Source organism: Aegilops tauschii, chromosome 3 (genome assembly GCF_002575655.3).
Source record: "Aegilops tauschii subsp. strangulata cultivar AL8/78 chromosome 3, Aet v6.0, whole genome shotgun sequence".
Lineage (NCBI taxonomy): Eukaryota > Viridiplantae > Streptophyta > Magnoliopsida > Poales > Poaceae > Aegilops > Aegilops tauschii.
In genome coordinates, this window is record NC_053037.3 from 616400687 (window position 1) to 616472775 (window position 72089).

The 72089-nt window shown below is 45.3% G+C and overlaps 2 protein-coding genes across 2 annotated transcripts; one reads left to right on the forward strand and one right to left on the reverse strand.

The window, feature by feature from the left end:
• Window positions 1-9044: 9044 nt before the first annotated feature.
• Window positions 9045-10248, forward strand: LOC109768693 (uncharacterized). Its single transcript, XM_073495787.1, has 6 exons — window positions 9045-9379; window positions 9468-9503; window positions 9597-9692; window positions 9780-9872; window positions 10019-10089; window positions 10212-10248. Exons 1-6 carry the CDS (start codon window positions 9362-9364, stop codon window positions 10246-10248), a joined length of 351 nt encoding a protein of 116 aa, XP_073351888.1. The 5' UTR covers window positions 9045-9361.
• A 15663-nt stretch (window positions 10249-25911) lies between these two features.
• LOC141020840 (uncharacterized) lies at window positions 25912-27113 on the reverse strand. Its single transcript, XM_073495788.1, has 3 exons — window positions 26937-27113; window positions 26500-26615; window positions 25912-26236 (listed from the first exon to the last, which is right to left on the reverse strand). The coding sequence occupies exons 1-3, from the start codon at window positions 27111-27113 to the stop codon at window positions 25912-25914; spliced, it is 618 nt and encodes a 205-aa protein (XP_073351889.1).
• Window positions 27114-72089: the final 44976 nt, after the last annotated feature.

The window sequence follows — 72089 nt, forward strand, 5'->3', positions numbered from 1 at the left end:
GCTAGAAAAAACGGGCTGGAAATCCATCTGGACTGGGTGCCTTGATTGGGAACATTTGAAACAGGGCAGTTTTTACCTCCTCACGGCTGTATGGAGCATTCAACGACTCGTTCATTGCTCCGGTGACTTTGCGCGGAACAGTAGCTAGGACCTATTCCATGTCATGTACCCCCTCTGTTGTGTATAGATCCTTGTAAAAAGAGGTTGTCATGATCTCCATCTCTTCCTCATTATCTGTCATCTGTCCCTCTAGCTTCTGTAACGATTTGATCTGGTTTTTCCTTCTACCCCTACTCGCTCGGAGGTGAAAGAAGTAAGTGTTGTTGTCCCCATGTATGAGCCAGTCAACCCTTGCCCGCTGCCTCCATAAAATCTCCTCACGGTGAAACAATTCAACCAGTCTGTCATTAATTTTTGTCTCTAGGTGTCGAGGATATACCCTGCGGTGTAACCCGCCGGATGTATAACCCGGCTGGAGCTTGGCGACTCACTGGCGACCTGGACGGACCTGGCGGTTTACGGGCAACCCGCCTGAACATTACGCCTCACTGGTGACCCGGCGGGCGGGTCAGACGGACGACAAGGCCCAAGGCCCAGTAGGCCGGTTCATGTGATGGTGGGCCGGCTTAAGAGGAAAGGCGTGAGGAAATATTTCCCTTACAAGGAATCAAGACCCGGACTTGTATCCAGCTTCTAATAAAGATAGACTAATCCTAATCCTACTAGGACTCCACATGTAACCCGCCCCTTCAACTTATATAAGGAGGGGCAGGGGGCACCCCAAGAGGGACAGGAAATAATCTTGAAGGCTAGACACAACTAGAGGAGAGCCGACTTATGCGGGGCTATTACCGGATGATGTTTCCCGGGGCCCGAAGCTATCTAAACCCTTGTCTTATGTGTTAATCCGCTTCACGTCTCTCATCACGATCAACCCCTCTCAAGCTACCACATAGATGCGTTGGCCTCACGACTAAGTCCTCACACTAGGACATCTGTCGTGACAAATCCACGACAGTTGGCGCCCACCGTTGCTGTTCAAGTCTACATGATCATATCTACAAAGTCCCTGCTCATTATTGCATAATGACCCAGCCCTTGGGGGCTACACTGGTTGAAGTTTTTATGAGCATAAGGCAATTACAAGTCCCAGGTTGCTGCAAGCATGACAACCCAGCACTTGGGGGCTACATATATGTGGAATATTCAGTTTTGACTAGTGACTGAGATAAACAACCTAGATTTCTTCAAGGTTGTGACATTTATACTGAAGCAAGTCTTCAGAAGTCTTAAGCAGTTATTACGCTCCCTTCTTAAGACTTTGGGGCTACAAGTGATATGCATACAAGGGAGGTACACTTTCAAGCTTGATGGTAGCAAGAGTTATGACCCGGGGCTATCAATATTTACAAACCAGATATTTTGGCAATGATAAACCGGCAATTTTGGCAATAATAAACCGGCAAGGACTACATCTTCAAGCCAGCTGAATATCATTTGAATATTTCAAAGACCTATATTTTTGTCAAGTCAGAGCATTGAAGGCCGACTCAAACGAATTATTCTTCACAATATTTTGCTGGGAGAAACCGATGTCAGCAAATTAATTATGAAGCTGGCCTATTGACCCGGATTTTTCAGAAGAAGTGCCCAGATTTTTTGCATTGGCAATGTTTGAACATATCAGCTAAAGGAGATTTCCTATGACATCATGAACACGCATCCAGGAGGAAATGACAAGGACTTAAGGATGATCAGGTGCCGGTTCAGGAAAACTTTTAACCTGGAGCACAACATGTCAAATTTGTTCTTGTGTTTATTTTTCAGCATAAGTTTACAATGGATGAATCCAAGCTAAACTGGGGGCTAATATCGGGGATATACCCCGCGGTGTAACCCGCCGGATGTATGACCCGGCTGGAGCTTGGCGACTCACTGGCGACTTGGACGGACCTGGCGGTTTACGGGCAACCCGCCTGAACATTGCGACTCATTGGTGACCCGGCGGGCGGGTCAGACGGACGACAAGGCCCAAGGCCCAGTAGGCCGGTTCATCTGATGGTGGGCCGGCTTAAGAGGAAAGGCGGGAGGAAATATTTCCCTTACAAGGAATCAAGACCCGGATTTGTATCCGGCTTCTAATAAAGATAGACTAATCCTAATCCTACTAGGACTCCACATGTAACCCGCCCCTTCAACTTATATAAGGAGGGGCAGGGCACCCCAAGAGGGATAGGAAATAATCTTGAAGGCTAGACACAACTAGAGGAGAGCCGGCTTATGTGGCGACTCCCTCATGAGCATAATGAGACGTAGCCACAAACAGCATGTAGGGCTATTACCGGATGATGTTTCCCGGGGCCCGAAGCTGTCTAAACCCTTGTCTTATGTGTTAATCCGCTTCGCGTCTCTCATCACGATCAACCCCTCTCAAGCTACCACATAGATGCGTTGGCCTCACGACTAAGTCCTCACACTAGGACATCTGTCGTGACAAATCCACGACAGTTGGCGCCCACCGTTTCTGTTCAAGTCTACATGATCATATCTACAAAGTCCCTGCTCATTATTGCATAATGACCCAGCCCTTGGGGGCTACACTGGTTGAAGTTTTTATGAGCATAAGGCAATTACTAGTCCCAGGTTGCTGCAAGCATGACAACCCGGCACTTGGGGGCTACATATATGTGGAATATTCAGTTTTGACTAGTGACTGAGATAAACAACCTAGATTTCTTCAAGGTTGTGACATTTATATTGAAGCAAGTCTTAAGAAGTCTTAAGCTGTTACTACGCTCCCTTCTTAAGACTTGGGGGCTAAAAGTGATATGCATACAAGGGAGGTACACTTTCAAGCTTGATGGTAGCAAGAGTTATGACCCGGGGCTATCAATATTTACAAACCAGATATTTTGGCAATGATAAACCGGCAATTTTGGCAATAATAAACCGGCAAGGACTACATCTTCAAGCCAGCTGAATATCATTTGAATATTTCAAAGACCTATATTTTTGTCAAGTCAGAGCATTGAAGGCCGACTCAAACGAATTATTCTTCACAATATTTTGCTGGGAGAAACCGATGTCAGCAAATTAATTATGAAGCTGGCCTATTAACCCGGATTTTTCAGAAGAAGTGCCCAGATTTTTTGCATTGGCAATGTTTGAACATATCAGCTAAAGGAGATTTCCTATGACATCATGAAAACGCATCCAGGAGGAAATGACAAGGACTTAAGGATGATCAGGTGCCGGTTCAGGAAAACTTTTCCGGAGCACAACATGTCAAATTTGTTCTTGTGTTTATTTTTTTGCATAAGTTTACAATGGATAAATCCAAGCTAAACTGGGGCTAATGTCGGGGATATACCCCGCGGTGTAACCCGCCGGATGTATGACCCGGCTGGAGCTTGGCGACTCACTGGCGACTTGGACGGACCTTGCGGTTTACGGACAACCCGCCTGAACATTGCGACTCATTGGTGACCCGGCGGGCGGGTCAGACGGATGACAAGGCCCAAGGCCCAGTAGGCCGGTTCATCTGATGGTGGGCCGGCATAAGAGGAAAGGCGTGAGGAGATATTTCCCTTACAAGGAATCAAGACCCGGACTTGTATCTGGCTTCTAATAAAGATAGACTAATCCTAATCCTATTTAGACTCCACATGTAACCCGTCCCTTCAACTTATATAAGGAGGGGCAGGGCACCCCAAGAGGGATAGGAAATAATCTTGAAGGCTAGACACAACTAGAGGAGAGCCGGCTTATGCGGTGACTCCCTCATGAGCATAATGAGACCTAGCCACAAACATCATGTAGGGCTATTACCGGATGATGTTTCCCGGGGCCCGAAGCTGTCTCAACCCTTGTTTTATGTGTTAATCCGCTTCGCGTCTCTCATCCCGATCAACCCCTCTCAAGCTACCACATAGATGCGTTGCCCTCACGACAAAATCCTCATACTAGGACATCTGCCGTGACAAATCCACGACACTAGGTGAGTTGGCCCAGAACATCCTGGAACTCCACGTAGCATGCTGAGCTCCCTTTTTAAATCTGCAATCTGACACTGCCAAACTGCGTGCGATCCCACGAAGCCAGCTCCCCCGACAACGACTGCAATTTGTTTTTCACCTGGTCCACAGAATCGCCAGGGCCATGCGCCCAACCAGTGCTCACCACATCCGGAAGCGAAGGATCACGCTCCCAGCAAACCTCATATTTAAATGGTCGCGGGCCCCGCTTGCATGCATGTTGTTGCTGGAGACGCAGCAGTAGTGGTACGTGATCAGAGGTAGCGGCTGTCAAATGTTCTAGCGTGGCTGATGGAAAGGCGAAAATCCATTCAGGGTTAGTCATGATCTAGACGTACCCTTGTGAATGTTCCCCAGTAACTTTTTTCTCAAAAGTCCACGTCAGCCCTTGGTAACCAATATCAGATAATCCACACGTATCCAGAGCATCACGGAATGCATCCATTTGGGCTTGGCTGCGACTCCCAACACTGTCGTGTTCATGAGCATGAAGGACCTCAGTGAAGTCTCCAATTACGATCCAAGGCTGGTTTCTCGTGCCTGCTATTCCACGTAGCATGTCCCAGGTCTTATATCTTTCATTTACCTAGGCCTCTCCATAAACAAAAGTTATTCTAGTTTGTGTCCTGTCATCTCCTTAGCATATGTATCAATATGATATTCCGAATAACCAATAACTTCCAGTTTTATTTCTTCGTTTCAAAAGATACCAAGACCCCCGCTTCTACCAGAACTGCTTACAGCAAAACTTTTATTATAACATAATGTTCCTACCAGATTCTCAACACGCGAACCTTCTATCTGTGTTTCAAGAATGCAAACAATAGAAGGGGCAAATTGCTTCGAGAGGTCTCGAAGCTCACGAACTGTCGCGGGTTTGCCAGCCCCACGACAGTTCCGAACTAGACAACTCATTGCACTAGGCGCGACCCATTGTTGGGGCCCGCCAAACGCGCATCAGTAAGTGTATTTGCCGCTTTGTTCTTCCCCTGGTTCTTGTCTGCTGGACTGGGATTTGTCTTTGTCCTCTTGAGGTCCTGCTTCGATGATGGACTTGCCGGGACAATGGCAGCTGGGAGCATCAGCGTATCTCCTGTGTTACCGGTGTCGCTGCTGGAGAGGTAAGTAAAGGAACCTGTTGTTGGGCTCCTCTCTTGCGATTCGCATCCGCCTCCTCCATATCATCATCTAAGCCATCATCGGCATTAAAGGCTTCCTGATCGTACTGTCCTGGACCTCGGCCCCCGCGCCCTGTACGCCCATTGCCTCTACCCCCCTGTGATCTGCCGCCTCGGCCGCCTCTCCCTTCCCCAGGTCCGCGTCCCGGTCCCATAAACCAGGTAGCTCTGAGGTCCTTGAAAACTAAAGCTTTTGGTGGATGAACTCCGTGTGGAGATGGCCCAGGTAGCCGCAAACCGCACACCAGTCTGGCAGCCTTTCATATTTGACCCTAAAGATCTCCCTCTTCTTCTTCTTTACCAGGGATACAGCATTCTTCAGAGGTGCTTCTACGTTTATCCTCACGCGAACACGAACAAAATTGCCTTCAAAGTCTTGCGATTTGGGCTCAGCATAAACAAACTCACCAATAGTGGCCGCCAAAGACTTGATGGGGGGGGGGGGGGGGGTGAATAACCCTCCGGAAAATCGGGGATGTGCACCTAGATATCTCTAGCTTGTCGAGAGCAATGGTCGAGGGTTTAGTGAAGCCATCATAAGGTGCCAGCACCACAGCCTTCCCCTTGAACGTCCAGGGGCCTTCCTCCATGACCCTCTCCCAATCTCCAAGACACTGAAACTGCATGGTGTATATGTTCTCCTCCAAGGGACGAATCTTGACTTCGTTAGCGAGATCCCATGTGATTCTCATCTGGCGATAAAACCAATATTGGTTGTAGGTCTTGGGCGTATGGACTCAAGCGATCGCCATCCACCGTGTTGATTCCTCCGGTAGGTCTTGCTCATCCACAACCACATCCTGCAGGTTTTCTTCGCTCAAACCAAGTTCTTCCATCATGGCCTCCAACTCAGAAGAACCAGAGCCCAAAGCCGTCGCCGCCATGATTTCTCTTGCCCGTGAAAAGGAGTCCGCGGGCGGTGGTTCCCTAACCGATCTCACCCCACCCCCCGACCAGGAGCCAGAGGCCCTAGCCAAAGCGGCGTAGGAGATCGCAGGGGAGCGGAGTCTCAACGTTGGTGACGAGCGCCGCCGTCGCCTTCGAGAGGATAAGAAACCCTAACTAGAGGGGAGTACTTTTGTTAAAAAAAACCTCAAGGAATAGCGGAAGAAAATTTGGGCCTGCTTTCATTTAGGCCCAGCCTGGGTAAGGAACTAAGGATACGGTCTGTGAACCGAACCATGTGATCGCCGTCACAACGGTTCCACTCCTGATCGCCGATCAGACGCCGATGCCGCAGAAGAGGCGCCGCCGCCGCAGGAGGTCTCCTCGCGAAGGACCCTCCCGCCGGCGCCGCGGTGAAGAAGGCGCATCGTTGTCTGGATCCCTTGTCGAATCGGACAGCAGCAGCACGACATCCAGCGCGCCGCCGTCCGGATCCTTGGACGAGCCGCCGGTCGCCCGGCCGGCCCGCCAGTCCAGGTACCATGAGATCCTCGCCTCGCGCCTCGCCCGGCTGCAGTTACAAGCGGACGTCGCCGTCGCCGCCGCCGACAGCCCAAATCTTCCTCCGGATGAAATTGTCCAAGTCCTCACTCATTCTAGCTAATTTCTATGACGATGAGCTGCCGGCTGCCCTAGTAGAATATCAAGCCCACAGGTTCTTGAGCGAACCCCACGGACCAGATGTTGGAGATGGACATTTCGGAGAGGGCTCGGGCGATGATATCACTAGGGAGGAATTCGTCGAGTACTGCAGGAAGCTAAAGGCTCGCAGACCAGCTGAAATTGACGCCAAGACTGGACTGAATCAAGAGCAGTTGGACAGCCTCCTTGCCAAGTATAAACGTTATCGCTTCAAAGCTTACCTGGTTAGTCCCATATCACCTCACACCTATCTGTCTATCGGGATCAAGGATATACACCCTCTTATGTACCTTATTCGTCTGTCCATCGATCTGTGTAGTTGTTGTTAGGAAAGCCTGTCGAAGAGCTAGAAGAAGCTGCATTGGAATCCAAGTACCCTATGGAGCTTGCCATGGAGAATGAGTTCTTCTATCCTTGCCTTCATGATAGCACCTTTGGCTGGTATTTCGACTCCGACCTCTGTTTACTTGCAAACTTGAGCGACTACCAGCGGCTAGTCCTCCCTAACTGTGTAAGTATATGTGTATTCACAACTTTGAGTTGAGTGATGCATATACACTTAATCTGTGCTCATGCGGCCAGTAACCAATTTCTTCTTCTCTTCTTACCTTTGAATGGGTGACCACAAATATTTCTCCGACAGCTTGGATAGTTAATGAATCATGACTGCAATTTCTCATTGTTTTTATAGCTTGACTTTGTGTGAGTAACCTCTTTGTTCCAGAGGCCTGAGGTTCTTGCCCAAATGCAAAAATAAAATTATGAACGTCACATCTTCTGGAGATTAAACACAGTTGAAAATATGTGTGTTTGCAATAAATTATCAAAAATCTCATAAACTGTGCACTGTAGAAGAAACAGACAGAAGTATTATAACCTTTTTCTTAGAGAAAAGACACCGGCCGAGCCCGAGAAGAGCTCGAACCTAGCCCTACTTTTAATTAACCAATCCATCAACCGGCCAGGATTACAAGGGCACCACATTAGAGGGGAATCGAATGCAGAACAAAGCCGAAAGAAAGATACATGGCACAAGGCAGAATAACACAACGGCAGCACCATAGAGCCAAAGCACTAAGCAGCGATGCCGACGAGCAACACTACGTCCGCACCAACTACCCAACTAAGGACACGAAAGGAGGGCACCACCGTGCAAGTATCGAGTGCCGACTGTATCCACAGGACAAACTTGGGCAACACTTGAGTTGTCTCCCCCGTCACAAAGGGCCACTACTCTTTCAGCCAGGCTCGATGGGTGGCGCACCGGTGACCGGCAGAGTGGATCCCACAAGAACCCAACACAAGGTGACCAAGCTGCCACAGGAGAAACGGGATGAGAATACCCATGAACACGGATGACCAACCAAGCGAGCACCAACACCAGCGGCGGCAGAACGAAGCACCAAACGCGAGCTGTTGAATGAAGGCGCAGCACCACGAAGAAGACCAAAGAGGGCATCGAATTGCAATGGGTGAAGCCAAGCAGGATGCATCAAGAAGGCCATGCCACCATGCACCGCCACCACAGCACCATCATCCCCGCCACCAAGGGCAGTTCCCAGCCGCCACCTTCAAGGAGCACGACAACAGGGTGTCATCGACGCCTAGAACAGGGGAACACCAGCTTTCTCCATAGCTCTGGGAGGAGGCAGGAGGGAGAGGGTCCACCCAAAAGCCTCCAAGAAGGGAGTCGGCGCCAAAGGCGTCGACTTTCGGGAGGCTGCCCCGCCGGTCAGGGGTTTCCCACAGAACCTCGCCCACTCGCCAGATCCGCCAGGCCGGCACCAAGGGACGACACCAGGGGCCGGTGTCGGCATGGATCGGGGTAGATCGAAACGGGGCGGAGCTTCTTTATGGAGCAATGGCAGGCTGCGAGGAGCCTCCGCCACACCTTCGCACGCGACCTCCACGCCACCCGCGCGGCCGTGGGAGGCTGCCCACCAGTGCAACCCGTCGCACGAGCCGCACCGCGCCCACCAGTCGGGGCCGCCGCCCCGGCGAGCCGAGGCCCTCCAACCAAGAGGAGGCGCCAGATCCCCGCCACCACCATCATCGGGGCCGCGCCCCTGCGGCTCAGGGCCCCTCAGGCCGCAGCGGAGGGAAGGGAGAGGGAGGGGGGAATGCGGCGGCGGCGGAAGGGTTGCCCCCGAGTTGCCTCAGAGGAGGCGACCGGGGGGTGGGGGAGCAAGTCCTAAAAAAATCACAAGCGGTCCACATGCAGACAACTCCCAAATACGAGTACCATACTTTTTTTTTATGTGTAAACAGACTTTTGCCTGATATGCCGAGGCCCCATATATTTTGCATGTTACAATACTGTTTTTTTTTTTGGAATTTCTTGAAGTGCGAAAGTACTGTAACCAATAGTAGCCACACACATACTAAGAGCATTCCCAACCCTTATGCCCAGTGCTTGTTATTCTCAGGACAGCTGTGATATGCTGCTTCCCTTCCTTTCTGGTGCAGGGTGTGAATGAGTATGAATATGAAAGATGGAGTCAGTACAAAGCGTTTCATAACACCCCTGATGCTGATAGAGAGTATGTGCTGTACTGGGAAAAGATGGTCAAGGAAATGAAGGTATTCATGGTGAAATGATCAGCCAGTCCAAGTTAAAACTCTGCTCCGTAAAAAAGAAATTGGACTAACAACCTTCTGTTCTTAACAGTGGCTTGAAAATCATGTGCTTAAAGATTTTCTGGAGGTAGGCCTATATGACCTCTCAAAACCATGGAATGACAACTAATCTTACATACGCGTTGTAGCATCACAATAACTTCTCTGTTCTACTATTTAGTGGGAGCCAATGCGCCGTAAAGGTTTGTACCAATCAATTAAGATTGCCAATAGGTTCACCAACATTCATTTGGATCTAGCATGTCATGGTTTCGAGGTACGATTCCTTTGTCCCTTGCTCATTTAGATGGTCAGCTCTAGTAATGATTGTATTTAGCAATCGCAATCTTCCAATTAAATTTAGGAGTATGTATGGAGGACTAGCCTTTATCGTCTGTTTGTGGAAGGTCTTGACCGTGCCTTTCTTGAGATTTGGAAGCGGGTCAATCAGGCTCAGGTCAGCATTGTACATCAGAACTAATTAACAACCGTTTATAATTATTGACCGGGTTCGTCAATGCTTTCTAACCCTGTATATGCTTGGTGGTGGTGTTTTCTTCTTTGTTGGAAAACTTGTAGATGTGTTTCGGAGATGCTCTGCAGGATGTTTACAATGAGAATGTGGTTCCATCGCGCCAACATACTTTGAAGGCTGAGCTGGAGCGCTCCAGCGGGTTTTTGCAACTAGAGCGACAAGTAGGTTTTCTTTTTGTTCATAGGAGTTCTGTATGTGTTTTCATTGGTTAATTATCAGTATCTCTTACTATGCAAATGCTTTAATCATCTTTCCTTGCAGTTCCGCCGATGCACGGAAGGCATTAGTAAGGAAGTAAGTATAAGTATAGTATGGTGTGGTCTAGCATCCATTGGAACCTATTACTATATATATTTGATATATAATCACAGTGTGATGTCTCTCCTTGGTGTATATAGCTTCCTGATCGAAGAGTCCAGGAGTTGATTGCACAGGAAATTAATTACAAGGTACTCTCTTTGTCCCATAATATAAGAATGTTTCGGTATGAAGCGAGCGCTCCCGTCCCCGAGCTTCACTAGTAGAAAACAGGGCATTGGTTCGGCCCTCATAATACCATTAATCCCGGTTCGCTCACGAATCGGGACCAAAGAAGGCAACTGTCCCGGTTCGTGAGCCCAGGGGGCCGGCCGGGCCACGTGGGCCATTGGTCCCGGTTCATCTGGACCTTTTGGTCCCGGTTCCACGCACGAACCGAGACCAATGCGCCTCGCCCCTGGCCCATGACCATTAGTCCCGGTTTATGCCACAAACCGGGACTAAAGGGTTGGTCCTCGTTGCGGTCAGAGTTCAGTCCCACCTTGCCAACCGAAGGGCGCTCACACCGGTTTATAAGCCCGTCCCTCTCTGCCTTGTTGAGCTCCTCTCAAAGTGAAAATAGATGCCCTTATACAGGGAATTTGACCTAAATTCAGAGTAAATTTTTTTGAAATTCATAGAAATTTATTATGAATTTAGGTTGAATTCTCTCTATAGGTGCATCTATGCTCATTTTTTTATGTTGGGGTTGGCGATCTTTACAGACTTTTTATGTGTTGAATATGCACCATTCAAAATCAGTCTCTGCTTTGAATGGTTCATTTTGAACACACAAAAAGTCTGGAGTTCAAATAAGTTCAAGAAAATGAAATTCCTTTGTAACAGATGAGTTTTCGTCTGAAACCTTGATACTTCGAAAGAGATTGTCCATTTTGTTCACGAAGTGCATCCAGCTTTTGCCGTAACCCTCTCAACTTTTTAGCACATGTTATGTGGGTGAAATGATGATACCATGCCAACTTTCAACTTTTTCAGAGCTCATTTGTAGGGCTTTTCAATTTCAAGGTCATTTAGCTCAAAACAATCTGTCACTGCATGAAAAATAACAAATGAAGTCAGAAAGGGTTGAAAATTGATGATGTGGCTTTGAATGGTGCATTTTGAACACACAAAAAGTCTGGAGTTCAAATAAGTTCAAGAAAATGAAATCCCTTTGTAACAGATGAGTTTTCCTCCGAAACTCTAATACTTCAAAAGAGATTGTCCATTTTGTTCACGAAGTGCATCCAGCTTTTGCCGGGACCCTCTCAACTTTTTAGCACATGCTATGTGGGTGAAATGATGATACCATGCCAACTTTCAACCTTTTCAGAGTTCATTTGTAGGGTTTTTCAATTTCAGGTTCATTTGAAATGCTTTTCAATTTTAGGGTCTTATAGCTCAAAATAATTAGTAAATGCATGAAAAATAACAAATGAAGTCAGAAAGGATTGAAAAATGATGATGTGGCTTTGAATGGTGCATTTTGAACACACAAAAAGTCAGGAGTTCAAATAAGTTTTAAAAAATGAAATCCCTTTGTAACAGACGAGTTTCCGTATGAAATCCTGATACTTTGAAAGAGATTGTCCGTTTTGTACACGAAGTGCATCAAGTTTTTGCCGTAACCCTCTCAACTTTCTTGCACATGCTATGTGGATGAAATGATGATACCATGCCAACTTTCAACCTTTTCAGAGTTCATTTGAAATGCTTTTCAATTTTAGGGTCTTATAGCTCAAAATAATCAGTAAATGTATGAAAAATAGTGCATGAAAAATAATAAATAAAATAAATGAGTAACTAGAAACAAAATAATATAAATTTTATTAAAATATATAAGTGGAAACAAAATAAAATAAACTTTAATAAAATTTATGAAACTAAAATTAACAAAGTATTTTCTGTTCAAAACATTATAAGAAACCTCTAGTATTATTGAAACTAAAATTATATAAAATTGATGCAACTAAAATTATCGAAGTATTTTCTGTTCAAAATCATTAAAAGCAAAAAGAATTTTCATAAAGAACTTTTTTGTTAGAAACTTTAATAGCAAAAAAAAATTATCATAAAGTAAAATAAATAAGTAATTAGAAACAAAATAAAATAAAATAAATAAGTTTTTGTTGTAAGTAGAAACAAAACAAAATGAATAAAGCAAAAAAGAAAACAAAAAACAGGAGAAAAATAAAAAATATGCCACCTACTGGGGCACCACGGCATGAATACGACTAGAAACCCATCGATGGGCCAGGATTCAGGCCCGCAGAAGGCCCAGTAAGCCCATCAGGCATAGCAGTGACAATTAGGCCCGTAAGCCTGCAATGGAGAGGAGCTCGAGAGGGGTGCGGCAATGGGGCTTATAAACCACTGCGTGCCCCTCTCAACTCGCGAGGTGGGACTAAACTTTTGACGCGGGCGCAGCAGCACAAGGCCTTTGGTCCGGGTTGGTGGCACCAACCGAGACTAAAGGTGTGCATTGGTACCGGTTCGTGGCACTAACCGGTACCAATGCCCCCTCTTTAGTCCCGGTTGGTGACACCAACCGGGACCAAAGGCCGCCGCTTCCCGCCCTTTGGGCTGCTGAAAAGAGGCATTTGGTCCCGGTTGGTGGTTGGTGGCACCAACCGGGACTAAAGGTCGCATTCGTCTCGGTTGCTGTCACGAACCGGGACCAATGCTTCGTCTATATAACTAGCACTTGTGAATTTTTTCATTCAGTTCGTCTTCCCCGCCCCGACGACGCCGCCAGGCTGCCCCTCTGCGCCTCGCCGTCGCTGTCGTCGCCCTGCCTCCGACGCCGTCTCGCGCCGCCCAGACGCCGTCGCCGCCCCGCGCCCCCCTGCCTCCTCGTCGCCCGTCGCTGCGCCCCTCACCTCCGCACCCTGCCTCCTCGTCGCCCGTCGTCGCGCCCCTCACCGTCGCCGTCGCCGCCCCCTGCCTCCTCGTCGCCCGTGGCCGCGCCCCTCACCGTCGCCCCCATGCCCTGCCTCCTCGTCGATCGCCGTCCCCTTAGTGAGCTCATATGAATTTTCCTAATTTAGATGTGTAGTTAATTTAGATTTGTAGTTTAGATGTGTAGTTAATTGAGTTGTTGTAATTTGTTCATAAATGAATATGCAAAAGTTAGAATTTTTTCTGTTCATAGATTTTTTTGTGATATTATTGTTGAATATGCAAATGTTTGTGTGTTCATATATATGCAAAGAATATGTCAATTTTTTTCATAGAATGTTTATAATTTTTTTCTGTTGTAATTTTGTTCATAGAATTTTTATGATTTTTTTTCTGTTGTAATTTTGTTCATACAATAAGAAGAGAAAGTGTTTAATAGAATTAGTTAGAAAAATAATAGAACTAGTTAAACTAGTTTATTTTTAGTAAGTACTACTTTATTCTATTTATAGTAAGTGCTTAGTAGTTGAACTAGTTGATTTAATAAAACTAGTTTATTTTACTATAGAAGTAGTTTATTTTTAGCAAGAAAATTAATAGAACTAGTTTATTTTTTTAGTTAGAGCAATTATTCCCGCATCAATGTCGATGACGCCAATCCCGCATCCTCGTCGTCGACTCGGCGGAGGAGGCCGGCTTGATCAGAGGGGCCATGTCCGGGACTGCGCTCCGCCGGGCTGGTTTTGGGAGGTGCTACCTTCCAGGGGGCGTAGGTTGGTGAGGAGCCAGCCCGTCATTGACCCGATCCTTGTTTGGTGGCGGTCGCGTGGGCCAGTGATGGTGCCGAGGCTTCCGGACACCGCGGAGGTGGTACGTCGCCGTGTCAGCGAGGAGGACGAGCACGTCCGTCGCTACATGGTTGCGTTGGAGTGCAGGTTCGACAATACCTGGCAGGTTCTTCAGGGATCTCACTGGAGCTATGATCCTGTGATGGTTCCTTCTCTTTGGTATCCACCGCCCGCGCCGATACCCGTCGGGCGCTACGGTTCTAGCTGTACTAGCGATGCTATATGTATGATAGTATTCGAGGTGTATTAGTGATAATATTCGATGATGTACGGACGCATGGAGATGATGTATTTTTGCTTATAATTGAATGCATCCTAATTTGAATACTACTTTATTTTGTGATTTGATTTTGCTTATTGAATGCTCAAATTGGAAAACTACTCCTACTTTGAATGCTAAAATTGGAGAGCACTATGCAAGGCGTATGCATATGATTAGTTGATAGCTTATAGGGTTTTTGTTTTCGCAGAAATCTAGGAGCCCCCCTCCATCATCCCCGCCGTCGTCCCCGTCACCGACCCCCTCCGATCTCGAGGTGAGACCAGCCACGAACCGGTTTTAGAAAGATAATTAAACGATATTTCGGGTTGACTTTAAGTCTATTGAGTCTCCACCATATATGAGAGGACAAAGAATCTCGACTGTTGTCATGGGGGTAGCTTCTCCTTCGTTCCCGTGTGCTAGACAATTTGGTGTAATGCACTCGGGAACGAAAGGAAGGAGCTACCATCACCGACGGTCGCAAATATCTGAGAGGAATCAGTGAGGGAGAGTTCCACCATATATATATGAGAGGACGAAGAATCCCAACTGTTGTCGTGGGGGTCGCTTCTCCTTCATTCTCGTGTGCTAGACATTTTGGTGTAATGCACTCGGGGATGAAAGGAGGAGCGACCATCACCAACGGTCGAATGTATACACCACGTGAGCTGAGAGTTTTCAAGAAAAGACTCGACAAACCGATAGTCAACCCGTGATGAATAATAATGATCTAACTTAGGTTTTTTTAGTACATATATTTAAATGTAGACGTTTAATATTTGAATTATGAACATAGGAAATGTCGTACTCGGACGACGAAAGTCTCCCGGGGGAGTGCGACTGGTGCCACGACGACCGAGGTCTGTGCAACAGGCCTCACTTGGACGAAGATCGGCGCTTCAGTATTAAGCTGGAGGAGACCTTCGATGTTGAAACGGTACGCAACGACGACAAGTGTTATTTTTTTGTAATTAAGCACGACTTCAACTATTTCAACGTGTACTTTTCATCTTTTACAATTCGACTAGCTTATCCCATGCCATGCAAGACGCTACGTCTTGGAGAGGATGGGTTTTGAAGACCATGAAAGTATGGAAACAAAGAAAATTCACCTAAGGACCCATCATGATATAGATTTTAAAGTAAATCTGTATAATTCTGACAGCATAACCCATTTTGGTTGCAAAAATTGGGAAGCATTTTGCAAGATGTATGGTTTTGATGAGGGTATGCTTGTCACCATGGATCTTGGTGATCCTGACATCGAGCAAGACAATATGGACATTTGGGTCCTTGTTGATACGCCTCCAATTCTACCGCTATGTGAGTTTCTCAAACATAGTTATTAGCTAATTTATATTGTTCATTTCAAAATAGTTGACAGCTTATTTTCATTGATAGCTTATTTTGATTGTTCAAACAATGTGAGGAACATGGTAGACAGAACCTACTACACCGATGGCTCTGAGTTAACTTATAAGGAGAAAACTCATCTGGTCGGATTTTGTACTGATCTTGAGAATTACAATATCTATTGTAAAACCCCTCCACATTATGGTCAATACGTGCCACTAGTGCACGTGTTGAACTACGGTAACTAATATGGAGATACCCTGGTAAGATTTCTTACTATTACGACATCCGTGCTTCTTTTGCATACTTCTAAAACTAGTACATCATTGCTAATTATGAAGTTATTACTATGTTTTTCAATAGATAATCCCAGAGGATTGTGTGCCTCATTTGATGTATCAGAATGGTAGCCTTGATGTTTTGAACATACAACCAGGTCATCCTACGAATCTCAACTGTCCATGCCGGATTTCTAAAAGAAGTGGAGACATGAAAATCAAAGAATGGAAAAAATGTATGGACAGTCGCAAGGAGGTTCTTGGAAGCAAAAGGAAGCGAAGCGCAAAAATTGGAGACAGGATGATCTCCATTCTCCATAATGGAGAGTCGGGCTCTATATTGTTTTATGCTATTTTACCTTAAAGAGGGTATTTAGATACTACCTAATACTGATGATCATGTGCTAAGAACAATTAAGTAGGGTTGGTTCGATGACTATGAGGATGATAATTGTATGACTTGTTATTAATAACGAGTAGAAGTTGTATGATGATGATTGTATGACTTGTTATTAATAACGAGTAGAAGTTGTATGATGATGATTAGTAGGACTTGTTATTATGATGATGCATGATGCGGGCATGAAGAGTTATTATATATCAGTGGGTGAAATGAACATGGATTGGAACGAAGTGAAGGCAACAAGCACGTGGTGCATGTCGAAAGTAGTACTAATCCAAACTTGATCAAGTTAGGATTAATATTACTTTCAACATGCACCACATGTTGCCTTCACTTTAATCTAAGCCATGTTTAGGCATAGCAGTAGCGTTGGTAAATCAAGCACGAAAATAAGAGAGGACAGATCTCTCTGTTAGCTAGCTTACACACCCTAAATTACCCCCTAAACCCTCCCCCTTTCAAAAAAACAAAAACCCCAGCCACTGAAATGCTGACGCGTGGATGCCTTTTGGTCCCGGTTGGTGTCACGAACCAGGACCAAAGGCCCTCCTGCCTGGGCTGGCCGCAGCGGCCACGTGGAGGCCCATCTGTCCCGGTTCATGCAAGAACCGGGACTAAATGGCTAGGGCATTAGTAACAACCCTTTAGTCCCGGTTCAACAACCGGGACAAAAGGCCCTTACCAACCGGGACAGATGACCCTTTTTCTACTAGTCCCTCCTCCGCCTAGGGTTCCTGCGCTGCCGCAGGCGGCTCCCCCGCGCGGAGCCGCGGCCGCGGCCGGAGCCCACCGTCGCCGCGCACCTCTCCCGCTCCCCCGCCCCTCCCTCTTTCCCCGTACCCCCCGCGTCGCCTCCCCGGGCAAGCCGTCCGGGGGGCTCTTCCGTCGCTCCCCTCCAGGCTCTCTCCTCGCATCTCCGTCCTCCTGCCGCCGCCAGCGAGCGCCGTCGGGCCTCGGCCGCGTGGTGCTTGCGGCGGCGGGCCTTCCCTTCCCCGCGCGCGGCCCTAGATGCTCGGCCTGTGGGGGCTGGTGGCGGTGCTCCTCGGCTAGCGTCGGTGTGGCCCGTTGGCAGTGATGCCACGTGCCACGGTGGTGCTCGACGCGGCGGTGCGGCCGTTGGCCGTGGGGCGGCGCGGTGGCACTGGTGGCTGGCGGCGCCCGCCTAGCCCAGATCTGGGCCCATTTGGGTCCCATCTGGGTTTGGGTGGGCCGGTGGCTCGGTGTTCCGCGGCGTCATTTCCTGGTGATGTTATGGTGGCGGCGGTCTCGGGTGGTGAGGACTTCGTCGGTCGGCGAGTTGCAGCGTGGCGACAGGATTGTTCGGGTCCAAGTGGACCCAGCCGGGCCGTCGAGCCCCGGCAAGTCCTCGTCGCCGCGTCCGGTCGGCTCCGCTGCGGCGGTGGAGGTTGTACCCTCCCCCCGTCCGAGTTGTGCTCGCTCCCATGGCCGGGGTCTTCTTGCCCGAGCTAGGCCTCGTGTTGGCAACTCCAGTGAGGCGGCGGGGGTGTCCGGTAACCGTGGTGGCACAGGCTAGTGGGCGGCTGTTGTGGTGGTGCATCTCAAAGTGCCTCGGGTGATGGTGGTGGTTGTGGATCGGGAGAAATCCTTGTCGGCTTGTCCGGCACCGACGCGGTGACGCTTGCGGGTGCCATTGGACCCTCCTGAGGGGCGTCGGATATATCCCTTCCCCACCATCCCTCGCGTACCGGGGGAAACCCTGGAACTTGTTCGGGCAACAGCGGCGGCGGCGTCGCATTCCTTCTTGAAGGTGTTGCTTGGTGCGAGGCGCTTCGAGATGCTGGGAGCGCGGTGGCACTTCGTCGGATGGTGCAGTGGTCACCGGTCTTCCTTTCGTCGTTGATCTGCCGATGTCGGCATTCTTTCTCTTTCATTTTCTTTTGTTTTCTTTTGGGCTTATCTGTGCCGCGGCCCCAGCATGCTGGATGTATCGGAGGTTTGCTTTATAATATAAAGCGGGGGGAAAACCCTTTTTCGTAATATAAGAATGTTTCTTTAACATGTATAATATAAGAGCGTTTTTGACACTAGGGAGTAGGTTGTATAGATATTAGTAGGCGAAAAACAAAATTGTCCCCCCAACAGGTTTTGTATATAACTAGCAAAAAGGCCCGTACGTTGCAACGGGAGAAAAAATACCACACGCTCTTAATTTACAAAAGTGGTCTATAGTCTGAGAATTTGTAGCTACGGCCCAAACAAAGTGGTCTTACCTATAAAAGTGCAGTTTAAGATTCTACAGGTGTTCTATTTCAACACGGCTTGCATGTAGATTTAATATGTACAAAGAAACGGGCAAGTGAGGGCAGGCCCGGCGCAGTGGTGAAGTACTCCCCACTTGTACCAAGAGGTCCTAAGTTCGAACCAGCCTCTCTGCATTGCACTTTGCAGGGGTAAGACTAGGTTCCTATAATCCCTCCCCAGACCCCACCTTGTGTGGGAGCTTCTATGCACTGGGTCTGTCCTTTTAAAGAAACGGGAAAGTGGTCATGCATTTATTCATGTCATGTTCGGACTAAAACTATTTATTTCTTTTATTAGTAGGTATAGATGTAGATATAGAGGAGTCAGAAGGAAGTTTTTGCCGTGATTTGCCCCTTGGGGTTAATCAGTGTAAATCCTAGAGAATCATGTAACTAAGGATATACATTTATTGATGTAATCGTAGATTGATCCTAATAGGATCCTGTGTATCACAATGTAACCTTGGCGATCAAGCATCGTCCAGTATATATACATGGCAATGCCCAAGGGGCAAATCACGGAAAAACCTTCCTTCTGACTTGGTAATCAGAGCAAAAGATCCAATCTGCCTACCATGACCGGCACCACCCCTGCTCCCCTCTCCGGCACTGCCGGCGCTCTCACCTCCCTCAACGCCGGCACCATGGTCGCCAGTTCCTCCTCCGCTGCCCCGATCTCGGTCACCTCCCTTGGTAACCTGATCACGCTGCGCCTCACGCGGGACAACTTCTTGCTGTGGACAACTTCCTGCTGTGGAAAACTTCCTGCTGCACCTGAGTTTTCCACAGCAGGAAGTTGTCCCGCGTGAGGCGCAGCGTGATCAGGTTACCAAGGGAGGTGACCGAGATCGGGGCAGCGGAGGAGGAACTGGCGACCATGGTGCCGGCGTCGAGGGAGGTGAGAGCGCTGGCAGTATGGAGAGGGGAGCAGGGGTGGTGTCGGTCATGGTAGGTAGATTGGATCTTTTGCTCTGATTACCAAGTCAGAAGGAAGGTTTTGCCATGATTTGCCCTTGGGCATTGCCATGTATATATACTGGACGATGCTTGATTGCCAAGGTTACATTGTGATACACATGATCCTATTAGGATCAATCTATGATTACATCAATAAATGAATATCCTTAGTTCAATGATTATCTAGGATTTACACTGATTAACAAGAGGTATAGATATAGATATAGATATAGATAATAGCTCATTCTTTTCCAATTTCAGCGTGCGCTGCCAAAGACGTATGCACAGTACGCCAGGAAGAAGCTCCAGGTTGCAGAACTCTTGGGAATCATTCCCAGGGCCGAGATAGCAGCGTAGCTAGCTGTGTTTGTTGCTGGCGTCCGAGGTGATCTTTTGGCATTAGATGCCCATGTACATGTGGGCTTATATATATGACGTACCCTTTGAGCAAATTGTTCATATGTTACCCAGTGTATTAAAATGTGCCTTGAGATCCGCCACGATATGGTTCGTACTATGGAATTGTGGGATGGGATCTTTTATTATTAAAGAAAAAACTTTGGGTCACTGTATTCATCAATAATAAACAGGTCATTGACATGGATAGAAATAACATTTATAGGCTCGCCCATGTTCTCAAATTCAAGGGCTGTCCCAGCATCTTCACCCTCATCTTCCACATCATGTTACACAACATGTCGTCAGCTCCACAAGGTCTTCGAATTGCATTGTTTAACAGGTTACACAAGATGGTCGACGACGTGACGCAGCTCGGCTCTGGTGGGATGGAGCGGGGCTTGAGCTGGCTTGCGAGTACCAAAGAAAAGGGTCGCGGAGATGCCAGTTGCACTGTTGTTACAAAAAGAGCTGGGGGTCGAGGTCGAGGTTGGGGCGAGTCGGACAGAGAAATAACTATCCACCTTTTCCGGTCCTCTCAACCCTAGATGAATGGACGGGTTGTCTGGATTCCCCATCGAATCTTACTAATCGGGCGGCGGCAGCAGCAGCGGCACGAATGCAGATGACCACGACGCCTTGCCGTCCTGATCCCTTGACGAGCCGCCAGACACCGGGCCAGCTTGCTGTTACGAGTCCAGGTACAATGAGATCCTCGCGTCGCGAGCATATAGATAGGAGCATACCAATATAATGCTACTATATGTCTATCGAGATCAATTAATCATATACACGCACGAGCATCTGTCCATATGTGTAGCTAGTATTTCGACTCAGACCTCTGTTTACTTGCGTCCTTGAGCGACTACCAGCGGCTAGTTCTTCCTAACTGTGTAAGTATATTTATATTCACAACTTTCAGTTCAGTGATGCATATAGACTTAATCTGCACTATGTCACGACCCGATCATGGAATGGATCGAGATCGGACAAATCACCTGAGTACCTTGGTAGTTTGGGATAATTCGAGAAGAATTAGGGTGAGGAATCAGAGAAGGGGCTGAGGAACAAGAGAACGGGAGGTGAGAAATCTTCGGAGTTCATTCATCTGCAACATGAGTCCCTTGGGGGTTACAAGCCTGGTACATATACACCTCGTATGACACACACACTGGTACCCGTTGGCCCATCTCATGGCCCAGGTCCATTTTACAAACCATACAGTAACAGCCCACAGAGGGAGTGTTACACTCTCCCACCCTTGAAATTCGGCTTGCCCCCAAGCCGATGATGATGAAGCTTGAATCATGAATGCCTCCAATCCCATCTCGGCAACGAGCTAGTCCTCCTGAGTCATATAGTAGTAGCATGTGTATGCACCTGAGCAGCTCGGTGAAACACAACATTAATTCATCATCAAATGGAGTTGCATCTGAAGAGTGTGACATCTTGCTCACCCACAAGATAAATCTGAACCAACTAGGGGTCCCTTCCTTGATAGCAAGTAGGCGAGTGCAAGTTGTGGTCTCTCCCTTGGCAGGATCGACAGGGCAAATGATAAAGAAGAGATGACCACTAGCAACGAGGAAGCCTATAACCTGAGTAGGGTGCATCTTACTGCTATTCACTGCCAGATGAAAGAAATGGCAACCCTTCCCATATGTGGTGCTTCCTAATGTTTAATCCGCCCATCCCATGGCTAGACCTCTGTCTAGGTGTTATCCCACATGGAATCATTGAAGACTCATGCACATACCTGATGTAGTGCTGAAGCCTTTCCTTTGATTGCAGCCATGGCCACAAAGAAACAAGCAGCTGGTTAGTAGGATGGTACAAGAGCATGACTGCAGTTCCTGTGGTGCCTTGAGGTTGATGATTCATCTCAAAATTGAGCCCTCCGCTGAAAATCTGCACATGTATATATTTTATGATACGAGGACTCCTCTCAAGTGCTTTTGGATTAGACAGAAACCACCAAAGCAAAGGTGAGCATTGGCTCCCAGTATAATATATCTCAATTCTGTTGGCGTGAAGAAATATAAGGAACCAAAGGTGCAAGTGGCCATCTGAACGATCTCGACAAAACTCAAGTGGTGCAGCGACATGTAGATCGTAATCAAGTTGCCCGGGGTCCCATTGCCTTCCAGAAAAATATGCCCTCTTGTACGTGCAAGTTAGAGCACCAAAATTTCCAACCACTTCAGTCCCTTGAATCAAAATGGAATTTCCCTTGTCCTGCTCTTGTAGATGTTCAAAACCAATTACAGTAAAGACTGTAATTCCCAGGTGCACCACTGTACCGGCACACACACAGGGTTTTCCAAAGAACCACCAAGGTAGAAGAATAATGTGTCGAATTCAAGGATCCCACTGTGTTGCAGCTGAAAGCTCACGTCCATGACTAAGAGAATCTTTCACACCAGGAACAAAAAAACATGACACCCGTTCGATTGAAAGAAACTTAATAGCGCTGAGGCATTGAACAACAAAGATTCCTGGGTCCCATAGTCTGGTAGCTGAACTTGTTACCATAGGAAGCACACGTTGTTCCACATTTTGAATTCTGAAGATGGAAATTGAATCATCTATCAGAAAGCTCCATCGAGACAAGCTGGTAACTAGAAACACCGGAAACCATATCTTCACTGGCAAGTGAAAGGAAATAATGGGGTGAAGTACTCCTGTAAACAATGCTCTTCCTTCTGTATATAGTGATGTTACTCTTCTTTTGTTAACAAAGGGTTCACAGGCTTGAGAAACATCCAGGAGGGCCTCAACTTGAAGTTTCACATAGCGAACAAGGAGAACCAGGTACGCGGAGTTAACGGCACCATATCCATGTTGTCAAACTGTAACTTCCGCTAGGAATTCTTCAAACACAGAGGGCGATCTCCAATTACACTTGCATTGGGCATTATCCTCCATAGAAGAGACAAAGGAACTTTGTGTCCATAGAAGAGACCATAAGAAGAATAGTTGTAGAACAACTTGGCAATAATTTCAGGACTTTAACTCCTCTCAAGGTGAACTGAGCACAAGTGAGCATAGCTTCACATCCTTCGGCGCGATCAGAAGGTTCGGCTGAAGCTAGAAGACAATAAAGATGAACCGGTTCCACAAGATAAAAATGCCATTCAGTAGTCATCAGTTCAATGTACTCGTCGAATAGGAGGTCCGTGGACAAAAGTGCAGCTTCCCAATTAAGCATTGAAGTGAAAACCTCACTGGTAGCACGAAACTGGCTGTAAGCTTCAAAAATTGTACTGGCCAGCTGCACATATTTATTATGCGTGCACCATTTCTTAAGCATCTGGAATAGATCATGCTGCTTTAAGTGATCTTGTCGCCATGAGTTAATTAAGGAAGCAAAAAATGTTCTGCACCAATGGACAAAATGTTAACTTCATGAGTCATATGCCAAATAACCATGCATGTCTCAGGTGAAGCTGTATTGGTATGCTTGCTGAAGAACGAAGGCCACGGTGCTGGTCGGATCACCTTTCCTTGTGCCTTCTGACCCATTATCAGGTCCGACATGAGCACGACTGTCAACATGTAGGCAGCATCGGCAGAGCTTTTGAACAAACAACTGGTGGGTATCATTGCAATGAACTTAAAGTTAGGAATCGCTCTCTGTGGTGGGGCTGGTATATCCCAGAGGACCATGGACACTGACATTGGGTCGTAGTCATCCCTACCACGGGCCAGATCACCCATCGAGCAGATGGCGGGCGTTGGTGCAGCAACATGGATGGTGTCCATGTCGAGGTCCTCGTCGCACACGGCAGGGGGAGCAAGCACGATAGGTGCAGTGACATGGACGGTGTCAATGTCGAGGTCCTCACCGCACACGGCAGGGGAGGCAAGCATGGCACGTGCAGCGACATGGACGGTGTCGTCGCAATTCAGGCACTCCGTCGAGCACATGGTCGGTGTCGGAGCAGCAAGCTTGCTCACATCGATGATGTGGTCCTGTACTCCATGGCCGTATCCATCGCCACACTCCTCGACGCATATCGCCTCATCCTGCATGATCTCTTCCTCCCTTATCCGAGCAAGACACGATGCTCTGGTGATGCTAGACGGTGATTGCGACTACACGGCTGCTTGAATATCCTTGTGCAGCCCCTTGATGTACTGGTGGACGAAGCACTTGATGCTTAGGTTGGGGTTGATATCCAGTACACGTTGTAAGCATTCCCAGAACGCCTCTGTGTACTCGGCCACGGTTGCGGTCTGTTTCTGTTTGAGCAGCGAGCACACGTGAAGGTTGTACTCGGGCGACACGTCCTGGATGTCGAGGAGGCAAGCATGCTCGTAGATGCATCGGCCATGCATGGCAAGAGCCCGCGCTGTCGCGCTTCTTGATCGAAGTTGAACCACCGCCTCCACATGGTGGACTCTCTGGAACACGGAGATCTTCACCATGCCATACACTGTAAACACCCGCTGCAACGTCTCCTCACTAATCGGGTAATAGACATGGTGCACAGTGACATGGAGAACGCCGCCGGTGAACACCTCTTGCTTGCTCGACATTTCGTCGAACACCTGATAGGCAAGAAGTGGCCGGTGCTTGTTTTCTTGTCTATGTGCTGAGGGTTCGAATGTCGATGTCCCTCCACTCCAAGCCGATCCAACCTAGCCCAGGGATTTTGTGCGATTCACGGAAGCAAACCGCACCCAGGGAAGTGGATGTTATGAATCTGGCAAGAGTGTGTAGCAAAATTTTGAGGAAATTTTGGGGCTCTGATTACCAAATTGTCACGACCCGATCATGGAATGGATCGAGATCGGAAAAATCACCTGAGTACCTTGGTAGTTTGGGATAATTCGAGGAGAATTAGGGTGAGGAATCAGAGAAGGGGCTGAGGAACAAGAGAACGGGAGGTGAGAAATCTTCAGAGTTCATTCATCTACAACATGAGTCCCTTGGGGGTTACAAGCCTGGTACATATACACCTCGTATGACACACACACTGGTACCCGTTGGCCCATCTCATGGCCCAGGTCCATTTTACAAACCATACGGTAACAGCCCACAGAGGGAGTGTTACACACTACTGCAGCGATGTAGAAGTTTCTTACCAGTCTAGCCACATAATCTCCAATCCATCTCCAAGCCGAGGTGTACAAGGAGACATCGAATCCAAGTCCTGGAGATGAATGTTTCTTGATTGTTTTTAGGATCTCCCAAATCTCCTTCTTGCCGGAATAGAATTGGTAAAATCATGTGCATCATGTGGACAAGAATTATTCAAGTATGGCCTGCCATTGTTAGAACAAGAGCAGTGAAAGATTGTTTTAAAATAATGTACAAATTCATGAGCAATGTCGTTTGGGTCAAAGAGGTCGTTGCCATGTGCTTCCTTAATTTAAACGATGTGGTTTCTATATCTACGCTTGAGCCCATCATTGTGAAAATATGAGGTGTGTTACGCTCCCACTTCGATTATCACTCAAGTCACTGCCAGATACACAATTTCTCAGTAGCAAGGTTCGGACGAGGAAGGGGATTGGAGGAAAGGGGGATCCGAGAGAGAGAGCCGCCGCCGTTACAGTCTAGTTTCTCCACACCCCACGCAGGAGGGGAAACATGCCTACTTAACCCTACCAGTAGTGTCCCACGCCTCACCTGGGAATCGGTTGCTGGGCCGGGCCTGTCGACGAGGCCGCTCCAGGCCGGTTGGAGCTGGCACTACCACTGGGCCTCCACTGGAGCCGGCAGGTGAGGTCCCAGTGGCAGGGGGCGTAACACTCCCTCCTCCTCGAGACACAGCTTGTCCCCAAGCTGGTGCTGCTAGAAAGTTTTGATGGAGCTCGACGCGATCCTCCCAGGTGGCGAAGCCTGCAGGCTGAGCTGTCCACCGCACCAAGACCTGCGGCGCACTCACACCCTGGTGTTGGTGTATGCGGGTGTCCAGAATCTCTTTAGGCACCGGGATTGCTGCAGCTACGCCCGGAAGTTGTTGCAGAACTTGCTCGGTCGGTGGTAGAGCTTCACGAAGCTAAGACACATGGAAGACAGGGTGGATAGTACTTGTCGGTGGTAGTTGCAGCTTGTACGCAACAGCGCCGATGCGTTGCAGAACCTTGTACGGCCCGAAGTAGCAAAATGCCAACTTCTGGTTGCTGTGGGTGGCCTCGGAGCGCTGCACGTACAGCTGAAGCTTCAAGAAAACCCTATCACCGACCGCGAAGATGCGATCGGAGCGGCACTTGTCCGCCAAGTCTTTCATTTGCTGCCGCGCACGAAGAAGATGTTGCCGCACCAATGCTTCCATCTGCGCCCTGTCAGCCACCCATTCCGACAGGTCGGGGAAGCGCAGGTGACTGGATCCACAATGCCAAAGAAACGTGGTGCATGTCCATACAACACTTCAAATGGAGTTTCCCCAAGAGCAGAGTGCGGCGACGTGTTGTACCAGAATTCGGCAAGGGGAAGCCAAGCACACCACTTGCTGGGCCAGGAGTTGACAAAGCAACGGAGGAAGGTCTCCATGCACTAGTTCACTCGCTCGGTTTGGCCATCTGTCTGCGGATGCCGAGCCGTACTCATGCGATGCTTGGTGTGGGTGAGCCGGAACAGTTCTTGCCACAGTGTACTGGTGAAGACGAGGTCGCAGTCGGAAATGATCGACTCTGGCAAGCCATGCAGCTTGTAGATGTTGGCGACAAAAGCCTGCTCCACTTGGAAAGCAGTGAAAGGATGCTACAAGGCAATGAAATGAGCATACCGCAAGAACTTATCGACGACCACCAAGATCGAGTTGGAGCCGGAAGAACGCGGAAGGCCCTCAACGAAATCCATTGAGATCATTTGCCAAGCTTGGTTGGGTACTGGCAGGGGCTCCAGCAGGCCGGGATATCGCACCCGCTCTTGCTTCGCCTGTTTGCATGTTTGGCAGGAGTCTACGAAGAGCTTGACATGATGCTTGAGTCCAGGCCAGGTGAAAAGGCGGTGAACCCGGCGATATGTTGCGTCGAAACCGGAATGCCCGGCAATTTCCCCCGTATGCAGAGCACTGAGAACCTGTTTCTGAAGGTTCACATTATCCCCAAGCCATACCCGCCCATGTTGTTTAATGACACCGTTCTGTAGTTGGAACCCATCGGTATTGGTAGATGAGGCCGCTAATCGGGCGAGCAGTTGCTGAGCACGGGAGTCATCCTGGTAACCCTTCTGAACATCCAGCAGCCACGCCAACATAGCCGTGGTAATAGGGCGAGGTCACCTTGGGCAGGACTAGGCTTCCTGGACAGGGCATCGGCAGCCCGATTCTCCGTCCCTTTCTTGTAGACAATTCTGTAACGCAACCCCAGAAGCTTGGCCATGATTTTTTATTGCCACGGAGTCGCTAGCTTTTGGTCCTCAAGGTGAATCAGGCTACGTTGGTCAGTATGCACCATGAATTCAACATTCTGGAGATAAGCGCGCCAATGGTTCACTTCCAGGAGAATAGCAAGCCCCTCTTTCTCATAGGTGGAAAGCAGTCTGTTGTGGGGTCCAAGGGCGCGGCTGAGGAAACCAACTGGGTGTTTTTCTTGGGAGAGCACAGCCCTGATGCCGTAATCGCACGCATCAGTCTCCAGCACAAATGTTTTGGTGAAATCCGATGGGCAAGGACCGGTGCCGTGACCAAGGCTTGCTGCAAAGCACGAAACGAAGCTTCCTCCAATTCTGTCCAATGAAACACCACATTCTTCTTTAGGAGGTCGGCGAGAGGGCGACAAATGATTGCAAACCCCTTGACGAACTTGCGGTAGTAGCCCCGAGGCCCAAGAACCCGCGGACCACCTTCACCGTGGTTGGCACCCTGCCGGAGGGGGGAATCATCTTCGATGGCCATCTTCATCATCCTGGCGGCCACCACGATGAGGAGGGAGTAGTCCACCCTCGGGGCTGAGGGTTTGTACCAGTAGATATGTGTTTAATCTCTCTATCTCTCTCTCTCTCTCTCGTGTACTTGAGATGTCACAATCTTGACGTATTGCGGGCTTTGTTAATATAGTCGGATCATATGGTGTTTTCCCCTCTCTATCTTGTTGTGATGAATTGAGTTTTTCCCTTTGAGATTTCGTCGTTATCTGATTGAATACTTCTATGGATTTGAGAACACTTGATATATGTCTTGCAATTGAATACTCGTGGTGACAATGGGGTATCATACTGACTCACTTGATATATGTTTTGGCACTCAACTCGCGGATTCCAAGGTGACATTGAGGTGATCTATGCATAGGGGTTGATGCACGTTCTTGTCTTTTTTTCTCCGGTAGAAATCATGGGGCACTCTTTGAAGGTCTTTGTGTTGGATTGAGTATTATGAATATGAATTTTCTTTGGTATTATTTTAGTACGTACTCTAGGATAGATCGAATGGAAAGAATAGCTTTATGTTATTTTAGTATGAACTCTTGAATAGATCGAACGGAAAGAATATCTTTGAGGTGGATTCGTACCCTACAAACAATTTATTCTTATGTTCTCCGCTAGATAGGAACTTTGGAGTGATTCTTCATCGCACTTTGAGGGATGGTTATATGATCCAATTATATTAGCACTGTTGAGAGATTGCACTAGCGAAAGTACGGACCCTAGGCCTCATTTTCAAGCATTGCAATACCGTTTTTGTGCCTGTTTACTATTTGCTACCTTCCTGTTTTTATTTATTCAGATTATAAAAATATATTTCTACCATCTATATTACAATTTTGTCACCATCTCATCGCCGAACTAGTGCACCTATACAATTTTCCATTGTATTAGGTGTGTTGGGGACACAAGAGATTTCTTGTATTTGGTTGCAGGGTCGTTTGAAAGAGACCATCTTCATCCTACACCTCCCACGGATTGATAAACCTTAGGTCATCCACTTGAGGGAAAATTGCTACTGTCCTACAAAACTCTGCGCTTGGAGGCCCAACACGTGTCTACAAGAATAAAGTTGCGTAGTAGACATCAAGCTCTTTTCTGGCGCTGTTGCCGGGGAGGTGAGTGCATGAAGGTATATCTTTAGATCTTGCAATTGAATCTTTTAGTTTCTTGTTTTATCACTAGTTTGGTTTATAAAAGAAAGCTACATAAAAATGGAATTGAGTTTGCATCATATTATTGATCATCTTTATAATATCTTTCTTGAAAATGCTGGTTCGGAAAATTGTGCTCAATTATTAGAAGAAGAAGTCAATAAAATGTTTGGCACAAAATATTTGAATGATGAGCATGATTGCAATGTTGTTAGTATAAATTCTTTGAATATCCATGATGCTAATGATATGCAAAGCTACAAGCTTGGGGATGCTATATTTGATGAAGATGATATTTTTACTCCCCCAAGTTTTGATGAGAAAATTTATTATGATGAAAGCATGCCTACTATTTATGATAATTATATTGATGAAAGTGGGTTTGGAAGAGTGTCAATTCTAGGTACTAATGATCCCACTATTTTGGAGGGTGTTGAATCTTATTGTAATAATTATGAAAGTGGATTTGGAGAGGTCATGACTTTATTTAGTGATGAATCCACTATTTCGGAAGAGGTTTCAATTGATTATTATGAGAACAAAGGTTCTATATGTGATGATTATGGTGATGACATGTATGCTATAAAGAATAATGATAATCATGAAATTTTTCATCATGATTTCAATTTTCAATCCCATTATTGTTACTTTGTTGAGTTTGCTCCCACTACTATTCATGAGAATAAATTTGCTTATGTGGAGAGTAACAAAAAAATTATGCTTTTGTGTCATGAAAAGAATGCTTTATGTTATGGTTATATTGTTGAATTTCTTCATGATGCTACTGAAAATTATTACGAGGGAGGAACTTATGCTTGTAGGAATTGCAATAATATCAAGTTTCCTCTCTATGTGTTGAAAGTTTTGAAGTTGTGCTTGTTTTGCCTTCCTATGCTAGTTGATTCTTGTTCCTGTGAGTTGTTTGATCGCAAAATCCCTATGCATAGGAAGTGGGTTAGACTTAAATGTGCTTGCCATGTGATTCATGATGCTCTTGTTATGTTTCAATTCTTGTCTTTTATGTGAGCATCATTGAAATCATCATGCCTAGCTAAAAGGCATTAAAGAAAAGCGCTTGTTGGGAGACAACCCAACACTTTTACCTACTGTTTTTGTGTGTTAAAATGATTATGCTACTGTATTGATCATGTTTTATTGCTTTTGTTTCAATAAAGTGCCAAGTAAAGCCTTTGTGATCATGTTGGGTGATAGTTGATTTCATCTTGCTGAAAAACATAAACTTTTGCACTCACGAAAATAATTCTTATTTTTAACAGAAGAGTGCTTTTGAGTTTTTTTTGCAGAAGTTTAATATACAAATTTCTCACGTAGTCCTAATTGTTTCATAATTTTTGGAGTAGCAGAAGTATGGTAGTTATCCAGATCATTACAGACTGTTCTGTTTTTGACAGATTCTGTTTTCAATGAATAGTTTGCTTGTTTTCTAGTTTCTATGGCTTATATTACTCAATATAAATTGTGGAAATGATATGCTACAGTAGGAATTGTGTGAGAACAATTATGAATCTTGTCTTTGACAGTACCAAAAGTGAAATGGTTTTCTCTTTATCATACTAACCTATCTCACAAAGTTCCGTTAAGTTATGTGTGATTGAAGTTTTCAAGTTTTGGGTGAGATGTTGCTATGAGGAGAATAAGGAGTGGCAAGACCCTAAGCTTGGGGATTCCCAAGGCGCTCCAAGGTGATATTCAAGGAAGATCCAAGCAACTAAGCTTGGGGATGCCCCGGAAGGCATCCCCTCTTTCGTCTTCAACATTATCGGTAACCTCACTTGGAGCTATGTTTTCATTCGTCACATGATATGTGTTTTGCTTGGAGCGTCATTTTATTTTGTTAGGATTTGCTTTCTGTTATTTAGAATAATATTTTGCAACTTTCTTTTCAATAAAAATGTCAAGGATAGCCTTTGCCATGCTTATCTTGCAAGTCTACATGTTGCTGTTTGAAAACAGAAAGTTTATCGATGTTGCAAAAATTCCCTATAAAAGTCAGAATGCGATAAAATGCTGAAACTTTTTGCAAAATAAGCTATGATAAATTTTCTACAGTGTGGTAGAATTTCATAATGTTTGGAGTTGAATAAGTATTGATACTCTTGCATTCTTTACAGACTGTACTGTTTTGGCAGATTGCTGTTATGTTTGCATTGTTTTCATACGTTTGCTTGTTTAATGATTCTATTTGAGGATAGGAGTATTAAATATGCAGAGGCATTTATTATGCAATGTTGAATATTAATTTTAGTGATCTGCTACAGTAGAGAATGATACGGTTTTTGCATTGGTTTATAGTAACTTATCTCACGAGTTCTTGTTGAGTTTTGTGTGGATGAAGCTTTTGAGATTTAGGGAAACCGTGATATAAACGGAATTAAGGAGACACAAAAGTTCAAGCTTGGGGATGCCCAAGGCACCCGAAAATAATATTTCAAGAAGTCTCAAGCATCTAAGCTTGGGGATGCCCCAGTAGGCATCCCACCTTTCTTCTTCAACAATTATCGGTTAGTATCGGTTGAGCATAAGTTTTTGCTCCTTCACATGATGTGTGCTATCCTTGGAATGTCATTTTATTTTATTTTTTGCTTGCATTTTTAATGAAGTACTTAGATCTGAAAGTTTTTAAATAAAATAGAGTCCTCAAATAGTTGCCAGTGAGGCGAGGTAAGCGGCACTCATATCCCGTCAACGAAGCTCTTTTCTATGGAATTGCTCTAGTGCTTCACTTATATCTTTTTTAGCACGGTGTGCTTTAGTATTTTTGAAGAAATTCTCTCTTGCTTCACTTAAATTAATTTGAGATAAATAAATATTATGCTCATGATCTTCACTTATATTTGTTTGAGCTTATCAAAAGCAACACATGAAAATTAGTTCCAAAGTGATAGATATCCAAGAAGGATATAATAAAAACTTTCATGAAGATCATTGGACAAAATAAACTTGATTCCTTGTGATAGTTTTGAGATATGATGATGTGATATGTGAGTCATGTTGATGAGTAATTATGCTTTAGTAAGAATATTGGTGTTAAGGTTTGTGATTCCCTATGCAAGCACGAAAGTCAATAGTTGTGCAATGAAATTACATCCTACTTGTGGTGCATTATTCGGTGTTAATTATGCTCAATGCTCGCTTATGAGATTTTTCGTTTCTTGGATGGATGCTCCTCAATCTTTTGCTAGCCTTCATTTGCACTAAGTATGATCACTACTTGTGCATCCAAAACCCTTTAACCAGTTTTGCCATATGAGTCCACCATACCTACCTATATGCGGTATTTCAGTCCCGTTCTAAGCAAATTTGTATGTGTCATCTCTAATTTTCAAAATAAATTTCTCTTTTGTGTGCTCGTACCGCCCGCGAGGCGGTGAGGGGTGGTCAATATTTTCCATGCTAGATGTGTTATTCTCACGATGATTGTTTATTCACTTGTCATTGCACGAGAGTAAGGCAAAGGTATTAGGGATGCCCATTCCCAAAATGAAAAATGAATTTACTTTATGTTGTCAAATAATAAATTTCTTGGGAAGTGTTGGTATGGAGGGCACCCGTGGATACGGTTACCCATGGAAAGTGAAAGTATGGTTGAAAAAGGAATAAACTTTATTTTTTTTGGGAACCGCCTATGATATATCTAGCATGGAAAGTGTTGGGAGCTCTAAGCCGTTTTTAATTGGTGGGAAAAGTATGCCTCTCAAAAAAATTTTATCTCTCAATTTTTGCTTTGAGCTCTGGCACCTCTACAAATCCCTACTTCCCTCTGCGAAGGGCCTTTCTTTTACTTTATGCAAATTTTTATTTTTAATTTGAGTCTCCATCTCCTCTTATAAAGCACCAACTAGGGGGCACTATGATCGTACTTGAGCATTGGGTGTAGCTAATATGCGAGTGTATTTCATGAATGGATCAATGATTGAGCATGATGGGCTAGGGATAACTTATTTTAGCGTTGATATTCTGAAAGACATGGTTGCTTTTTGATATGCTTGAGTATTTAAGTCTCATGTCAAAACTAGATTATTGCTTTGAACCATATAAAATTCCAAATGTCCATGCTACAAAGAAAAGAATATGAGATGACATGTCAGCATTCCACATCAAATATTCTGTTTTTATCATTTACCTACTCGAGGACGAGCAGGAATTAAGCTTGGGGATACTGATACGTCTCCAACGTATCTACAATTTTTTATTGTTACATGTTGTCGTATTATCATTCTTGGATGTTTTATAATCATTTTATAGTCATTTTATATCATTTTTTGGGACTGACCTATTAACATAGTGCCAAGTGCCAGTTGTTGTTTTTTGCTTGTTTTTTACATCGCAGGAAATCAATATCAAACGGAGTCCAACACCACGAAACCTTTTGGAGATTTTTTATGGACCAGAACACTTCCAATGGGCCAGAGCAGCACCTGGGGGTGCCCCGAGGGGGGCACAACCCACCAGGGCGCGCCTGGGGGCCCAGGCGCGCCCAGTGGGTTGTGCACACCTCCGTGGCCTCCCGCACACCCTCTTTACCCTATAAATTACCAAAAATTCCGAAAACCCTCGGGGTTACCCTAGATCAGAAGTTTTGCCGCCGCAAGGTTCTGTAGCCACCGAAAACCAATCTAGACCCTTTCTGGCACCCTCCCGGAGGGGGGAATCATCTCCGGTGGCCATCTTCATCATCCCGGCGGCCACCACGATGAGGAGGGAGTAGTCCACCCTCGGGGCTGAGGGTTTCTACCAGTAGCTATTTGTTTAATCTCTCTCTCTCTCTCTCTTTCTCGCGTTCTTGAGATGTCACGATCTTGATGTATCGCGGACTTTGTTAATATAGTCGGATCATATGGTGTTTTCCCCTCTCTATCTTCTTGTGATGAATTGAGTTTTTCCCTTTGAAATTTCGTTGTTATCGGATTCAATACTTTTATGGATTTGAGAACACTTGATATTTGTCTTGCAATTGAATACTCGTGGTGACAATGGGGTATCATATTGATTCACTTGATATATGTTTTGGCACTCAACTCGCGGATTCCCGAGGTGACATTGGGGTGATCTATGCATAGGGGTTGATGCACGTTCTTGTCTTTGTTTCTCCGGTAGAAATCTTGCGGCACTCTTTGAAGTTCTTTGTGTTGGATTGGGTATTATGAATATGAATTTTCTTTGGTGTTATTTTAGTACGAACTCTAGGGTAGATCGAACGGAAAGAATAGCTTTATGTTATTTTAGTACGAACTCTTGAATAGATCGAACGGAAAGAATAGCTTTGAGGTGGTTTCGTACCCTACAAACAATTTATTCTTATGTTCTCCGCTAGATGGGAACTTTGCACTAGTAGAAAAAGGGTCATCTGTCCCGGTTGGTAATGGCCTTTTGTCCCGGTTTTTGAACCGGGACTAAAGGGTCGTTACTAATGCCCTAGACCTTTAGTCCCGGTTCTTACACGAACCGGGACAGATGGGCCTCCACGTGGCCGGTGCGGCGAGCCCAGGCAGGAGGGCCTTTGGTCCCGGTTGGTGGCACTAACCGGGACCAATAGGCATCCACGCGTCAGCATTTCAGGGGCTGGGGTTTTTTTTTGAAAGGGGGGGGGGTTGGGGGTTTTGGGGGGTTAATTTAGGTGTTTCATATATTGTGTAGCTAGCTAATTAATAGAGAGAAGTGTCCTCTCTTATCTCCATGCTTGGTCGACGCTACGTACTATATACGTATAGAGAGGACTAGACACGCTAGCTAGTAAGAAAATGAAGGAAACAGAAGATCGTCATGAACATATGCATACAGAGAGAAGTGATATCGACCACCTCTCCTTCTCCGAGAGATTGGTCGAACAACAAGTTCTCGTATATCTATCCGACACTACTGGCTACATATATACAATAATTATCTCTTACAATATAATCTCCTAATTATATACGAAGTCAAGGTCCACATGGTATTCTCCGTCTTCAGCGATCACGTGGTCAAGGAAGAATGCCGCCAATTCCTCTTGAATTGCTCGCATACGATCTGGTGCTAGGAGTTCATCCCGCATCCGAAAGATCTAATTTGAAGAAGGGGGTCAATACATATATATATGAATAAATGAAACTCAACACAAATGATGGTAATAAAATAAAATTGTGAATATTATTGCTTACGCACTTCATATTGTTCGTCAGAGTAGCCCCGCTCACAGGTCGTGTGGTGGATGGACTCGCAAACGTAGTATCCATAGAAATCATTCCCTTGTTCCTGCCACAACCACTTTACAAGAAATAGAGGTCAATCAAACTGATAAGCAAGCATGCTAAATGGTATTGATGAAACTAGCGCTTGAATCACTAGGAGATGCGCGGAACATGCTACTATAGTACTTACTTTCAGGTGTCTAAATTGCAGCTTCTTCGGCAGTCCCGGAGCTTTTTTGGTGAATTTTCTCCAAACCCTGCCAGACAAAGAAAACAATTACTTGATATCAGGAAATGAACAAAGTTGCTGATATGGTGGATAATGATCGATTTAACTTACTTCTCGAGCATTTGAGTCATGTCCGCATAGTCCTGGGGATCTTTTCGTCTCGAGTCTATGACGGCTACTACTCCCTGCTCAAGCTTAATCTCTAGGAGAATATAGTGGAAGCTGCGCACGCATGCATAAGTAATCAATTACATTACTATAACCTCGACTAATAAGGGAAACCGAATATGCACAAGACAGTAACACTCAATTGAAGTTGTAAGGAAAGAGTATTATATCTTTGTTTTCATTTATTACCAACGATCGTAGCAAGTTGGCCTCGGTATTTTTGGCACGATATTTAACCTCAGTTGCATCTATGAGATTTTTGTTAATGGATCCAATATCACCGATTTGTCTTTTCTTTAATTCGGCGATCTTCAATCTGCATAATATAGTGAGGATAATTATAAATACATGCAATGAAAGAGCTGACCTATATAGAAAGACTTAATGACAGAAGTAGTACTACTTACAAACAGTAGAAAGTGACCGTTGATTTATCGAGGGCCTTTTCATTGAAAAACTGGAAGAACTCCTCAAATGGAACATTCAACAGTTCAATTCCAACGAGGTCATGCTCCTCTTTAACTCTTACCATCAAAGTATCCCTCCCCCCAGACTCTCTGCAGGTTTTCATGTACCAATCATGTAATCTTCGCATCATCGTTGTTAGAGATCTTTCATCTTTGACGAGAGGCTTCCCGTAATGGTATTTGTGTTCGTCCACCTCCAAGAAATCATAATGTACATCGTCGGGCAGGTAATCTCCAAGATTGCTATAACCGGCCACCATCCTCGGATCATTAGCGACGATGTCTTTAGACACCTTGAGCGGGGGCACGATTGGTTCGCTTGTTCGCCGAGCTGGGCAATTTTTTTCCCAGCTCGTCGTTCTTTTAACCTTTGATCACTGACAGTACTTCCCGACCGCTCCGCTTCGGAAATGTCTTTCCAATAATGCGCTCATAGTTGCCTTTCGGCGGACTCTTTGGTGGTTTTGTCAGGGCAGCCAGAGTACGCTTCGCTTTCACCGGATCTACCTTCTCCTCCGGAGGTGGATGTTTCTTTGCTTTCACCCCTTCAAAGAAGTTCTTCACTTCGGCTCGCACGGTCTTCGTGGTTTCCTCCTCGGTCCTCTCGTATGGTAACTTCTCTGGAGTCTTCAGAGAAGGACCGAATCTGTATTGCCTCCCGCATCTGGTTGTACTACTAGACGCCGGCAGAGCAGACGGAGCGGCTGTGGCTGTCTTCTTTCCTTGCTTACGAGGCGGAGGAGAAGGACTACGATGCGCCGGAGCAGCCGGAGCGGCGGCGGGTCTCTTCCGCCCTTGCTGACGAGGCGGAGAAGGAGGAGGCTGGCTGCTCCGGCGCGCCGGCGCATGTGGAGAAGGAGGCGGAGTGCCGCCACGCGCCGGAGAAGGAGGCTGAGTGCCCTGATCACTCACCGGAGGAGGAGGCGGAGGAGGAGGCGAAGTGCCGCCACGCGCCGGAGAAGGAGGCTGAGTGCCCTGATCACTCGGCGGAGGAGGAGGCGGAGTGCCCTTACTCGCCGGAGGCGTCCAGTTCGGAAGGTTGATGAGCTCCTTCCGCCATAGGCATGGAGTCTTCAGAGCAGAACCCAGCCGAGTCTGCCCTTCACCGGTAGGGTGGTCAAGCTGGAGGTCCTCAAATCCCTCCGTTATTTCGTCCACCGTCACCCTAGCATATCCTTCTGGAATCGGACGACAGTGAAAAGTTGCGTCGGGTTCAGGAGGTCGAACAGAGCCGACAGCCGCCTTGACTTTGAAGTTCTCCCATCGCGTCATAAGGTGGCAATGTTGAGACTCCGTGATAGCATCCACGGGGTAGCTAGCAGGAACCGTCAAGACATGCTCCGGCTAAAGCAACTCGGTGGAAGCCACGCTGCTTCTCCGCTGAGATGGCGGGGTAGCTTCGGGGGTAGTTTCGGCAGGTCGATTACTGCGAGCTATGTCTCATTCCTCTAGCGCTTGAACCCTTTCGTGCAGCTTCTGAATTTGGGTCTGCTCCACTTTTTTCCTCCTCTCCTGGCTTTTGTAACCGCCTGCATTCGAAAAACCAGCCTTCCACGGAACGGAGCCTGGCGTGCCTCGTGTCCGTCCAGGGTGCTCAGGATTCCCGAGGGCCATTGTGAGCTCGTCGTTCTCTCTGTCTGGAACGAACGTCCCTTGGTGCGCTGCTTCGATATAGTGCTGAAGCCTCTTGACTGGTATTCTCATTTGCTCGTCCGTCCAAACGCACTTCCCTGATACAGGGTCCAAGGTTCCGCCAACCCCGAAGAACCAAGTCCGGCAACGGTCTGGCCAGTTCATTGTCTCTGGTTCGATCCCTTTATCAAGCAGATCATTCTCAGCCTTGGCCCACTTAGGCCGGGCTTTGAGGTAGCCACCTGACCCCGTGCGATGGTAAAGCTTCTTCTTTGCAGCATTTTTCTTGTTTGTCGCTGACAACTTCTTACTCTTTTCCGATGTCTTGTGGGCCACAAATGCGGGCCAGTGATCTCTGATCTTCTCATATTTGCCGATGAATTCTGGTGTCTCTTCTTTGTCGACAAACGTTTTCAGCTCATTCTTCCACCTCCTGAATAGGTCTGCCATCTTCCTAAGAGCATGAGACTTGATTAATTGCTCTTTAACTGGCTTCTCCGGATCCTCCTCTGGCAGTAGGGTGAAATTTGCCTTCAGCTCAGTCCAAAGATCATCTTTCTGCATATCATTGACATAAGACACCTCAGGGTCTTCCTTCTTAGGCTTATACAATTGGTGGATGCTGATCGGGGTCTTGTCCCTAACAAGAACCCCGCACTGAGCAGCAAATGCTTCCTTTGTCCGGATGGGTTCAATCGGTTGGCCGTCGCGCGTGATTGCTGTGATCTCAAACCTTTCATCCGAGCGCAACTTTCTCTTCGGGCCTCGTCTCTTTACCGCAGTTGTGCTCGATCCGGAGGGCTAGAAAAAAGAAGAAAGACAAGAGTTAATTAATATGTGTAGATACCAAAACAATGAATGCATCAATTAGCTAGTCAGCACAGGCTTAACTAATATATTTACCTGGCCGGACTCTGTTCGGTCACCGGAGCCGTCACCACGGGCTCCTTCTTGCACCAGCATTGGGTCACTGGAGCCATCATAATCATGTCTTTCCTCCTCCACTCTTCGATCACCGTAGCCTGCTTCTTCACCCTGTTCTTCCAGACCATCATTGTCGTTAAGATACGACAAGACATCACCTCCGGCTAAGATTATATCCCCCAACACCTCTTCTGCTTCCTCGTCTCGTCCGTGCTCCATTGTTTCTGCAAATATTACAACATGGCAATTATTACACAAACATGACAGCAGGTGGATATATTAGTGCAAACGTAGACCTAGCTTATTCTGGGTTTGGGGTGGCCTCGGCAACGCTTCAAGGGTAGGGGCGCGGCGGGAGGGGGTAGGAGACCGACATCGTTTTTTCTAGGGTTTGGGTGTCCTCGAGAGTTTTGGTCGAGCGAGAGGGCGGGGGGGTGCTCCCGTGGTATAAGTTATCACGGTCGAAGTTATCCGGGAGGGGTTATATCGACAACGACGACATACATACATGGGAAAATAATGTTATCGGGGAGGGGGTAGGTCGAACCCCCCCCTCTTGTTGAAGTTATCGGCACACGGGGTATATCGACAACGACATATCCGATAAAAAATAAGAAGACGAAGAATAAATAAAAAGAGGAGAAGAAGATATTAATAGAGGAGAAGATTGAAGAAAAAAAAGAAGAAGAAAAAAGAGGAGAAAGAAGAAAGGAATAGAGGAGAAGAAGAGAAAATAGAATATTTTTCTACTTTCTCTTCTTCTCCTCTATTCCTTTCTTCTTCTCCTCTACTTTTTCTTCTTTTTTCTTCTTCTTATTTATTTCTCCTCTTCTTCCTCTCCTCTTCTTCTCCTTTCTTCCTCTTCTTATTTTCCTTTTTCCTCTCATTCTTTTTCTTCTTCTTCCTTTCCTAGCTAGATATATAAAACTTTTCTAAAAATGTAACTTTTGCATATATACATGGAAAAAAATGTTAACGGGGAGGGGGTATATCGACCCCCCCCGACCCTCTTTACCTTCTTCTTCCTTCTTCCTTCTTCCTCTTTTCTTCTCCAACACAAAACACATCTCATCTCATCTCATTTCATCCAAAAATAATTCTTTGCATGTGAACATACATACATTTACTTTTTTCTTAAATGTTACATATGAACATTTTCTTAAATGAGCATATACAGCATATACAAAGCATTATAGAGTGAACATACATACATACATACATCGTAACAAAAAATGAAAAATAGGTCGGTGGTCGGCGACGGCGACGATGGTTGGCGGTGCCGCGCGCTTATGGATGGCGTGCGGGGACGGCAATGAGAAGGAAAGGGGAGGAGGCAGGGGCTCACAGTGCGGGGAGGTGTCGAGGTCGGCGGCCGGAATCTGTGCGGCGGCGGACGAACGGCCTCGGGGATGAACGAGTCGCGGGAGCCGGCGTGGTGCTTCCCGGCAGTGACGGCGACGACGGGCGTGGGCGACGGCGACGACGGGCGTGGGCGACGGCGACGACGAGCGCGGGCGACGACGATGGCGTCGGTGGCGGGCGGCGGGCGGCGTCGGGGCAGCCTGGCGGCGACGGGGAAGGGGCGACGACGGGGGCGCGCGGACGGCGTCGGGGCGGCGCGCGGACGGCGTCTGGGCGGCGGGCGGCGTCGGGGCAGCGGACGGCGTCGATCTGGGCAGCCTGGCGGCGTCGATGAGCTCGGCGTCGTCGGGGCAACTGGCGATGAGTTCGTCAAATTTTCCTAAGTGCTTCTTATATACCCAGGCCTTTGGTCCCGGTTCATAGCAGCAACCGGGACCAAAGACACCCTTTAGTCCCGGTTGGTGCCACCAACCGGGACCAAAGGCCTCTTTTCAGCAGCCCAAAAAGGGCGAGAAGCGGCGGCCTTTGGTCCCGGTTGGTGGCACCAACCGGGACTAAAGGGGGGGCATTGGTCCCGGTTGGTGCCACCAACCGGGACTAAAGGGGGGGCATTGGTCCCGGTTGGTGCCACCAACTGGGACCAAAGGCCCCCTTTAGTCCCGGTTGGTGCCACCAACCGGGACGGAAAGCCTTGCACAGTGGCGTGGTGGTGGGAGTTTAGTCCCACCTCGCTAGCTGAGAGAGAGCCGCACCTGTTTATAAGGTGCGGTGCACCTGAGCTGTCGAGCTCCTCTCTAAAGCAGGCTTACGGGCCTAACCTCTCTGTACATGCCTGTGGGCCTACTGGGCCTTCTGCGGGCCTGAATCCTGGCCCATGGATGGGTTTCTAGTCGTATTCAGGCCGTGGTGGCCAAGTAGGTCGCATAATTTTTATTTTTTGCCTGTTTTTTTGTTTTCTTTTTGCTTTATTTATTTTATTTTGTTTCTACTTACAACAAAAAACTTATTTATTTTATTTTATTTTGTTTCTAATTACTTATTTATTTTACTTTATGATAATTCTTTTTGCTATTAAAGTTTCTAACAAAAAAGTTCTTTATGAAAATTCTTTTTGCTTTCAATGATTTTGAACAGAAAATACTTCGATAATTTTAGTTGCATCAATTTTATATAATTTTAGTTTCAATAATACTAGAGGTTGCTTATAATGTTTTGAACAGAAAATACTTTGATAATTTTAGTTTCATAAACTTTATTTAAGTTATTAAAGTTTATTTTATTTTGTTTCTACTTATATATTTTATTAAAGTTTATATTATTTTGTTTCTAATTACTTATTTATTTTATTTGTTATTTTTCATGCACCATTTTTCATGCATTTACTGATTATTTTGAGCTATAAGACCCTAAAATTGAAAAGCATTTCAAATGAACTCTGAAAAGGTTGAAAGTTGTCATGGTATCATCATTTCATCCACATAGCATGTGCAAGAAAGTTGAGAGGGTTACGGCAAAAACTGGATGCACTTCGTGTACAAAACGGACAATCTCTTTCGAAGTATCAGGATTTCATACGGAAACTCGTCTGTTACAAAGGGATTTTATTTTTTAAAACTTCTTTGAACTCCTGAATTTTTGTGTGTTCAAAATGCACCATTCAAAGCCACATCATCAGTTTTCAACCCTTTCTGACTTCATTTGTTACTTTTCATGCATTTATTGATTATTTTGAGCTATAAGACCCTGAAATTGAAAAGCATTTCAAATGAACTCTGAAAAGGTTGAAAGTTGGCATGGTATCATCATTTCATCCACATAGCATGTGCAAGAAAGTTGGGAGGGTTACGACAAAAACTGGATGCACTTCGTGTACAAAACGGACAATGGTATCATACTCGTCTGTTACAAAGTTGGCATGGTATCGTCATAATAGTTGCGGGAGAAAGTCTTCACTTTTTCTTCGCTTGTGTCATTTGCTTATTGTGCCGTAACCATGGATAATCTTCATCGTTTATCAGGATGCTTGGGTCAGCCTTGACTTTGAAGGGAGGAATTTCATGAAACTTTTCATAATCTTCTGACATGTCTGTCTTGCCCTCCACTCCCACAATGTCCCTTTTTCCTGAAAGAACTATGTGGCACTTTGGCTCATCGTACGATGTATTCACTTCATTATCTTTTCTTTTTCTCAGTCTGGTAGACATGTCCTTCACATAGATTGTTCAGATCCACTGTTGTCATTCCGTACTGTGGGTCTACCTATACCCCGCCTCCTGACAGATTGACCCATTTGCACTTAAACAAAGGGACCTTAAAATCATGTCCGTAGTCAAGTTCCCATATGTCCATTATGTAACCATAATATGTGTCCTTTCCCCTCTCGGTTGCTGCATCAAAGCGGACACCGCTGTTTTGGTTGGTGCTCTTTTGATCTTGGGCGATCGTGTAAAATGTATTCCCATTTATCTCGTATCCTTTGTAAGTCAATACAGTCGAAGATGGTCCTCTGGACAACGAGTACAACTCATCACAAACAGTGGTGTCACCTCTGAGACGTGTTTCCAACCAACTGCTGAAAGTCCTGATGTGTTCACATGTAATGCAGTCATCACACTGCTCCGGGTGTTTGGAGCGCAGACTGTTCTTGCGTTCATCGACATACGGGGTCACCAAGGTAGAGTTCTGTAGAACTGTGTAGTGTGCTTGAGACCAAGAATGCCCGCCCTGCATATTATTCAGTCTTGCCTGCTGCCGCCGCCTTGGCGCGATCCGACGGCGCCACTTCCGCGGCCTTGTCTGCTGCCGCCGCCTTGTTGGTCTAGGTCCGCAGTTGACCCACCTCCAACTGGAGCTCTGCCACGGACTGCTTGATCGAGGGTCGCCAACCTTGCAGCTCGAGGACGACCGGATGGATGTCGTTGATCTTGGCGGTGAGGGTTGCGATCGCTGTGGTCAGCTCACCCAACACCTTGGTGTGTTCCTTCATCGCCGTTGCCTTACCCCGACGCGTCTGGATAATCGACGGAAAACGGCCGGCCAGCATCGATGGTGGAGAAAAAATTTGGAGGATCTGGTAGCTCTAGATAGCAATTGTTATGCTCCCACCTCGATTATCACTCAAGTCACTGCCAGATACACAATTTATCAGCAGCAAGGTTCGGAAGAGGAAGGGGATTGGAGGAAAGCGGCATCCGAGAGAGAGATAGCCGCCGCCGTTACTGTCTAGTTTCCCCACACCCCACGCAGGAGGGGAAACACGCCAAGTTAACCCTACCAGTAATGTCCCACGCCTCAGCAGGGAATCGGTTGCTGGGCCGGGCGTGTCAATGAGGCCGCTCCAGGCCGGTTGGAGCTGGCACTGCCGCTGGGCCTCCACTGGAGCCGGCAGGTGAGGTCCCAGTGGCAGGGGCGTAACACTCCCTCCTCCATGAGACATAGCTTGTCCCCAAGCTGGTGCTGCTAGAAAGTGTTGATGGAGCTCGACGCAATCATCCTAGGTGCCGAAGTCTGCAGGCTGATCTGTCAACCGCACCAAGACCTGCGGCGCACTCACATGCTGGCGTTGGTGTATGCAGGTGTTCAAAATCTCTTCAGGCACCGGGCTTGCTGCAGCTACGCCCAAAAGTTGTTGCAGAACTTGCTCGGTCGGTGGTAGAGCTTGACGAAGCTGAGACACATGGAAGACAGGGTGGATAGTACTTGTCGGTGGTAGTTGCAGCTTCTACGCAACAGCGCCGATGCGTTGCAGAACCTTGTACGGCCCGAAGTAGCGAAATGCCAACTTCTGGTTGCTGCGGGTGGCCACGGAGCGCTGCACGTACGGTTGAAGCTTCAAGAAAACCCAATCACCGCGCGAAGATGCGATCGGAGCGGTGCTTGTCCGCCGAGTCTTTCATTTGCTGCCGCGCGCGAAGAAGATGTTGCCGCACCAATGCTTCCATCTGCACCCTGTCAGCCATCCATTCTGACAGGTCGGGGGACGCGCAGGTGACTGGATCCACAATGCGGAAGAAACGTGGTGCATGTCCATACAACACTTCGCACGGAGTCGCCCAAAGAGCAGAGTGCGGCGACGTGTTGTACCAGAATTCGGCATGGGCCAAGCACACCACTTGCTGGGGCAGGAGTTGACGAAGCAACAGAGGAAGGTCTCCATGCACTGGTTCACTCGCTCGGTTTGGCCATCTGTGTGCGGATGCCGAGCGGTACTCATGCGAAGCTTGGTGTGGGTGAGCCGGAACAGTTCTTGCCACAGTGTACTGGTGAAGACGGGGTCGCAGTCGAAAATGATCGACTCTGGCAAGCCATGCAGCTTGTAGATGTTGGCGACAAAAGCCTGCGCCACTTGGAAAGCAGTGAAAGGATACGACAAGGCAATGAAATGAGCATACCGTGAGAACTTGTTGACGACCACCAAGATCGAGTTGGAGCCGGAAGAACGCGGAAGGCCCTCAACGAAATCCATTGAGATCATTTGCCAAGCTTGGTTGGGTACTGGCAGGGGCTCCAGCAGGCCGGGATATCGCACGCGCTCCGGCTTCGCCTGTTTGCATGCTTGGCAGGAGTCTACGAAGAGCTTGACATGATGCTTGAGTCCAGGCCAGGTGAAAAGGCGGCGAACCTGGCGATACGTTGCGTTGAAACCGAAATGCCCGCCAATTGCCCCCGTATGCAGAGCACTGAGAACCTGTTTCTGAAGGTCCACATTATCCCCAAGCCATACCCGCCCATGTTGTTTAATGACACCGTTCTGTAGTTGGAACCCATAGGTATTGGTAGATGAGGCCGCCAATCGGGCGAGCAGTTGCTGAGCACGGGGGTCGTCCTGGTAACCCTTCTGAACATCCAGCGGCCACGCCGAGACAGTCGTGGTAATAGTGGCGAGGTCACCTTGGGCAGGAACAGGCTTCCTAGATAGGGCATCGGCGGCCCGATTCTCCGTCCCTTTCTTGTAGACAATTCTGTAATGCAACCCCAGAAGTTTGGCCATGATTTTTTGTTGCCACGGAGTCACTAGCCGCTGGTCCTCAAGGTGAACCAGGCTGCGTTGGTCAGTATGCACCATGAATTCATCATTCTGGAGATAAGCGCGTCAATGGTCCACTTCCAGGAGAATAGCAAGCCCCTCTTTCTCATAGGTGGAAAGCAGTCTGTTGCGGGGTCCAAGGGCGCGGCTGAGGAAACCAACTGCGTGTTTTTTTGGGAGAGCACAGCCCCGATGCCGTAATCGCACGCATCAGTCTCTAGCTCAAATGTTTTGGTGAAATCCGGTAGGGCAAGGACCGGCGTCGTGACCAAGGCTTGCTGCAGAGCACGAACGAAGCTTCCTCCAATTCTGTCCAATGAAACACCACATTCTTCTTCAGGAGGTATGTGAGAGGGCAACAAATGACTGCAAACCCATTGACGAACTTGCGGTAGTAGCCCGCGAGGCCCAAGAACCCACAGACCTCCTTAACCGTGGTCGGCACCGGCCATGATTGGACAGTAGCAATATTTTTGTTGTCCGTGCAAACACCAGCACCACGGATCTCGTGGCCCAAGTACAACAACTTACGGCTAGCAAAAGTGCACTTGTTGCGGTTGAGCTTGAATTCGTTGTCGCGGAGTAGCTGAAACAACTTGCGTAGCAAAGCCAGATGTCCCTCGATATCGGCACTATGGACAAGGATATCGTCAATGAACACCAAAATACCTTTACAAAGCAGCGGCTCCAGAACCGTGTTCATGCCGCCCTGGAAAGTGGAAGGACCCCCCATGGCACCGTAGGGCACCAGCTTGAACTCATAATGGCCATGTTGGGTCTTGAATGCTGTCTTGTGCTCATCCTTGGGTCGCATGCGGATCTGATGGTATCCGACACGCATGTCCAAGCTGGTGAACACACAGGAACCAGCCAACGCATCGAGCAATTCCTCAATGATTGGAAGAGGGTACTGATTTTTTATCGTGATAGCATTAAGGTGCCGGTAGTCGATGCAAAACCGCCAGGTGAGGTCTCTTCTGCACTAGGAGCACCGGAGAGGCGAAAGGACTGGTACTTGGCTGGATAATGCCTTGGGCCAACATCGCTACCACTTGACGTTCCACTTCATCTTTCTGTGCGGGACTGTGTCTGTATGGTCGTATGTTGACTGGGTGAGCGGCGGGGACCAGAGGAATAGCATGATTGAACGACCGTTGAGGAGGTAGTCCGGTTGGCTCCTCGAACAACAATGAGTACTGCTCCACTAATTCTGCTATGGCACAAGGAAGCGGGGGTGGGTCTGTATCAGCACTGATCGCGCACAATTGCACCACCCGTGTCACTGTCGCTTGCTGCAATAAGTCCTGTAACTCTGATGACCCACAAGTATAGGGGATCTATCGTAGTCCTTTCGACAAGTAAGAGTGTCGAACCCAACGAGGAGCAGAAGGAAATGACAAGCGGTTTTCAGTAAGGTATTCTCTGCAAGAACTGAAATTATTGGTGCCAGATAGTTTTGTGATAAGGTAATCCGTAACGAGCAACAAGTAATGAAAGTAAATAAGGTGCAGCAAGATGGCCAATCCTTTTTGTAGCAAAGTACAAGCCTGGACAAACTCTTATATGAAGGAAAACACTCCCGAGGACACATGGGAATTATCGTCAAGCTAGTTTTCATCACGCTCATATGATTCGCGTTCGTTACTTTGATAATTAGGTATGTGGGTGGACCGGTGCTTAGGTGCTGCCCTTCCTTGGACAAGCGTCCCACTTATGATTAACCCCTATTGCAAGCATCCACAACTACAAGAGAAGTATTAAGGTAAACCTAACCATAGCATGAAACATATGGATCCAAATTAGCCCCTTACAAAGCAACTCATAAACTAGGGTTTAAGTTTCTGTCACTCTAGCAACCCATCATCTACTTATTACTTCCCAATGCCTTCCTCTAGGCCCAAACAATGGTGAAGTGTCATGTAGTCGACATTCACATAACACCACTAGAGGAAAGACAACATACATCTCATCAAAATATCGAACGAATACCAAATTCACATGACTACTTATAGCAAGACTTCTCCCATGTCCTCAGGAACAAACGTAACTACTCACAAATCATATTCATGTTCATAATCAGAGGGGTATTAATATGCATAAAAGATCTTAACATATGATCTTCCACCACATAAACCAACTAGCATCAACTACAAGGAGTAATCAACACTACTAGCAACCCACAGGTACCAATCTGAGGTTTTGAGACAAAGATTGGATACAAGAGATGAACTAGGGTTTTAGAGGAGATGGTGCTGGTGAAGATGTCGATGGAGATTGATCCCCTCCCGATGAGAGGATCGTTGGTGATGACGATGGCGATGATTTCCCCCTCCCGGAGGGACGTTTCCCCGACAGAACAGCTCCGTCGGAGCCCTAGATTGGTTCTGCCAAGGTTCCGCCTCGTGGCGGCAGTGTTTCATCCCGAAAGCTTGCTTATGATTTTTTTTCCAGGGTAAAAGACTTCATATAGCAGAAGATGGGCACCGGAGGCCTGCCAGGGGGCCCACGAGGCAGGGGGGCGCGCCCAGGGGGTAGGGCGCGCCCCCCACCCTCGTGGCTAGGGTGTAGCCCCCCTCTGGTACTTTCTTCGCTTAGTATTTTTTATTAATTCCAAAAATAACTTCCGTGGAGTTTCAGGACTTTTGGAGTTGTGCAGAATAGGTCTCTAATATTTTCTCCTTTTCAAGCCCAGAATTCCAGGTGCCGGCATTCTCCCTCTTCATGTAAACCTTGTAAAATAAGAGAGAATAGGCATAAGTATTGTGACATAACGTGTAATAACTGCCCATAATGCAATAGATATTGATATAAAAGCATGATGCAAAATGGACGTATCAACTCCCCCAAGCTTAGACCTTGCTTGTCCTCAAGCGGAAGCCGATAACGAAAATATGTCCACATGTTTAGAGATAGAGGTGTCGATAAAATGAAATACGGACATGAGGGCATCATGATCATTCTTATGCTCAAGTAATAATCTATTCACAATGTCAAGTATGGATCAGAAACTTCATTGAGAATTAACAAAGTATGATCTCGGTCATTGAAGCAATTGCAATTTATCATAACATCAGAAAGAGTCAATATAAGAGCTTTTCAGCAAGTCCACATACTCAACTATCATTTAGTCTTTCATAATTTCTAACACTCACGCAATACTTATGGGTATGGAGTTTTAATCGGACACAGAGAAAGATAGGGGCTTATAGTGTTGCCTCCCAACCTTTTACCTCAAAGGGTAATGTCAACAATAATAATTCATGCTAACTTACATCCAATTGGATATATATATATATCAGGATCTTTTTCAACACATTGTGCTTGCCAAAGGATAAAGTGTAAAAAGGAAAGGTGAAGATCACCATGACTCTTGCATAAGGTATAAGACAAGAATAAAAGATAGGCCCTTCGCAGAGGGAAGCAGAGGTTGTCATGTGCTTTTATGGTTGGATGCATGAAATCTTAATGCAAAAGAACGTCACTTTATATTGCCACTTGTGATATGGACCTTTATTATGCAGTCCGTCGCTTTTATTGCTTCCATGTCACAAGATCGTATAAAGCTTATTTTCTCCACACTAATTAGTCATACATATTTAGAGAGCAATTTTTATTGCATGCAACAATGACAACTTACTTGAAGGATCTTACTCAATCCATAGGTAGGTATGGTGGACTCTCATGGCAAAACTGGGTTTAAGGATATTCGGAAGCACAAGTAGTATCTCTACTTGGTGCAAAGAATTTGGCTAGCATGAGGGAGAAAGGCAAGATCAACATGTTGGATGATCCATGACAATATACTTTATTTCGGATATGAGAAAACATAACCCATCATGTTGTCTTCCTTGTCCAACATCAACCCTTTAGCATGTCATATTTTAATGAGTGCTCACAGTCATAAAAGATGTCCAAGATAGTATATTTATATGTGAAAACCTCTCTTTCTTTGGTACTTCCTATTAATCACAACGATGACCAAAATTATGTTTGTCAACTCTCAACAACTTTTATTCATCATACTCTTTTATATGTGAAGTCATTACTCTCCATAAGATCAATATGATCTCTTTACTTCTTTTTATTCTTTCTCTTTTCTTCTATTCCCTCACGATCATAGCAAGATAATCAAGCCCTTGACTCAACACTAATCTTTATTATGTATAGCTCACGGACTCGATTACATAGAAGGATCATAAAGCAAAACTCAAAACTAAATCATACTAAAACTTTATTCTACTAGATCAAGATATTACCAAAAGGATCGAACTAAGAAAAAGGGTAAAGATAGGAGTGTGATGGTGATACGATACCGGGGCACCTCCCCCAAGCTTGGCAGTTGCCAAGGGGAGTGCCCACACCCAATACTCAGTTCTCCTTTGCTGGTGAGGAAGATGGTGGTGATGATGGATAGTCGCATATCGAGCGTAGGAGATCCTCCAATTTGCGGATAATGCCCTTGAGTGCGGTGATATGCTCCTTCAACAAAATATTTTCACGTGTGAGATACTTGTTTTGTATATGAGCTAACTCAATCATCTTGAAAGCTTCAATCTCAGCTGGGGTAAGAAGATTGTGATGAGGTTGAAAGGTGTCTTCTTCTTCTGATGCCAGAGCTTGATCCTCCATGGCCTTCTTGATTCCGTCATCCTTGTTGATCTCCCCGAGTTCTTCTCTCTTCAGCTCTATCTTCATTAGCCAGCATCGTTGCCCTCATTGTTGGAGGAGGGGGACGACATGATGCCTGGCCTTGACAACCCTGGCAGAAAACAGCTCGAAACCAAACAGAGGATATTTGCGTGGTACGGTGGTCAAAACCTTCCGGGGATTATATAATGAATTTTTACCAACCAAAAGAAGTATCGTGCAAGAAAACGGAGTCCGGAGAGCATACGAGGTGCCCACGAGGCAGGGGGCACGCCCAGGGGGGTAGGGCGCGCCCTCCACCCTCGTGGACGCCTCGTGTCCTTCCCGGACTACTTCTTATTTTCCTATTTTCTTGAATATTCCAAAACGGAGAAAAATTGCCATTAGAACTGTTTTGGAGTCGGTTTACTTACCGTACCACATACCTATTCCTTTTCGGAGTCTGAAGCATTCTGGAAAGTGTCCCTTATGTATTTCTCCGGGGTTACGGTTTCAATAACATTAGTTTCAACATTTATAGGATTACCTGAGATATAATGTTTGATTCTTTGACCGTTCACCACCTTCGGGTTTGTGCCTTCGAAGTTGTTGATTTTTATGGCACCAGAACGATAGACCTCCTCGATAACGTAAGGACCTTCCCATTTAGAGAGAAGTTTTCCTGCAAAAAATCTTAAACGAGAGTTGAATAGCAACACATAATCACCTACATTAAACTCACGCTTTTGTATCCTTTTGTCATGCCATCTTTTAACTCTTTCTTTAAATAGTTTGGCATTCTCATAGGCCTGGGTTCTCCATTCATCAAGTGAGCTAATGTCAAATAGTCTCTTCTCACCGGCAAGTTTGAAATCATAACTGAGCTCTTTAATGGCCCAATATGCCTTATGTTCTAGTTCGAGAGGTAAGTGACATGCTTTTCCATAAACCATTTTATACGGAGACATACCCATAGGATTATTATATGCAGTTCTATAGGCCCATAATGCATCATCAAGTTTCTTGGACCAATTCTTTCTAGATCTATTAATAGTCCTTTGCAAAATTAATTTGAGCTCTCTATTACTCAATTCTACTTGACCACTAGACTGCGGGTGATACGGAGATGCAATTCCATGATTAACATCATACTTAGCAAGCATTTTACGAAAAGCACCATGAATAAAATGTGAACCACCATCAGTCATTAAATATCTAGGGACTCCAAACCTCGAAAAAATAACTTCTTTAAGCATCTTAATAGAGGTGTTATGATCAGCACTACTAGTTGGAATAGCTTCTACCCACTTAGTAACATAATCATTAGCAACTAAAATATGTGTATACCCGTTAGAGGAAGGAAACGGTCCATATAATCGAAGCCCCAAACATCAAATGGTTCAATAACCAGTGAATAATTCATAGGCATTTCTTGACGTCTACTAATATTACCAATTCTTTGACATTCATCACAAGACGAGACAAACTTACGGGCATCCTTGAAGCGAGTAGGCCAATAAAAGCCGGATTGCAATACCTTATGTGCAGTTCCATCTCCAGCGTGGTGTCCTCCATAAGCTTCGGAGTGACACTTGCGTAGGATCTGTTCCTGTTCATGCTCAGGTATACAACATCTAATAACACCATCTACTCCTTCTTTATAAAGGTGTGGGTCATCCCAAAAGTAATGTCTTAAATCATAGAAAAACTTTTTCTTTTGCTGGTATGTGAAACTAGGTGGTATAAATTTAGCAACAATGTAATTAGCATAATCAGCATACCATGGAGCCGTACGAGAAGCATTTATGACAACTAATTGTTCATCAGGAAAGCTATCATCAATAGGTAGTGGGTCATCAAGAACATTCTCTAACCTAGACAAGTTGTCTGCAACGGGGTTCTCAGCTCCCTTTCTATCAATGATATGCAAATCAAATTCTTGTAGCAAGAGAACCCATCTAATAAGTCTAGGTTTAGCATCTTTATTTTCCATAAGATATTTAATAGCAGCATGATCAGTGTGAACAGTTACTTTAGAATCAACAATATAAGGTCTGAACTTATCACAAGCAAATACAACTGCTAAAAATTCTTTTTCAGTAGTAGTATAATTTCTCTGGGCACTGTCTAGAGTTTTACTAGCATATTGGATAACATTTAATTTCTTATCAACTCTTTGTCCTAGAACAGCACCTACAGCATAATCACTAGCATCACACATAATTTCAAAGGGTAAATTCCAATCAGGAGGCTGAACAATAGGTGCGGAAATCAAGGCTTTCTTAAGTATTTCAAATGCTTCTACACAATCATCATCAAAGACAAAAGGAATATCTTTTTGTAAGAGGTTAGTCAGAGGCCTAGAAATTTTTGAGAAGTCCTTAATCAACCTCCTATAAAAACAGGCATGACCAAGGAAACTTCTTATACCTTTAATGTCCTTGGGACATGGCATCTTTTCAATAGCATCAACTTTAGCTTTATCAACTTCAATACCTCTTTCAGAAATTTTATGCCCCAAGACAATACCTTCATTAACCATAAAGTGGCACTTCTCCCAATTCAAGACAAGGTTAGTTTCTTCACATCTCTGCAAAACTCGATCAAGGTTGCTCAAGAAATCATCAAAAGAAGTTCCGTAAACGGAGAAAAATCATCCATGAAAACCTCAACAATATTTTCACAAAAATCAGAGAATATAGCCATCATACATCTTTGAAAGGTAGCAGGTGCATTACATAAACCAAAAGGCATACGTCTATAAGCAAAGGTACCGAAAGGGCAAGTAAAAGTGGTCTTTTCTTGATCCTCTTTTGACACAGGTATTTGAGAGAAACCAGAATAACCATCTAGAAAGCAAAAATGTGTATGTTTGGATAATCTTTCTAGCATTTGATCAATAAAAGGTAAAGGGTAATGATCCTTTTAAGTAGCTTTATTTAATTTGCGGAAATCAATTACCAATCTATAACCTGTAACGATCCTTTGTGGGATCAATTCATCTTTATCATTAGGGACAACAGTAATGCCTCCCTTCTTAGGGACACAATGGACAGGACTTACCCATTGATTATCAGCAACGGGATAAATTATACATGCCTCCAGAAGCTTTAGTATTTCTTTTCTTACCACTTCTTTCATCTTAGGATTTAACCATTGTTGGTGATCAACAACTGGTTTAGCATCTTTCTCCAATTTTATTTTGTGCTGGCATAAAGTGGGACTAATGCCCTTAAGATCATCCAGAGTATATCCAATAGCAGCATGGTGCTTCTTCAGAGTTTTCAATAATCTCTTTTCTTCATGCTCTGAAAGGTTAGCACTAATAATAACAGGATATATCTTTTTCTCATCAAGATAAGCATATTTAAGAATATCAGGTAATGGTTTAAGCTCAAACACGGGATCAACCTTGGGTGGAGGAGGATCCCCTAGGATTTCAACAGGCAAGTTGTGTTTCAAAATAGGTCCATGTTTAAAGAATACTTCATCTATTTCCCTTCTTTCATTCATAAACATATCATTTTCATGGTCTAGCAAATATTGTTCTAAAGGATCATTAGGAGGCACGGCAATAGAAGCAAGACCAATAATTTCATCTTTACTAGGCAATTCTTTATCATGAGGTTGTCTACGAAATTTAGCAAAGTTAAACTCATGAGACATATCCCCCAAACCAATAGTAACAACATCCTTTTCGCAGTCTATCCTAGCATTAACAGTATTCAAGAAGGGTCTACAAATATGATGGGACAAAAGTTGTCTTGTGGGGAACCAAGAACAAGAAAATCAGCGGGATATTTAAATTTCCCACACAAGACTTCAACGTCTCTAACAATCCCAACTTGTGAAATAGTGTCTCTATTGGCAAGTTTAATTGTAACATCAATTTCTTCTATCTCAGCAAGTGCAATATCATGCATAGTTTCTTTGTATAAGGAATGAGGTATTGCACTTGCACTAGCACCCATATCACATAAGCCATGATAGCAATGATCTCCTATTTTAACAGAAATAACAGGCATGCCTACAACAGGTCTGTGTTTATTTTTAGTATCAGGTCTAGCAATTCTAGCAGCTTCATCACAGAAGTAAATAACATGCCCATCAATATTATCAGCCATGAGATCTTTAACCATAGCAATACTAGGTTCAACTTTAATTTGCTCAGGGGGTGTAGGTGTTCTAGTATTACTCTTACGAACTACAGTTGAAGCTTTAGCATGATCCTTTATTCTAACAGGGAAAGGTGGTTTCTCAATAGAAGCAGTAGGAACAATAGGATCAACATTATAAGTGATAGTCTTTTCTTCAACTTTAATAGGTGCAACTACTTTTACTTCAATGGGAGGATTATATTTAAACCACTTCTCCTTAGGGAGATCAACATGAGTAGCAAAGGATTCACAGAAAGAAGCTACTATCTCAGAGTCAAGTCCATATTTAGTGCTAAATTCATGGAAAACATCGGTATCCATAAAAGATTTAACACAATCAAACTTAGGTGTTATACCTGACTCCTTACCTTCGTCGAGATCCCAATCTTCAGAGTTGCGTTTAATTATTTCTAATAAATCCCATTTGAATTCAATAGTCTTCATCATAAAAGAGCCAGTACAAGAAGTATCGAGCATGGAGCGATTATTGGGAGAAAGCCTAGCATAAAAAATTTGAATAATAATTTCCCTTGAGAGCTCATGATTGGGGCATGAATTTAACATTGACTTAAGCCTCCCCCAAGCTTGAGCGATGCTTTCTCCTTCGCGAGGCCAAAAATTATATATATAATTGCGATCACTATGAACAAGATGCATAGGATAAAACTTCTGATGAAATTCCAATTTCAATCGGTTGTAGTTCCATGATCCCATATCATCGCATAGCCTAAACCATGTCAATTCCTTTCCCTTCAAAGATAAAGGGAAGACCTTCTTCTTGATAACATCCTTGGGCATACCTGCAAGCTTAAATAATCCACAAACTTCATCCACATAGATTAGGTGCAAATCGGGATGTAATGTTCCATCTCCTGTAAAAGGATTAGCTAGCAGTTTCTCTATCATACCCGAAGGAATTTCAAAGTAAACATTTTCAGTAGGTTCAGTAGGTTGAGGAGCAACTCTTTGCTCTACTGGTCGGGGCGAAGATACCCCGAACAGGGCCCTCAAAGGATTATGTTCCATAGTAACAAGTGACAGTAAATTTCAGCACACTATATAAATTTTTCCTTACCAAATTCCACCTACCAAAGGCGCTTCACTACCCGGCAATGGCGCCAGAAAAGAGTCTTGATGACACACAAGTATAGGGGATCTATCGTAGTCCTTTCGATAAGTAAGAGTGTCGAACCCAACGAGGAGCAGAAGGAAATGACAAGCGGTTTTCAGTAAGGTATTCTCTGCAAGAACTGAAATTATCGGTGCAGATAGTTTTGTGATAAGGTAATTCGTAACGGGCAACAAGTAATGAAAGTAAATAAGGTGCAGCAAGATGGCCCAATCCTTTTTGTAGCAAAGTACAAGCCTGGAAAAACTCTTATATGAAGGAAAACGCTCCCGAGGACACATGGGAATTATCGTCAAGCTAGTTTTCATCATGCTCATATGATTCGTGTTCGTTACTTTGATAATTTGGTATGTGGGTGGACCGGTGCTTGGGTGCTGCCCTTCCTTGGACAAGTGTCCCACTTATGATTAACCCCTATTGCAAGCATCCGCAACTACAAGAGAAGTATTAAGGTAAACCTAACCATAGCATGAAACATATGGATCCACATCAGCCCCTTACGAAGCAACTCATAAACTAGGGTTTAAGCTTCTGTCACTCTAGCAACCCATCATCTACTTATTACTTCCCAATGCCTTCCTCTAGGCCCAAACAATGGTGAAGTGTCATGTAGTCGATATTCACATAACACCACTAGAGGAAAGACAACATACATCTCATCAAAATATCGAACGAATACCAAATTCACATGACTACTTATAGCAAGACTTCTCCCATGTCCTCAGGAACAAACGTAACTACTCACAAATCATATTCATGTTCATAATCAGAGGGGTATTAATATGCATAAAAGATCTAAACATATGATCTTCCACCAAATAAACCAACTAGCATCAACTACAAGGAGTAATCAACACTACTAGCAACCCACAGGTGCCAATCTGAGGTTTTGAGACAAAGATTGGATACAAGAGATGAACAAGGGTTTTAGAGGAGATGGTGCTGGTGAAGATGTTGATGCAGATTGACCCCCTCCCGTTGAGAGGATCGTTGGTGATGACGATGGCGATGATTTCCCCCTCCCGGAGGGACGTTTCCCCGACAGAACAGCTCCGCCGGAGCCCTAGATTGGTTCCGCCAAGGTTCCGCCTCGTGGCGGCGGTGTTTCATCCCGAAAGCTTACTTATGATTTTTTTCAGGGTAAAAGACTTCATATAGCAGAAGATGGGCACCGGAGGCCTACCAGGGGGCCCACGAGGCAGGGGGCATGCCCAGGGGGGTAGGGCGCGCCCCCCACCCTCGTGGCCAGGGTGTGGCCCCCCTCTGGTACTTTCTTCGCTCAGTATTTTTTATTAAGTCCAAAAATAACTTCCGTGGAGTTAGGACTTTTGGAGTTGTGCAGAATAGGTCTCTAATATTTGCTCCTTTTCCAGCCCAGAATTCCAGCTGTCGGCATTCTCCCTCCTCATGTAAACCTTGTAAAATAAGAGAGAATAGGCATAAGTATTGTGACATAACGTGTAATAACAGCCCATAATGCAATAAATATTGATATAAAAGCATGATGCAAAATGGACGTATCAAACTCCGCGCCAGAGATCATTTGACATTGCGTAATATCAGCTTGCGCCCTTCGTGCTCGAAAGCCATGGTCTTCTCCAGCCAATGCACCTTCATGGGGATGTGACGAGCCAGCCAATCAATGCCCAAGATCACATCATAGCTGCCCAGTGATACGTCTCCAACGTATCTATAATTTTTTATTGTTCCATGCTATTATTTTATCCATCTAGGATGTTTTATATGCATTTATATGCTATTTTATATGATTTTTGAGACTAACCTATTAACCTAGAGCCCAGTGCCAGTTTCTGTTTTTCTTTGTTTTTGAGTATTGCAGAAAAGGAAAACCAAACGGAGTCCAATTGACCTAAAATTTGACGGAGACTATTTTTGGACCAGAAGAAGCCCACGGAGCATCGGAGAAGGGCCAGAAGAGTCCCGAGGCACCCACGAGGGTGGGGGCGTGCCCTACCACCCTGGGCGCGGCCCCCTACCTCGTGGCCGCCTCGGAGACCCCTTGACTTGTTCCCGACGCCAAAACCTCTTATATATACAGAAACCCACAGAACATAACCTAGATCGGGAGTTCCGCCGCCGCAAGCCTCTGTAGCCACCAAAAACCAATCGGGACCCTGTTCTGGCGCCCTGCCGGAGGGGGGGATCCCTCACGGTGGCCATCTTCATCATCCCGGCGATCTCCATGACGAGGAGGGAGTAGTTCAGCCTCGGAGCTGAGGGTATGTACCAGTAGCTATGTGTTTGATCTCTCTCTCTCTCTCGTGTTCTTGAATTGGCACGATCTTGACGTATCACGAGATTTGCTATTATAGTTGGATCTTATGATGTTTCTCCCCCTCTACTCTCTTGTAATGGATTGATTTTTCCCTTCGAAGTTATCTTATCGGATTGAGTCTTTAAAGATTTGAGAACACTTGATGTATGTCTTGCATGTGCTTATCTGTGGTGACAATGGGATATTCACGTGATCTACTTGATGTATGTTTTGGTGATCAACTTGCGGGTTCCATATCGTCTAATCATACCCACGGATACTTGAGGTGACACGTTTTCGTAACATTGATGTAACATTGTGAACTTATGCATAGGGGTTGGCACACGTTTTCGTCTTGAATCTCCGGTAGAAACTTTGGGGCACTCTTTGAAGCACTTTGTGTTGGTTGAATAGATGAATCTAAGATTGTGTGATCCATATCGTATAATCATACCCATGGATACTTGAGCTGACATTGGAGTATCTAGGTGACATTAGGGTTTTGGTTGATTTGTGTCTTAAGGTGTTATTCTAGTATGAACTCTAGGATAGATCGAACGGAAAGAATAGTTTCGTGTTATTTTACTATGGACTCTTGAATAGATCGATCAGAAAGGATAACTTTGAGGTGGTCTTGTACCCTAAAACAATCTCTTCGTTTGTTCTCCGCTATAAATGACTTTGGAGTGACTCTTTGTTACATGTTGAGGGATATTTATATGATCCAATTATGTTATTATTGTTGAGAGAACTTGCACTAGTGAAAGTATGAACCCTAGGCCTTGTTTCAACGCATTGCAATACTGTTTGTGCTCACTTTTATCATTAGTTACCTTGTTGTTTTTATATTTTCAGATTACAAAAACCTATATCTATCATCCATATTGCACTTGTATCGCTATCTCTTCGCCGAACTAGTGCACCTATACAATTTACCATTGTATTGGGTGTGTTGGGGACACAAGAGACTCTTTGTTATTTGGTTGCAAGGTTGTTTGAGAGAGACCATCTTCATCCTACGCCTCCCACGGATTGATAAACCTTAGGTCATCCACTTGAGGGAAATTTGCAACTGTCCTACAAACCTCTGCACTTGGAGGCCCAACAACGTCTACAAGAAGAAGGTTGTGTAGTAGACATCACCCAGAGGTAGTATCTTGAGATCAGTGGAGAAATTGGCTCTGTGGGATTGCCACTGACAAGCAGGAATTTCTTGGGTACTGTGGAGAAACCCTCCATCGGCCACACGGACAGCGAGCGTGCACCGAGATGGTTTCAACCCTTGGAGGTGTGTTGCCAATGCTTGACTGGCAAAATTGTGTGAGGAACCGGAGTCAATCAGCATCAGAACCTCACGCCCTTGCACCCAGCCATGCAGTCGCATGGTAGTTGGTGCCAAACCTGCTGCAGGAGCAACGCCAGATGTTATGAACGTCTAGCAGAGCAAAGTTGATGACTACTCAATAGTTCAGTTTGCCATGGTTTAGGGCTTAGAACCGGGACTTCAACGACGTTTTGAACGTCATGGAGCATATGAGATGTTCCAGGAGTTGAAGTTAATATTTCAAGCAGATGCCCGGACTGAGAGATATGAAGTCTCCAATAAGTTCTACAGCTGCAAGATGGAGGAGAATAGTTCTGTCAGTGAGCATATACTCAAAATGTCTGGGTATAATAATCACTTGATTCAACTGGGAGTTAACCTTCCTAATGATAGTGTCATTGACAAAATTCTTCAATCGCTGCCACCAAGCTACAAGAGCTTCGTGATGAACTATAACATGCAAGGGATGGATAAGACAATTCCCAAGCTCTTCGCAATGCTAAAGGCTGCGGAGGTAGAAATCAAGAAGGAGCATCAAGTGTTGATGATCAACAAGACCACCAGTTTCAAGAAAAAGGGTAAAGGGAAGAAGGGGAACTTCAAGAAGAACGGCAAGCAAGTTGCTGCTCAAGTGAAGAAGCCCAAGTCTGGACCTAAGCCTGAGACTGAGTGCTTCTACTGCAAGGGGACTGGTCACTGGAAGCGGAACTGCCCCAAATATTTGGCGGATAAGAAGGATGGCAAGGTGAACAAAGGTATATGTGATATACATGTTATTGATGTGTACCTTACTAATGCTCGCAGTAGCACCTGAGTATTTGATACTGGTTCTGTTGCTAATATTTGCAACTCGAAACAGGGACTATGGACTAAGCGAAGATTGGCTAAGGACGAGGTGACGATGCGCGTGGTAAATGGTTCCAAAGTTGATGTGATCGCAGTCGGCACGCTACCTCTACATCTACCTTCGGGATTAGTTTTAGACTTGAATAATTGTTATTTGGTGCCAGCGTTAAGCATGAACATTATATCTGGATCTTGTTTGATGTGAGACGGTTATTAATTTAAATCAGAGAATAATGGTTGTTCTATTTATATGAGTAATATATTTTATGCACCCTTGAAGAGTGGTCTATTTTTATTGAATCTCGATAGTAGTGATACACATATTCATAATATTGAAGTCAAAAGATGCAGAGTTGATAATGATAGTGCAACTTATTTGTGGCACTGCTGTTTGGGTCATATTGGTGTAAAGCGCATGAAGAAACTCCATTCTGATGGACTTTTGGAATCACTTGATTATGAATCACTTGGTACTTGCGAACCATGCCTCATGGGCAGATGACTAAAACTCCGTTCTCCGGAACAATGGAGCGAGCAACAGATTTATGGAAATCATACATACTGATGTATGTGGTCCGATGAATGTTGAGGCTCGCGGCGGGTATCGTTATTTTCTCACCTTCACAGATGATTCGAGCAGATATGGGTATATCTACTTGATGAAACATAAGTCTGAAACATTTGAAAAGTTAAAAGAATTTCAGAGTGAAGTGGAAAATCATCGTAACAAGAAAATAAAGTTTCTACGATCTGATCGTGGAGGAGAATATTTGAGTTACGAGTTTGGTCTTCATTTGAAACAATGCGGAATAGTTTCGCAACTCACGCCACCCGGAACACCACAGCGTAATGGTGTGTCCGAACGTCGTAATCGTACTTTACTGGATATGGTGCGATCTATGATGTCTCTTACTGATTTACCGCTATCGTTTTGGGGTTATGCTTTAGAGACGGCTACATTCACGTTAAATAGGGCACCATCTAAATCTGTTGAGGCGACACCTTATGAACTGTGGTTTGGCAAGAAACCAAAGTTGTCATTTCTTAAAGTTTGGGGCTGCGATGCTTATGTGAAAAAGCTTCAACCTGATAAGCTCGACCCCAAATCGAAGAAATGTGTCTTCATAGGATACCCAAAGGAGACTGTTGGGTACACCTTCTATCACAGATCCGATGGCAAGATATTCGTTGCTAAGAATGGATCCTTTCTAGAGAAGGAGTTTCTCTCGAAAGAAGTGAGTGGGAGGAAAGTAGAACTTGATGAGGTAACTGTACCTGCTCCCTTATTGGAAAGTATTTCATCACATAAATATGTTCCTGTGACTCCTACACCAATTAGTGAGGAAGCTAATGATGATGATCATGTAACTTCAGATCAAGTTACTACTGAACCTCGTAGGTCAACCAGAGTAAGATCTGCACCAGAGTGGTACGGTAATCCTGTTCTGGAGGTCATGTTACTTGACCATGACAAACCTACAAACTATGAGGAAGCGATGATGAGCCCAGATTCCGCAAAATGGCTTGATGCCATGAAATCTGAGATGGGATCCATGTATGAGAACAAAGTGTGGACTTTGGTTGACTAGCCCGATGATCGGCAAGCCATCGAGAATAAATGGATCTTCAAGAAGAAGACTGACGCTGATGGTAATGTTATTGTCTACAAAGCTCGACTTGTTGCGAAAGGTTTTCGACAAGTTCAAGGAGTTGACTACGATGAGACCTTCTCACCCGTAGCGATGCTTAAGTCCGTCCGAATCATGTTAGCAATTGTTGCATTTTATGATTATGAAATTTGGCAAATGGATGTAAAGACAGCATTCCTGAATGGATTTCTGGAAGAGGAGTTGTATATGATGCAACCTGAAGGTTTTATCGATCCAAAGGATGCTAACAAAGTGTGCAAGCTCCAGCGATCCATTTATGGACTTGTGCAAGCATCTCGGAGTTGGAATAAATGTTTAGATAATGTGATCAAAGCATATGGTTTATACAGACTTTTGGAGAATCCTGTATTTACAAGAAAGTGAGTGGGAGCTCTGTAGCATTTCTAATATTATATGTGGATGACATATTGTTGATTGGAAATGATATAGAATTTCTGGATAGCATAAAAGGATACTTGAACAAGAGTTTTCAATGAAAGACCTCGGTGAAGCTGCTTATATATTGGGCATCAAGATCTATAGAGATAGATCAAGACGCTTAATTGGACTTTCACAAAGCACATACCTTGATAAAGTTTTGAAAAAGTTCAAAATGGATCAAGCAAAGAAAGGGTTCTTGCCTGTGTTACAAGGTGTGAAGTTGAGTCAGACTCAATGCCCGACCACTGCAGAAGATAGAGAGAAAATGAAAGGTGTTCCCTATGCTTCAGCCATAGGCTCTATCATGTATGCAATGCTGTGTACCAGACCTGATGTGTGCCTTGCTATCAGTTTAGCAGGGAGGTACCAAAGTAATCCAGGAGTGGATCACTGGACAGCGGTCAAACATCCTGAAATACCTGAAAAGGACTAAGGATATGTTTCTCGTTTATGGAGGTGACAAAGAGCTCGTCGTAAATGGTTATGTCGATGCAAGCTTTGACACTGATCCGGATGACTCTAAGTCACAAACCGGATACGTGTTCATATTGAACGGTGGAGCCGTCAGTTGGTGCAGTACTAAGCAAAGCGTCGTGGCGGGATCTACGTGTGAAGCGGAGTACATAGCTGCTTCGGAAGCAGCAAATGAAGGAGTCTAGATGAAGGAGTTCATATCCGATCTAGGTGTCATACCTAGTGCATCGGGTCCAATGAAAATCTTTTGTGACAATACTGGTGCAATTGCCTTGGCAAAGGAATCCAGATTTCACAAGAGAACCAAGCACATCAAGAGACGCTTCAATTCCATCCGCGATCAAGTCAAGGAGGGAGACATAGAGATTTGCAAGATACATACGGATCTGAATGTTGCAAACTGGTTGACTAAGCCTCTCTCACGAGCAAAACATGATCAGCACCAAGACTCCATGGGTGTTAGAATCATTACTGTGTAATCTAGATTATTGACTCTAGTGCAAGTGGGAGACTAAAGGAAATATGCCCTAGAGGCAATAATAAAGTTGTTATTTATATTTACTTATATCATAATAAATGTTTATTATTCATGCTAGAATTATATTAACCGGAAACTTAGTACATGTGTGAATACATAGGCAAACAGAGTGTCACTAGTATGCCTCTACTTGACTAGCTCATTGAATCAAAGATGGTTAAGTTTCCTAGCCATAGACATGAGTTGTCATTTGATTAAACGGGATCACATCATTAGAGAATGATGTGATTGACTTGACCCATTCCGTTAGCTTAGCACTTGATCGTTTAGTATATTGCTATTGCTTTCTTCATGACTTATACATGTTCCTATGACTATGAGATTATGCAACTCCCAAATACCGGAGGAACACTTTGTGTGCTACCAAACGTCACAACGTAACTGGGTGATTATAAAGGTGCTCTACAGGTGTCTCCGATGGTACTTGTTGAGTTGGCATAGATCAAGATGAGGATTTGTCACTCCGATTGCCGGGGAGGTATCTCTGGGCCCTCTCGGTAATGCACATCACTATAAGCCTTGCAAGCAATGTGACTAATGAGTTAGTTGAGGGATGATGCATTACGGAACGAGTAAAGAGACTTGCCGGTAACGAGATTGAACTAGGTATTGAGATACCGACGATCAAATCTCGGGCAAGTAACATACCGATGACAAAAGGAACAACGTATGTTGTTATGCGGTTTGACCGATAAAGATCTTCGTAGAATGTGTAGGAGCCAATATGAGCATCCAGGTTCCGCTATTGGTTATTGACCGGAGACGTGTCTCGGTCATGTCTACATAGTTCTCGAACCCGTAGGGTCCGCACGCTTAACGTTCGGTGACGATCGGTATTATGAGTTTATGTGTTTTGATGTACCGAAGGTTCTTCGGAGTCCTGGATATAATCACGGACATGACAAGGAGTCTCGAAATGGTCGAGACATAAAGATCGATATATTGGATGACTATGTTTGGACATCAGAATGGTTCCGGGTGAGTTCGGGCATTAACCAGAGTACCGGGGGGTTACCGGAACCCCCCGAGGAGTATATGGGCCTTATTGGGCTTTAGGGGAGAGAGAGAGGGGCTGCCTATGGCAGGCCGCGCGCCCTCCCAAGGCCTAGTCCGAATTGGACTAGGGGGGAGGGGCGATGCCCCCTCCTTCCTTCTCTTCTCTCTTCCCCTTCCTTCTCTCCTACTCCTACTACTTGGAAGGGGGGAATCCTACTCCCGGTGGGAGTAGGACTCCTCCACTCCTTTATCTACGGGGTAGGGGGGCACCCCATAGACACACAAGTTGATCATTGATCTCTTAGCCGTGTGCGGTGCCCCCCTCCACCATAATCCACCTCGGTCATATCGTCGTAGTGCTTAGGTGAAGCCCTGCGCCGGTAGCTTCATCATCACCGTCATCACGCCGTCGTGCTGACAAAGCTCTCCCTCGATACTCTGCTGGATCGTGAGTTCGTGGGACATCACCGAGCTGAACGTGTGCAGATCTCGGAGGTGTCGTATGTTCGGTACTAGGATCGGTCGATCGTGAAGACGTACGACTACATCAACCGCGTTGTCATAACGCTTCCGCTTTCGGTCTACGAGGGTACGTGGACAACACTCTCCCCTCTCGTTGCTATGCATCACCATGATCTTGCGTGTGCGTAGGAAATTTTTTAAAATTACTATGTTCTCCAACAGCTAGCATGTTATGCATAAGCTGTGTGAACTGCTCTGCATATTCATCAACCCAGCCCGTTTGCCTGAGCCGGTTGAACTGGCGCAAGAGGTTCTGAAACTCTTCGCGGCCAAACTGTGAGCAAATCGCCATAGCGAACTCTCCCCACTCTTAATAGTGTAAGTGGGCTTGCGATGACTGCAACCATGACAATGCGCCGTCGGTGAAGTACATGGCTGCGCAACTGACCCAAGTGTCCGGGCTCAGTGTGCAAACACGAAAATATGCCTCACATTTGAGACGCCAGGCGCGTGGGTTAGCGCCATCGAAGAGAGGAAAATCAAAACGGGGCGGTGGTGGTAACCGATGATAACCCCGATCGACGAAAAACGACTGCTCGCCGGTGTGAAGGAACTCGGACGTACCAGTGGCCAGAGGCAACCGTGGGGTACGAATCTCCCCAAGCGATTTCCCCGTGGATCTTGTAGAATGCCGCGGCCATCGGGCCCGTGACCAGTGTCACCATGAACTAGGGGATCATTGGCCCGAGGACGAAACGCATCTGCAACGGTTGGAAGTAGGAGATGACAAGGCGCGTCCACGGCTTGTGGGCGAAGCGGAGGGAGGTCCGCCAGGCGCAGGGGCGGAGGAAGGGGCGTCTCTTGGCGCGATCCGACGGCGCCACTTCCGCGGCCTTGTCTGCTGCCGCCGCCTTGTCGATCTGGGTCCGCAGTTGACCCACCTCCGACTGGAGCTCCGCCACATACTGCTCCATCAAGGGCCGCCAACCTTGCAGCTCGAGAACGACCGGATGGATGTCGTTGATCTTGGCGGCGAGGGCTGCGATCGCCGTGGTCAGGTCACCCAACGCCTTGGTGTGTTCCTCCATCGCCGTTGCCTTACCCCGACGCGTCTGGATAATCGACGGAAAACGGCCGGCCAGTGTCGGTGGTGGAGAAAAAATTTGGAGGATCTGGTGGCTCTAGATACCAATTGTTACGCTCCCACTTCGATTATCACTCAAGTCACTGCCAGATACACAATTTCTCAGTAGCAAGGTTCGGAAGAGGAAGGGGATTGGAGGAAAGGGGAGTCCGAGAGAGAGATAGCCGCCGCTGTTACAGTCTAGTTTCTCCACACCCCACGCAGGGGGGAAACACACCTACTTAACCCTACCAGTAGTGTCCCACGCCTCAGCAGGGAATCGGTTGCTGGGCCGGGCCTGTCGACGAGGCCGCTCCAGGCCGGTTGGAGCTGGCACTGCCGCTGGGCCTCCATTGGAGCCGGCAGGGAGCGTAACAAGGTGTTCCCGTCTCCGTGCACCGCCTGGTGTTTCTTTGCTCGTTGCCTGTAAAATTCAGTGAGCTTGGTCATGTTTTCTTCGTATTGAGCAATAAGTTTTGCCTCCAAGGAGTGATCTTGATCTTTAATCGGTTGCTTCTGGATAGTATTGATCTGATCTTGATCAGGGCATCTAGCTGTTGTTGTATTGGCTTCTTCTTCTTGCACCATTTCTTACGGGTACCTAGCTGTTGTTGTCCTAGTATGGACTGGCTTATTCCCAGAAGAACGGCAAGAAGATTGTGCAACTTTTTGGAAGTCTTCTTCCATATGGTCCACAAATTTTCAAATTTGAAATTGAGTTTTGATCTACGAAATTGAGATTCAGTTGAAACAAGTATAGGCGCATGATCTCCAAGAATAATAGGAAGATTAGAAACATTTGTGTTGGAAACACATTACACCACTCAGCATTCGCAAGACACCTATCCAGCCTTTCAAACACAGGAATTGACGAGAAATGTTTTTTTTTAACAGGTTGACGAGAAATGTTTGTTAGTCCATGTATAAGCAGGGCCACTAAAACCAAGATCAAAGAGACCACATTGTTTAACATAACCAATAAGAGTACGCATACGAAAGTGGTTTATATTAGAGGAGGTAGTATCCACATCATACATGATGTTGTTGAGATCACCTAAGCAAACTACTGGTTTTCCTGTGTTATCAGACACAAAAGACGAAATCTGGTCCCAAATCATTCTCGTGTGGCGATGATGAGGATCCCCATATACACAAGACAATGCAAACTCAAGATTAGTCGCTATACGTACAACTAGAGCTAAGATTAAGTAGTGATTGGAGCACTTAATGATGACTTGGACTTTGTCAGACCAACGCAACCAAAGACCACCGGAGAGACCCTTAGGAGCAACTACAAAGTTATCTGCAATGTTAAATCTACTATTAAGTTGAGAGGAAATGTACCTTGAAGTTCTGATTTCCGAGAGGAATATTATCTGTGCTCTCGTGGATGCCATGAGTCCCGCTTCGGTACAACCCCCCTGAAAATGTATAAATGGCAGTATAGTCTTTTCACAAGGTATTCCCACTTTGTATGTATGATGCCCGCTAGAATATATACGCCCTACGTACCCCCTGTGACTGGGCCGGCCCATGAAGGTTTCCGCAGTATGCAGCAGTATGACAGCGATCTAATATCTAGGCAGAAATAAAAAGCGAAGTCACAATGATTCGATTTGAATCACAAGTAATGTCTGAAAATCCGACAGTTGTTTGAACAACTCTAATAAACTTTCAAAACTCAATTTTTTTTTTAAACGTGACTTTTTGACATATTTGTTTCGATGCTGAACATTTTCTGAAAAAATGCAATTTTTTGGAATTTAAAGAACAAAACTTGTTAATGGGAACATTTTCGAAATTTTGAATTTTATCAAAAGGGCGAGCATTTTTTAAATCCCCCCCCCCAAAAAAAATTACTTTTATTAAATTTGAAAACAGGAACAGTTTTTCATAGTGTGAACAGTTTTCAGAAAACTAGAACATTTTCTGAAATTCCCGTATATTATCGGAAGTTATGAAAAATATGAAAACATGAGCATTACAGAAATTAAAAACAAAAAAATCAAACATTTTTAGAAGTCGTAAATATTTTTTTTTAAAGAAAAATCTGGAATCTCTGAGTTTTTGTGTAAACATGAAGGTTTTTAGAGTTTTGAGAAAAAATCCAACATGGCATCGTTTTTTAACAATCAAAACAAGTTTTAGAGAACAGGATTTTTTTGTAAAACCCTGTACATTTTAAAAATACTAAAAATATTAAAATGTGATTTTTTTTTAAAATTTCCGAAAAAAGTCACAATCATTTTTAAGAAGAAAAATAAATACGAAAATAAAAAATAAATAATGAAAAATAAATAAGAAAGAAAATAAAAAGGAAAAAATAAAAAGAATAAAACTGGAAACATGGTAAAATAAAAGTAAAAAACTAGAAGGTTCCCAAGTTGGGGCGGGAGTAGTTCCTACGCTACCTGCTTCTGTGACCAACTATGCATCATGCCAAGTTGTTTTGACTTTGACAAGTTTTGCATTTCTGGAGTTTTCTTGGTGACAAGAGCCGATAAAATGGTCGGAAGCATCGCAGCGTGTAAACACGTCAGAGCTTATTAATACCTGACATGAATGGCTCATATGTCTGTGGCAGGCTGCTTTAAGAAGCTGGGGTCATTTATTCATAATACAAAAATAACACCATTTAAAAAGAGTGTGCCACACAAGGCCTCACTGAGCATATTGTTTTTCCTAATTGATTGCTTCTGTTAATTGCGATTTGGTCATTATCAATCAATATGAATATTTTCCTATGTCCTAACCATTTATTGAAATTGCTCGATAATTTTGAAATTTCAAATTGTGCATGAAAATTTTAGAAACTTGCTTTTTTCCAAAAGTGTAACAAAATCTCAACAATTGACGAAAATTGTAAGCCATGTACTTTTTAAAAATTCATCATTTTTTAATTAAACGCAAACATTTCTAAATTTGTGAACTAAAAATTCAAAATGCGGCATGTTGTGAAATTCATGACCATTTTTAATTGTAAGCCATATTTTAAAAAAATATCTAGTATTCTGAACAAATTTTCAAATTTTTGAACAAGTTCCTAAAAGAAGAATAAAGTTCCTAAAAAATTGCTTATGCCCTACAAAATGAAAACATGTATTCAAAAAATGTTCGTAATTTTGGAAAAATGTTTGTGTTTTCAATGCTCGAAAATTTGAAATAATGTTTGTGTTTGTCAATACACGACACATCTTCCACGGACTTGCTGGGACAAGTCCTTGCAGTCGCCTATTTCAACGCGAATAGCCCACCGGACAGAAAAAATCACTAAAAAGGAAAGTGGGAGCTCCATCCCTACCACTCCTGGCCTTTATTGGCGCAAACAGCCAGTACGCCAAATCATCTGAACAGCAATAGTTTGCATAGCCGCATAGGTATCGTATATGATCATTTGCACAGATCAAATTCAAATATTTCAAAAAAAATGATCGGTAGCATATTTTCTCCCGGGTGACGGAAAATCCCGTTTTGACCCGTTTCCGAAAAATCCGTCCGAGAAAAGTTTGTTTTGATCTAGTTAAATCCCGTTTTGACCTAGTTACAGTACATCAATTATATTTGATGACAAATGGCGCTGCATATGTGCCACCAAAGTTTGTTTGTCCCAGTGGCTAGCAACATGTTCACTATCGGTTGAGGTTCCGGGTTTGATCCTTAGTAGCCTGCATTATTTTTTGATTTTCGGTACCCCGCTACAGGATACACTCACTAATGGGCCGGCCCATGGCGGACTTACTCTGGGTTGTCTTTAATTTTATTTTAAAGCGTGAGCGAAAGACTATTCTACCCTTTATTATGTGTTTAGGGGGTTGTACCAAAGCGGAAGTGGATGCCATTGGTTTGGCAAGATACTCCATTTTATTGGAGTTGCATAGGTTTTTTCACACGCCTTGGCAGTTCCAGCCAATGAATTTCATGGCGCGGGTGGAACCCTTGGGGATGACTTCACAATCTAAATCTTAACTAAGGACGTCTTGACCAAAGCATGAGCATGGACGCCCCTCCGTCCAAAACCTGCCCTGGATTGAGGAAGATTGGCACCCGTACGCTCCCACCTGCCGGTCAGCATCGGGGGTTGCTAAGGTGCTGGTGCACGGAGGTTGGATCGTGGAAATCGGCCTGGAAGAGCTAGGGTGCAATGGATTAGTGGATTGGATCGAGCTAGAGTAACAACTTCAAGGACCAGTCAGCATCGGGGGCGATGGCAAATGTAGAGTGGCAGGTGAAACAGGGGAGAGCAGATTTGACAGAAAAAGAGGATCCAATCTCGAGGAACGGAGCTGGAGCCGAGGAGGATTAGAGAACTCTATAGAGTTAGACAAGAAATCAGGGAGAGAAAAGAACGGCATCACGCCAGTCTCCGGCAAATCGACACAGAGGGCAATGCCAACACGCAAGTCACACCCATCGCAAAGCACGCAATTTAAAGCTGCTTTTGCATCAATTCAATTTTGAACTACTTTAATTGAAAACATTATTGTTGGATTGTAATATTAAAATTAAAACTAATGCCGTATTTGTACATTTTCAATGATATGTTGTTACTTTAAGCTTGTGGACTTAAACAAAAAAGGCGGAAGTTTTACGGGACAAGGTTGGATGGGCGAAAAGCTCCCGTATCATTGTCCATGTACTCGTCCCCACATCAACAAGGGGCAGTTCCTGGGCTTCAACCCCAACATCAACTGCGAAAAGAACCCGGCAGCTTTTCAGATCCCATCCGCTACCGGCCTCGGCGCTACGGCACCTCGGATCGGTGGCGGCGTGGAGGGTTTTGGTGGGCTGGCCTGCTGCGGGCGTGGCTGGCCAGAGTGGCTTGCTTGCTCCGCGGCAGCGGAGATCGGTGGTGGTCCGTGCGCACGATGCGAGACGGAGGTTCGTCGAGCAGATCCGAGTGAAAACCTCGTTCTCAGCTTGTTGCCAAGACCGGCGATGGTGGCACCTTTTTGTGTCGTCACCTTCTTGAAGGAATTGTCGTGGACAAGCTCCAGACCTCTATCTGCTATCTCCGAGGGAAACTCTAAATCAGTAGATCGGATGACGGCGTCGCTCTAGTATCGTTTCCCCCTTGGGGGCGTCATTCTTGGAGGTGTGCACGGGCTCGAGGGACCAGTGGATGGCTTCTTTCGTGGAGCGGTGCTTCATCTTACTCATTGGTGGCGGTGGATCTCGGCGGTGTGGTGCAGTGGAGACTCGGTGTCCGATGCGCGGAGATGGACTCGCGCAGGAGGAGGATGTTGTCTGGCGTCATGGTGACGTCGATGGCAGAGAGGCCAGGCAAGGTCGGTGTGTTAGTTTCAGCTCTGAAGATGGATTGGTGGAAGACGGCGGCGACGACACATGAGAGTGTGTCGGACTGGTTTGTACCCCAAACCCAGTATCTGGCTCGGTTGGGGTCTCCGGCTTTAGATGTTAGGCTTCGGTGCGATGTCTGTTTGGTATTAGGCTTAGACAGTCGGCACCCCTTCATCAAGTGGTTAGGAATAGCGACAGTTGTTGCTAAGGTGGTGGCTTCGTACAAACTGATGTATTACTTTGTAAGGTCTTTGTGAATAATTAATAAAATGGCTGCATACATTGTCCGAGGGTAATCCTCCTTTTCTAAATAAAAGAATGTACTGGTCCCCACCAGTCCACGGATAGACGGTGTCCGATTTGGTGATGAGCATTGGAGATACTCTAGGTGCGGTCGGATTATCAGTCACTCGTGTTGTTTTTTGCGTGTGCTGAAGCTGTTGGGCTCCGGTGAACATGTATCATATACTTCCTCCGGTCCTTTTTAGTCCGCATATAAGATTTGTCTGAAATCAAGCCTCGTAAAGTTTGACCAATTTTATAGAAAAAAACATCAATATTCACAATGTGAAATCAATATCAGTAGATGCGCCAAGACTTACATTTTCATATGGTATAATCTTAGCATGGTAGATTTCGATATCTTTTCATATAAATATGGTCAAACATTATGAAGCTTGACTTCAAACAATTCTTATATGTTGAGATTTTTTCATATAAATATAGTCAAACTTTATGAAGTTTGACTTCAAACTATTTTTATATGCAGAGTAAAAAGGACCGGAGGGAGTATTACATGCAGTAGCCAAAATACAAAGGTGAACATGGTTCCACGCGCACCCACATGAATAGTAGAATTGGAAAAAATGCTAGAAATTTTAAAAAAAAATCTGAAATTTCGGGATATGGAACTTAGTCGACCATTGTACTCACGTTTGAAGTTTCATGATGTATATATTGACATCCATGATATTCTTTGTGGAAAAAATATAATTGGGACCGTACTACTCATCAAATAATGTTTTTCAATATAGCTTTGATTTTGCCATTTTTGCCCAGATTACCACGAGTGTGGTTTCTTCGTGAAACTTCGTACGCCAAGTATACCGGTTAACTATGTATATTACAAAAAAGTTTCAGATTTTTTTTTAATTTTTTACTATTTTTTTAGATTTACTATTCGTAAAGGGTGCGCGTGGAACCATGTTTACCAAATCTCCGTCCTAAGCTACCTAGTAGCATCTATATGAACTTGTGAAAATAATCAGAATTTCCAAAAAAAAGTGCTTTCGGGAATCTTTAAGCATCTACGTAAATTGTAACCATCTAGTCAATTACGCTAGGGTACTTAAACTTGTGTTGTGGGTCCATGTTGGTGCACAAACTTGAAAATTGCAACCACCTGCTAGTCGGGGTTCAAATTGGTACAAAATCACACCCTGGAGGTGACAAGTGCCGCTAGCTGTGTGTTTCTTCTTTTGTGAAATCCTATCTGTGTGTTGGCACTTGGCACGCATCTCCTTGTACGCCAAGAATTCGCCAGACATACACAGACAGGTGTTGGACGAAATGCCGTGAGCTGCGCAACACGCTGCTCTCGCCCTACGCGGCAGCTGGCCTCCTCGACACCACACCACCGGTGGGAAGGAAGATAGATGGTCGTGCGAGGGCAGCGACGCACGCGGGGAATCAATGATCGTGAGCGCAGCGCGGCCGGCGGCACAAGAGCGCATCGCATCGGATGAACCTGCGGTGCCCGGCAGCTCGAGGCTCGAGCTGCACTAGGCGGCGCACGTCCGCCAGGCTATCCTTCTACCACCGG

Coding starts and splice junctions, on each gene's coding strand:
- LOC109768693 (XM_073495787.1), top strand. Junction 9,504..9,596: donor TGCTTAAAGATTTTCTGGAG/GTAGGCCTATAT, acceptor TCTACTATTTAG/TGGGAGCCAATGCGCCGTAA. Junction 10,090..10,211: donor GAGCTGGAGCGCTCCAGCGG/GTTTTTGCAACT, acceptor CTTTCCTTGCAG/TTCCGCCGATGCACGGAAGG.
- LOC141020840 (XM_073495788.1), bottom strand. CDS start 27,113: ATGTTGGCGTGGCTGCTGGATGTTCAGAAGGGTTACCAGGATGACTCC. Junction 26,616..26,936: donor ATGTGAACCTTCAGAAACAG/GTTCTCAGTGCT, acceptor ATTGCCTTGTAG/CATCCTTTCACTGCTTTCCA. Junction 26,237..26,499: donor GTCTTCACCAGTACACTGTG/GCAAGAACTGTT, acceptor TTGTGGATCCAG/TCACCTGCGCTTCCCCGACC.